Source organism: Zalophus californianus, chromosome 7, assembly GCF_009762305.2.
Source record: "Zalophus californianus isolate mZalCal1 chromosome 7, mZalCal1.pri.v2, whole genome shotgun sequence".
Classification (NCBI taxonomy): domain Eukaryota; kingdom Metazoa; phylum Chordata; class Mammalia; order Carnivora; family Otariidae; genus Zalophus; species Zalophus californianus.
In genome coordinates, this window is record NC_045601.1 from 30,829,370 (window position 1) to 30,901,458 (window position 72,089).

Genomic DNA, 72,089 nt, shown 5'->3' on the forward strand with positions numbered 1-72,089 from the left:
ATAATATCACCTCCTCATGAGAAGACTCAATCTAAAACATAGGTCCTTTCAAAAAGAAAAATGACTAGAGTAGATAAATATCTTTCAAATTCCACTCTGACTAGATTTTCTTGTTCAGTTATTACATGAGTTTTCTTTAGGAACATCTTTTCCGAAAGTGTCTTAAATATTAGCATAAGTATTATGAATATATTTAAACAGTCTTACCATTTCAGTATCTATACCAGATATTAGCATAACTCAATGAAAATTAGGCTAGATCAAAGACTAAAATTATAATTCACTTTAAACTTCAAACTTATTACATTTGGTAGAACAATTATAGTTCTCTAAATTCTCTTTTGACAATATCACAAGATGTATAAATATGTCTAACTATTTTTTATCCTACAGAATCCTTTAAAATAATATCTCATATCCATAAGTCAAATTTTAATATAATTATCCTATTATTATAATAATAAATCAAATAAAGAATACCTTTTATAACTATTCACTCAATTTTCATAAGGCACTGTGATTTTCCCATCTTCCTTTTATTAGAAAAAAGCATGAAAAGAACCATATTAATAAATTACATTATTTATACTGAATATTATCATTGGTTTGATAGCAAGCATTAGTGCACTGTGTTAATATTAGTATTATATTCCTGTTTTGCTTCAGTATGGAAGCAGGTAAATAACTCACTCAACACTTACTGAATATATACTATCTGCTAGGAATTATAGTCAGACTAGGAACATTTCAATTGCATCCTCACTTAAACATTTATTATACTTCCTATCCTTATGCTCATGAAAAGAGAATGAAAATAATCAGTCTAATAATGTAAGAAATAGATTATATAAAATCATATGCTAAAAAAGAGTGACACAATTTTTAATAATTTTTTGTACAAAATTAAAACTAAAATTTTCAAATTGTAACTTGATAAAATTCATTTTAAGACTACACATGTCTTTAATTATAATTCTATCTAATATTAAGTATTCTCTCCAATGTGTATATATACTTTGAAGATTCTCAAAAAATTCTATCTCAAGAATATAAGTTTAGTATGATATTTCACAATGCACAGCTCGGTAGGTCCCCTTTTCTTCACTGTAAATCAGGATTTTTAATGGTAATTTTAAATTAAGGGTCTTGCAAATATCATATCTTTCTCTCCTTCCCCAATGCGTTGTCCTTCAACATGTAGAGCTTCTAAACACCTTAAAAATGGGCTTTGTATTCTAAATTATTGTATAGTGAAGACCTAGAACTTCTTCAGGATAGTGTGTACTTAACATGTTTTTTGTTACATATTTAGAGTGGTTTTCTGCAATTTGGTTCAGTGTCATATTCTGATATATCCTAAGAAAACTTTCAACTTGCTCTATCTATACTTTAAAAACATGTTTTGATTAAATCACCTATGACAATGAATTAGTAAAAATGGCAATTAAATGAATATATAAGCATTTACTGAATGTGTACTATATTTATAGTACTATGCTTATGTCCTTTACGTCTGTTATTTCAAATCTACCACAATACTTCTAGGGAGGTATTGTGAACTCCACTGTAGAAAGACGAAAAAGCCAAAGTGAAGAAATATTATGTACTTTCCCAAGATCATAATGTTTATTCAAACATAAGTATATCTGACTACATATGCCACATTTTTTCTCCTATTATATATATGTAAATTAAGATTATATAAGTAGAAGTAAGTACAGTATATCATTCATTCAATTTCTGACTTCTTCCCATAGCAGAAAATCAGAACCGACTCATTCCCCCTCCTTTTTTTTTTTCTAGTAGTTTAAATTGACTCTTTGCAAAGTGGGAAAGGGAAACTTTATACAGTAAAAAATTGCATTTTATATAAATACCATTCTTATTTTAAGATGACCTATAGTGATCAATTGCACAACTAATACCCCCTAAAATGTCATTTTCCAGTAAAATAATAAATCTAGAAATGATCTTCTTTTAGTTCTTTGTTTCAGAAAGCAGTGGCAGGAAGAAATGGCCAAAAAACAAGTGCTTCCTGAGATTGAGCGCTCTTTCCTTTCAGGTTATTTCTCTTGCTGTTCTGCCTTTCATTTTTATTCTTTCCAAAATGTGCAATTTTGTAGCCAGACAGGGTATTGACAAGCCATTTTCACCACTGTCACTACAGACTTTCTGAATGTTCATTCCAGTCAGATTCTCTGGTCAAATTGCATCAATGACCTTCTCTTTCTTCTGAGAAAATATCAACAGGTGTAGCTGAAGTTTGACACTTCACGTTATCAATTTAGGGCAGAATGGAAAGATAGTGGTGTTTGGCCAAGATGACAGAATGGTGACAGAATGGCTCAACTTCAAGACTTTAGAAGGATCATTTTCCTAGAGATGTGAAAAACAAAACATTTTTCTCTCAGCTAATTCACCACAGCCACCATTATCTACTCAAACACTAAGTTAATTCTGTTCTCCTTACAGAAACAATAATTTCAGAAAGATTTTAAATATGGTTCTAATAACTCAAATTAAAACTAAATTGTAATCTTTCTCTAAACCGTTCCCCCATGTGCAAACCGGAAAACTAGCATCGTTGTTGACACCATGACATCCTCTTCTTCACCTCCACCCTCTATGTATTAATCAGCAAATCTTATGGATTTTCTCTCCAAAATGTAACAAATTCATGCAAATTTCTCCATTTCCCATTCAACCCTGGTCTAAAGCTCTCATTATTTCTTATCTGGATTACTTCCAGAACCTTCTGAAGTACTTACTTCCAGAACCTTCTGAGGTACTTATCTATATTTACTGTTATCTCATACTCTAATCACCATTGTTCTAAAAGTGATCTGTATAAAAGATAAGGTCATATGAACTTTTTCCTCACCAATGGTTTCCCGTAGCTCTAAATATTAATTCTCAATAGGGTCAGAAATTGTCCTTCATAGAATATTTGGAAATACAAAGAGAATTATTTTATTTCTAGCTCATGGTAAGTTGCATTTTCCCAAAATGACCATGGCACCCATCCCTCAGTCCATATATCTTCTTACAATGTGACTATGGCACTCATCCCATCAAGAGGTGGAATCTAGGTCCCCTCCCCTTGGACCTAAGTGGGCTTGTGCCTTATGTGACTTTAAAGGTTAGGTCATAAAGTAGATGCAGCATCTACGAGCTCTTTTGTAATGCTCTAGGACGCTAGCCACCACCACCATGAGGATGCACCAAGCAGTCACATAGAGAGGCCATTTGCATGTGGTCTGCCCAGAGTCCTGTTGAAGTCTTATCTTACAGCCAAATCCAGCCCTAGATGTGGTGTAAATGAACATTCAGATGATTCTAGTCCCAGTTACTGAGTCACTCTTAGCTCTCAAGTCTTTCTAATTAAGGTGAGACCTCAGATGTTGTGGTGCTGAGATACACTGTCACTGATTTGCTCTTTCTGAATTCTTAACACCCAGGATTTTTGAGTCTAATAAATGTTATTTTTATGCTACTAAACTTCGGGTTGTTTGTTATGCAGCACTAGTAAACTGGGGCACTGCTTGAAACATTTATATATTGAATTTGACATAATTTTATTATAAATTGCTTTGTTTTTATTTACTTTATTGATTTAAAAATATTATATATCTAGGTATCCATATTTGTCAGCATTCTCTAGAAAAACAGAAGAAATAAGATGTATATCTATATAAAATTTATATCTATATCTGCATCTGTATCTGTATAGGAATTGGCTCACATGATTATGAGGGCTAGCAAGTGTGATATCTGCAGGGCAGACCCAGGGAAGAATAGTTATTATAGTCTTGAGCTCAGAGACAGAAATCCTTCCTGTTCTGAAGACCTCACTCTTTTGGCTTACGGCTTTCAACTGATTGGAAAAGGCCCACCCACAGTATGGAGAGTGCTTTACTCAAAATCTACTTACTAAAATGTCATCACATCTAAAAAGGAATAAAGGCCCTGCAAGCTCGAGAGTATCAGGAGGATCTCATTTTTCTTTCTTTTTTTCAGTCTGGGATCTGCATCAAGGCCAGTCCAAGGTGTGGAACTCTACAATCTCAGTAGCAGACATGTGCATCCCCAACAGAAAATCTTTTTCTGGATAAAGGTATCTTTCAAAGAGTCCCTTGTTCTCATCCTAAAATTTACATGGAGAGGGGAAGGAACTAGAGGAGCCAAAATAATTTTGAAGAAAGAATTGAGAGAACTCAGAATTCCTGCTTTTAAAATTTACTGTTAAGCAACAGGAAACATGGCAGTATGGTATTTGTGAAAGGATAACCACATCACTCAGTGGAGCAGAATAAAAGAGTCCAGAAATAACCCACATAAATATTTTTACTGCATTTAAATTAAAAATAAATTATAAACCAAGAAGTTACAAATAGTTTTATAGCAGCACTTTTTTTATATGGTATAATCTGATATACTAAATGCTGATTCAGCCAAATATTGTGATACAGCTATATTGGAAGAATAAGAGGAAGGGCATGTCTATGTGGCTGGGTAAGCGTTAAATCCTGGCCATCTACTGTAGGTAGTCAGTAGATAATTCCCAATGTTAAAACATTAAGAATCATCATTTTAAAAACATGTTACTAAGAAATATGGTGATATACAACAGAAGAAATGGTTAAGAGTTGAAAGTCATTGTTTCTGTGCAGTGGGGTTCTGAGGTAGAGAGCCAGGCAAGAACTCTTATTTGATAACGTACTACATGGATAACTTAGGGCATAGTTATGTGTATTTGTTCTCTAACATATAATAGAAAATAAATGGGGTAAGTGGGATTTTAAAGGGTAGGAACCATTCTGGGTAAGGGAAAGAGTGAGAGAAAAGACTAGCTCTTTCAAACCAGGAGTTGTTTTTTTTTTTAGATTTTATTTATTTATTTGACATAGCAAGAGAGAGAGCACGAGCAGGGAGAGCAGCAAAGGGAGAAGCAGGCTCCCTGTTGAACAAGGAGCCCGATGCGGAACTTGATCCCAGGAAGCTGGGATCATGACCTGAGCCGAAGGCAGACACTTAACCAACTGAGCCACCCAGGCATCCCTCAAACCAGGAGTTCTTAACCTGGAGGTAATGGTGAGTCTTGTGGGTTCAGGGGACTATAAAAGAAATGAGTTGTCTAGAGCAAGGGAGTGTGTTCCAGAACAGTAGAACAAGGGGCACCTAGGTGGTTAAGTGTCTGCCTTCAGCTCAGGTCATGATCTTAGGGTCCTGGGATCAAGCCCTCCATGGTCATCCAGTTCCTTGCTCAGTGGGGAGTCTGCTTATCTCTCTCTCTATTCCTCTACCAAACCCCCCTGCTTATGCTCTCTCTCCCTTCTCTCAAATAAATAAATAAAATGTTAAAAAAAAAAACCAGTCAGACAAGGATGACTAGTGATTGGGTCAACCTTGAACGTCAGGCTGGGAGGCTTGGACTTACAAGTCTGGAGGTTTTGAGTCCAGATTAGAACTGACTCTACCCATGTGACCTGGGACAAATCACTTATCCTCCTGGACCTCAATTTCATCACTATAAAAATAAGGAAATTATCTTTAAGAGTTACTTCTGATGGTATGATAAAATTCAAGTTCCAGGATGATGTTTAGTCTTCGGCAGTGGGAAAGGGAGAGATACAAGCAGCCAGTCTAATTTGGAGGCATTAAAAGTATTTGTTTTAGAGCCCAGGAGAATACACTAGGTATTTTTTTTTTTTTGAAAGAAATGAAGATAGCAGTAGGGTATAAGACAAAGTTTGCAAACTCTTTGATCACAGAACTCCTTAAAAAATTTTTTTTTTAAATTGTTGAGGATCCCAAAGAGCTTTTGTTTATCTAGGTTATATCGATCAATATTTCTGTATTAGAATAAAGCATAAATGTACACAATCCTGCACAATTTTACATTCCATTTCAGAGGGCCCCTGGGCTCCCCTTGTGGCCCATTTATAGATTACAGTTTGAAAGCATCTAATACATTAAAGTTTGACGTTAGAGTAAATGTGTAAGGCAAATACAATTTTGCCAAATTATGGTTTTGGATTGGTTCTAGAAAATAAGGTACACAACTTTGGTTTCATGTTTCCAAGTAAAAAAATTCTTTGGTGTAAATCATGTTCATGGACTAGATGACCTTTAAGAATCCCTTCAAACCTAAGATTATATTATTCTATGAATCATTCTTATTGGCTAGTTAGACTGTTCTGATTTCATTGCTCTGTTGCACCACCCTTACTTCACAGGAATTACATCCAACTGGCCTCGTGTTTATTCCCCAGAAACTGTAGTCATAAATTTATCTTCCAGTTTCCTTTGCTTAATTTGGAAAATGTCTAGTGAATTAAAAAGTCTATTTCCAGGGAATAAAAAGCAATGGCAAATAGCCTATTTATTATACACATACATACTTTTAATGACAAGGAACAAGAGAGGAAGTGTTCTTTGGCTAAAACATTGCATTTTTACAATTCAGAATTTTTTTTAGCTAGTAAATTTCATCATTCTTTATTGCACCACTTTTCCGATAGAGGAAGATTTTCTTTAAGAAGATGAAGGAGAAGAAGAGGAAGAGGAAGAAAGAGGAGAGGGAGAGGGAGAAGAAGAAGAAGGAGAGGGAGAAGAAGAAGGAGAAGAAGAGGGAGAAGAAGAAGAAGAAGAAGAAGAAGAAGAAGAAGAAGAAGAAGAAGAAGAAGAAGAAGGAGGAGGAGGAGGAGGAGGAGGAGGAGGAGGAGGAGGAGGAGGAGGAGGAGGAGGAGATGAAGAAGAAGAAGAAGGAGATTATGACATCCAAGTGTACACGGTCTTCTCTTTTTGGGAATGGCTACCATGCCATAAATCAGCACATAAAGATATTTTCAGAAATGGCAAGGACAGATTGTGACCTTGAACATATCATGTATTTTCCAAGACTTTAGGAAAAATTCAGAGGCAGATAGTTCATCAAATGTCAGATTTGTGTTTATGTAACATGAAACAGCCAGGTGATCACTATGAAATGCAGTCCTAAATGTGGATTTCTTAAATATAGAAATGTTTTATATTAAAAAAGAAAAGGCTCAGACTTTATTTTATAATTTCAAGTTTTGTTGTAGAGACAGAACTCCAATCTCTGAAGAGGGTAAGAGGTAGAGTTTCTAGGTTTGCTGGAAAAAAATTGAATTTATATAAATAAATAACAATCATGATTCTTTCCCTAAATTCTCTTGGAGTGAAATTTGGTTTAGCCTCAAGCTTAAGTCAACTAACTGCCATGTCATTATCTCTCCCGTTTCCTTTCTTCCTTGTGCTCTTCCCTACCTACCTTGAAATTCTTGCCATGTGAAATTCTTGGTGAAATGCTTCTTTGTAACCTAGATTAGAATGCTGGCCCTCTCCTGTTAGTGCAGAATAGATCAGGACATGAGTGAGTTCACCTTGTTTCTGAGGTTAACACACATACTCTAAGGTTAGTAAGAAGAGACAGTGAAGTTTGTATCCTTGCCTTTCACTTTCCACACATACTCCATCCCCTTCTTGCAAAAAGCAAGCCTGAATGCTTTCAAGTTGTGGGATTAGGAGCATCCAGCACAGAGCTACCTTCAACACCTGAGCAGTGGGGATGCCCAAGATAGACATCACCTGCCCTACGTCTTTTCTGTCACTGGTGTAAGAATGAGGGAGCCCCAAAATTACAGTCTTTCTTCCACAAGGTAGGGAGCCCTGGGATGGTACATGAGAGTAGATATTTTCTCGCTGGTGGTGTCTCTGAAGGTTGTTGCCAGGCCCCAGTCCTAAGCAATGGTTGAACTGACAGATATGAATAAAGTACATCTAAAAAAACGGAGTCATGTACTCAAAAGGGCAAGCATGGTAGAGAGAAGCATCTTTCTCAGTCTGAATGGCATTAATTAGTCCATCCTCTCAAATTAGGGAAAATTCCTTCTCCCTCAAAAATCTGCAAAGTCAAATCTACCAAATGTGAAGAGAATGTGAATCAATGGGAGCTCATCGATTGCTAATAAAGTAGAACAATTATTTGGGAAAACAATCCGGCCTAACATGTGATGCGAAACAAGCAAACAATGAGCAAGTCCCTTCTAAGGCGATGTGTGGCAGGAGTGCTCCAGGAGCCACGGGCAAGAAAGTTCAGAGCACCATTCAGACTTCTAAAAGCTGGAAACAACAAAGTTCAGAGCAACTCCAATTCCGATTTCTAAAAGCCAGAAACAACCCAAATGTCAACAAGGAATACAAATAAATGCACTATGGGCTAGTATACAGCAAGAAAAGTCAATGATCTCTACTCCACGGAACAGCATGGATGACTTTAGAAACACATTGGTAAGTGGGGGGGAAAAAAGCAAGTTCCAGAAATCTGTAATAGTAGGGTATCATATCCATAAAACTCAGAGACTAAACACTATGTTGTTTAAGCGTACCAACATACATGATTGGTAGGATCATTTTTAAAAGCAAGGGAATAATAAACATAAAATTCTGGATACTGGGTAATTCAAAGTGGGGCTGGGAAGGCAGAGGTGTAAGACTAGAAGAGAGTAATCTCAACAGAGGCCAATTATTGGAACTGTCGCATTTCCTAGATTGCAGACACTATAAATTACAGAGATGAAGGAGAAAGGAAGAACTTAAGGACTATCCTCTTTCATTTATTTCTGTCCCTAACCAAGGAAAAATAAATAAATTGCTGAGAGGTCCAGAGAAAGTCCAGTTGTTGGACAAGCTGTAGTTGGGTCCCTCCTGGATCCTCTTTTCTGTCTCCAACACACAGGGAGCATCCAGGGCAAAGCTCACTATCAACTCCAAACATGAAACCTGCATCCAACAGCACATGGAAGGCCTTTTGGCTGCCAGAAGCTGCCCCCAGAGAATCCACTCATTCTGTGCGCTTGTCGACTGTGTCATAGCTCAGCTTGAGTCTCAACAAGATAAGCTCAACAAGGCAGAACATTTCCAGCTGTTGTGGTCAGACAGCAGCAGGTTCTTATCTGAGGACAGCAGGGCCATGTGGCACACCGCAGCCGGGGCAGTGTCAGGGGAAGCATGTGGTCTCTGTACACAGTAGCAAGGTCCAATAGACAGCAATTAGCACCAGGAGAATGAAGATGAACGGGACATATACATAACCTTCATAAAAATGTCACAGGGAAAAGACTCACAAACCATATGGATCCGTGCCGGGGCTCTCCCAAGGATGGCCTTTTATTATTACACTAGTCCAAGTGATGGCTTTTTAAAAGAGATGTCTGTTCACGGCTGTGCCTTTCTGGCCAGACCTACCAAGAGAAGTAAAGGAATAGGCTGCCCATGTGGGGTTGGTTGAAGGATGAAGAGCACTTCGGCTTTGACATTTTGTGGCTTTCTCAGCTCCGAGTTTTTGGCTAGGTTGTCTAATCTGCATATGTTGATAGCTAATGAAGTGGATCGCCTCACCTTGTAGTATTTTCTCTTTTACTTTTAGTGATGTTTTTCTGAAACTATGAGTATTTCAAACATATCCTCATCTATTTTCAAAAGCAGCAAGGCTAGGTGTTCTTCGTTCTTCATGAAGAAATAAGCTCTTGCTGCCTGATGGAAGTGGAAAAATCATTATTCAAAAGGACCTTGTCCCACTTACAAGATCACTGACTGAGATGGCTGCAGAATCAGTCCCATGAAACAGGCAGGCACTAAGGAAAAAGACTGAGCAGAAACCACAGCCAAAATCCAGCCACAGCTGATGGCCGTGAGGTCAGTGCTGACGCTCAGTGACCACAGGATCACAGGGTTCTGGAAACACTTTTTTTTTTAAGATCTATTTATTTATTTTAGAGAGAGAGAGAAAGTGTGAGTGAGCAGGAGGAAGGGCAGAGGGAGAGGGAGAGAGGGAATCCTTAAGCAGATTCCCCACTGAGTGCAGAGCCCGAAGATGCGAGGCTGAATCCCAGAACCCTGAGATCATGACCTGAGCTGAAACCAAGAGTCAACTGCTTACCTGAATGAGCCACCCAGGCGCCCCTGGATGTGCTGGTTTTACTGCTGCCTCCCTACATGCTCCTCCTAGGAAAGTGAGGGTGGGGTCACCACAGCCAGGATGAAAAATCATTTTGACTTTTCTTCTTTGAGATTTCAATTCCCGATTCAAAATCCAGAGGTCATTATTCAATTAAAATACACTGAGCACCTAAAATGTGCATGGCTCCGATCTAGGAGCTTAGGATACGTCACTGAAGGAACAAATAAATGCCTCCCTCCTCTTGGAATTTATATTCCAGTGGGGCTGGGGGCAAGTGGGGCACTCAGGAGACAGACCATAAACAGTTGGTAATAAGTTATATAAAGTGATGGTAGGTGATAAGTGCTTTAGGAAAAAAGAAAGCAGAGTAAGGGGGTAAGGAAGGTGGAGGTGTGGGCAGGTGTTGATTACAGGTGGAATTTTTAAATGGAGTGGCCTGGGAGTTCTCACGGAAAGAGTGACATTCCAGCAAAGATCGCAGGAACATAGGAACGGGAGATCTTGTGGCCACTGTGGAAAATACAATCTGGCACTTGGACCATGAATTTCAGAGCGCACGGGGAAATGGTTTGTGGGATCGGAGATGGTAGGAGAGGGCAGCAGTGTAGGAAGTGTGCTGAACCTTATGGGGAATAAAAGGAGATAAAAGGGTTAACTGGGAGCCAGGGCTTTTGTGGTGATTTATAAAACAGGAATAACAAGCTAAATGAGAGTATTTCCTGGATGAATTTAAGGCAGAGAATGTGCATTAGGGGATTGGGAAGGGGGTGTTACCTGCAGTTCGCTATTGATAAGGGTAAGGAAATCTGGGTTAGCTGGGTCTTAGTCTCAGGTCATAGGTCTTTTCTGACCCTTAAAAATGGAGGTAGAAGGGGTGGAGGGAGAAGTGGCCACAGACCCAGTGTATTTCCTGGAGGAGAGTGAGGCTTATATTAGTGTTTGGGTTCTGTCTTGAGACCTGCTACTGGAGTTGTTATGAATTGACTGTTTGCATACCCCTGATATTTACATGTTAAATATTAATGCCCAGTGTGATGGTAATTTGAAGGTGGTGCCTTTGGGAGGTGATTAAGCTATGAGGGTAGGGTCCTCATGAATGGGTTTAGTGCCATAATGAAAGAAGCCTGAGAGGGACAGCTGTCTATGAACCAGGGGACAAGCTCTCATCAGGCACTGAATCTGCCAGTACTCTGACCTTGGACTTTCAGCCTCCAGAACTAAGAAAAATAAATATTTGTGCTTTATAAGCCACCAGTTTACAAATAACAAAATACTGTTATAGTAGCCTGAATAGACTAAGAGAGGAATTGAGATTTTTGGAGCAGTAGTTACTGCCAGTGTGGGGGCCCTCTCTTGGCTCTTGATGATGGAGTAGAAAGTCTAGGTGATCTCTCTGGGGTCACCTGATTGCAGCTAGGGCGGGTGCCTAGCCCTATTCACAAAGGAGGCTCGTGAATAGAATATCTGACCCTCAGACATTACACAAGGATTCCAATGCTGGACCATCAAAAAAGAAGGAAGATATTCACATTTTTTACTCTTGCTTTTTAAAAAATGTAATGAAATTTTGATGTCCTTTAACATATAGACTCCCCTTCCACCACTTTCTTTTCTTTATAATTTCTTTGTTGAAAAGCCCAGGCCGTTTGCCCTGTAATTCCCACAGTCTGGAGTTTTCTGATTGCACCCTCTTGATGCTATTCAACATGTTCCTCCGTGCTCTGTACTTCCTGAAAATTGGCACCTGAATCCAGAGCTGTGATCTGACTTCACTTCATTCCCTTATGCAAGACTGCATGTGATGTTTTTCATTAGGAAGCACATGATGTCTGGTCATCTCTGTTTTGGGACATATTGGCTACGACTGACAGGCTAAATGACCTGGCTCAATTAATTTATTCAGGTCGAAAAATTATTTTTAAAATTCTACAAATTATTTTTTGTTTATTAGTTTTTAACTAATTTATTTTTTTAGCTAAACTTTAGTTTTTAGAATAGTTTTAGATTTACAAAAAAATGAGCAGTTAGTGCTTAGTGTAATACGTATGGTGCATTTGTTATAATTAAAGAATCAATATGGATACATTATTATTAGAGTCCATACTTTATTCAGATTTCCTGAGTTTGTACTTGATGTTCTTCACACCCCCTTGCCCCCTCCGCCAGGATCCCATCTAGGCTACTATAGTACCTTAACTCATCATAACTCCTTAGGCTCCTTTTGGCAATGACAATTTCTTACTTTCCTTGTTTTTAATGATCTTGACAGTTTTAAAGAGCACTGGTCAGGTATTTTGTAGAGTGTCCAACTATTGGGATTGCTCTAACATATTTCTTTTTTTGTAAACATTTTGAAAATTTAAATTCAACTAATTTACATATAATTATGTTCTGTGATTCATCAGTCTTATATTATACCAAGTGCTCATTATATCACATGCCCTCCTTAATTGTCCATTACTCAGTTACCCCATCCCTCCACTCTCCTCCCCTCCTGCAACCCTCAGTTTGTTTCCTGGTTTCATCTTGTTTTATTTTTTCTCTCTTTCCCTATGGTCCTCTGTTTTGTTTCTTAAATTCCACATATCAGTGAGATCATATGATAATTATCTTTCTCTGATTGACTTATTTCTTATGATTAAGCCAGGGTTATAGGTTTGGGAGAGGGGATCACTTTTCCCCTCCACATGCCAGAGTGTGGAAGGGGTCTTTCTCATATCTTCACCAGGAGAACATAACAGGGTTTCTGGTGGTAAGACCCATGAAAGTGTAGAGACCCCAGTATTGTGGCCCTGGGAGTTTCTACCTTTTGAGCTAGTCCAAATTCAGCTGCCAGTAACCTGTCAAAATTACCACGTAAGTGTTCCCCACTAGTTTGTAGCTGTAGCAGATCCACCATTCAGTAAGCAGAACTTGGCTATGACAATGTGAATTCGTCTCCAGATTTCCTGTGACCTCATTTCTCTCTCATGCATCAAAAAAAAAAAAAAAAAAAAAAAGTAATCGGTTTTCAGTTTCTTCATCTTTTTTCTCGTAAAAAACAAGAGTGATGATTTCCAAGCTCTTTATACATCGGGGATGAAATGAGAAGGCTTGGGTAATTCTTATTTATCAGTTTTTGCCTTTTAAGGAGATACTTTCCCTCACCTACTATTTGATTATCATATAGTAGTATAGTTCATGCAAAGGGAAGGTAAGTACTTTATTCTTTCTCTCTATTTACTTTTACTAAAGTTGATGAATTGGTTACCTATTTCTCTCTGAAAGTGACCAGTTAGTTCGTTTATATCTACAAACTCATGGACTAAAACACAGTTGATAGATTTCAATCCATTGCAATTATTATCCTTATTGAAGCTCAAGTTGTTCCATTTTTGGACAATAAGCTCCTCTTCAAGTTAGCTCCTCAGTCCTTTTGACATGGCCCTGGTGTTTCCTAGCTATTAGTTATTATAGGATGGTTCTGTGTCATCTTGAACATATTCTGCCCTAGACCTGAATCAGCCATGGGTTCTCCCAATGGGAAATGGTATTTAAATATCATAGTCTGAGCACTAGAGATTTTTATTTCTACTGTGTTAATCAGGGCTTCTTAAGAGTTGTCAGTGTATAAGGCTACACACACACACACACATACACACACACATGCATACAAATAGGATAAGTCATAAATTCATACTGTTATTTCCAATTAAAACTCAGTATTGCAAGGATTGTATTTAGCCCTTTAATAATACATGTGTATCTCCTTTCTTTTCATACCAAACATCCTAGTGCTTAAGCTTCCTTCAAATATCAAGGTTATAGGAAAACAGTTTTAACATAAAAATCTAGGAGATTCTGGATTCATTGGCTCTTTCAGAGGAATTTAGTATAGTGGTGACTGGGGAAATTTAGGCAAAATGATTGAGGGTGAGTATTTTAAAGTATATTAACGTATAGCTAAGACTGAAACAAAGGCAAAAATGACAGTGCGAGACTAAGGATATTGTGATATGAATAGATGACTCACAAGAAAGATACAAGAATAACTCTCAAACATATTTTAAAATGTTCTGCCTCACTCACAGAGAAGTGGAAATTGAAGCAACACTAAGATACCATTTGTCATCTATCAGACTGACAAAAATAAAAACATGAAGACACATTCTATTGGTGAGTCTATGCAGAAGCTGGCACTCTCACACGTTGCTGGTGGGAATGCAAAATATACAACCCTTTTACAAGGAAATCTGGCCACCCCTGACAAAATTATACATGTACCTACCTTTTGACCCAGCTGTCATACCTCTAAAAGTAGGCAATTACCTATACCTATGTTGTTCATTGCAGCATTGTTTGCACCTGCAACATACTGGAAACAAACTAAATGCCTACACTTAGGGAGTGGTTGAATAAATGATAAGCCTAAAAAATGAAGTACTATGAGAAAAGGGAGGAATGAGAGCAGGTTAGCAGGGTGAAAGGGAGCAACACTTCTCCAAGTACACCTTTCTGCATCTTTGCCTCTTAGAAACATAGTAACAGTTTTTATAGGTGCCCCACCCCCCAATAAATAATTTAAAGCAATCGGGATGTGGAGAGATTCAAAATGGAATACAAACACTAACAGACCAACCTAACTGTATTACAAATGATTAACATAATCACACCACAGGAGATGGAGAAGAAAAGAATATAGCTAGCTAACTTTGGATAACAGTATTTTGACTAGCTACTATAAAGCTAAAGATGAAAATAACTGTACAAAAACACTGTGCTTTAGATAGTACACTTGTTTCTCACAGAGGTTTAGGTTAGCAACTTTATAACTATTTTATATATAGACTGTGAAGGAATAAATATGTGAATGTATTGAAACCAGATAATGAGAGTCAGGATTCTCACTATGGGAGAAATAAGCTAAAAAATAAGGCGAAGGGGAAATCTGGAATGAAACTTCAGGTTTTGGGTTGGAATCAGAGGTACTCATGAATTTGGGGCTTTTAACATACACACAGATAGATAAATATAGAACTAAATATAGATGTGTGTTCAAGAATGGGTCAGTGCACACACATATATTTCCCAGGAGCAATGATATCTTAGTAGAACAAGCACATCTTATACCCAGTTATTGTCTTCTAAACACCATTCTCCAAAAAAAAAAAATGACCCAAGTGGCTGATTCCAGGAGTGGGACAGCAAAAATACAAGATAAACCTGGTGCTAAAAAATAGGGATATACTCAAAAAGGATGGGGACATGTCAAAGGGCACAGGAAGGAGTTTCCCATGGCCAAAGGGAAACAATTTGAGCAACAAATACATGATTGTATTGACTATAGTCTAAAGACTAAAATATTCACGAGAACATGCAGAAATAAACAATTGAATAAGCAAATAGATTGAGGAAAAGTGACCTATCCACCTTACATTATAAAATCTATTTAAATACAGAAGGAAAGAGGGAAATACAAACTCACCATTTGGCAATCACTGCAGTAATAATTGTTGCATGCAAGATGCACTGATGGATCACTGGGAAGTTTGAGGAGAAACAGGATATTTACGTAGGTTCAGAGTATCTCTCCCAAAATATTTATCAGTTAAAAAGGGGAAAATAGTAACTACAGTGGAGAATCTCAGCAGATGCCACTTAACCAAATGTTTAAGCTTAACATTGCCAGTAGTAGGACATACTGACAACGTGTACCCCATTGGTAAGATGCATTGAGGACAAAACATTATTTCTGTAGTATTCTAGCCCAAAGCTGTATAACTTCAATGTAATTACTAGAAAACGTTGGAGGGGGAGACGAACCATGAGAGACTATGAACTCTGAGAAACAAACTGAAGGTTTTAGAGGGGAAGGGTTGGGGGAATAGGTTAGCTTGGTGATGGGTGTTAAAGAGAGCACATTCTGCATGGAGCACTGGGTGTTATACACAAACAATGAATCATGGAACACTACATCAAAAACTATGATGTAATGTATGGTGATTAACAAAGCATTATAAAAATAAATAAATAAATAAATAAATAAATAAATAAATAAATAAATAAACTGAAAAAAAATAAAGAGGGCACGTATTGAATGGAGCACTGGGTGTTACATGCAAACAATGAATCATGGAACACTACATCCAAAACTAATGATGTAATGTATGGTGATTAACATAGCAATAAAAAATTAAAAAAAAAGATACAGTAGTAAGAAATAAACACAGGGGTAGAGGTAAAACTTTAGATTTAACAGAACTTAAGAGACATATTGACCATTTGCCATGTATGAACCTTAGTTGGATTCTGACTTGAACAAATAAATTTTGTTTTAAAACTGAAAAAAAAGAAAAAACTAATGATGTAATGTATGGTGATATAACATAATAAAATAAAATTAAAATAAAAAAGTGAATCCTCAAAAAAAGAAAACATTGGGCAAGCCAAACAAGAGATATTCTTCAAAATAACCGACCAGTATTCATCAAAATTGTCAAGGTCATGAAAGAAAAGGAAAAATATATGTGGAACTTCCACAGATTGGAGATTAAGGACACACAATTACTAAATACGATGTGGTATCCAGAATGAGATCTTGAAACAAACAAACAAAATGGCATTAGAAAAAAAAACTGATGAAATTAGAATAAGGTTTGTAGTTTGGTTAGTAGTGTTGTACCAACATTAATTTCCTGGCATTGATAATTATATTTTGGTTATGTGAGCTATTAACATAAGAAGTTGTACATGAATTATCTGTACAATTTGTTCAATTTTTCTCTAAGTCTCAAGTTGTTTCCAAATAAAAATTTGGATAAAAGAAGAAAATACATAATGAAAAGGCATGCCACAGTGTAATGGAAAATAATTGCAACACATGTGAAGATCAAATCTTGTATCCAGAGTAAACCACAAATCAATTAGAAAAAGACAGACAACCCAATGGAAAAGTAGGCAAGAGACCCGCAGATACTTTACAAAAGAGGATGCCAAAAATTCCAACGAATTTGCTCAGCTTCATGAATCATCAAAGCAATATAAATTAATATCACAATGGACAAAATATTAGTTCACCAGAATGGCTAATATTAAAAAGATAACAAAGTCAAGTATTTGTTAAGATGCAGAGTAACTGAGACTCTCATGTACTGGTAGGCAGAATACAAATAGGTACAATCATTTAAAAAATATTTGGCATTATCTGCTAGAGTTTAACATATATGTAAATTTTGATCTAGCAATTCCACTTCTAGATATGTATACATTAGAAATTAGACCATGTAGGGCGCCTGGGTGGCTCAGTTGGTTAAGCAACTGCCTTCGGCTCAGGTCATGATCCTGGAGTCCCAGGATCGAGTCCCGCATTGGGCTCCCTGCTCAGCAGGGAGTCTGCTTCTCCCTCTGAGCCTCCCCCCTCTCATGCTCTCTCTCTCTCTCTCTCTCATTCTCTCTCTCAAACAAATAAATAAAATCTTTAAAAAAAAAAAGAAATTAGACCATGTGTTCACCAAAAGAAATGCCATAGCCAAAAACTAGGATTTATTCAAATGTTTATCAATAGTAGAATGGATAAAATATGGTAATCATACAATGGGTTATTATACAGCCATGAAAATTAATGATACACAGAATAACCTGAATGAAACTTACAAGCATAAAATTGAACAGAGAAGGCCAGACCCACAAAGAAAAGTATCTTATGGGAGTGGCTAGGTGGCTCAGATGGTTAAGCATCTGCCTTTGGCTCAGGTCATGATCCCAGGGTCCTGGGATCAAGCCCTGAGTTGGGCTTCCAGCTCAGCAGGGAGTCTGCTTCTCCCTCTCCCTCTGCCTTTCTGCCCTATTCATGTTCTCTCTCTCTGTCTCAAATGAATAAATTTTAAAAAATCGTTAAAAAAAGTATACTATGATGTCATTCACATGGAAGTCAAAAGCAGGCAAAACTAACCTATGATTCTAAAATTCACAATAGTGATTATGTTTGGAGAGGAGAATGGGAGTAGTAATTGGAATGTGTAAGTTGGGGATTTGGGGGATTTGGTAACATTCTGTTTCTTGATTATATCATCAAGCTGTACTCTCAGTATTTTTGCACTTTGATGTATGTATGGTGGACATCAATAAAAACATTTTTTAAACCTTTGATAGAAAAGATTGTTAGTGCACCCCTGGGTGGCTCAGTTGGCTGGGTGTCTGTCTTTGGCTCAGGTCATGATCCCAGGGTCCTGGGATCAAGTTCTGCCTCAGGCTCCCTGCTCAGCGGGGAGACTGCTTCTCCCTCTGCTCCTACCCTTGCTCATGCTTGTTTCTCTTTCTCTCTCAAAAACAGATAAAATCTTAGAAAAAGAAAAGATTGTTAGCTATTCAGGAATAGATATAAAGTTATATGTAGATATCCTTTGTCCCTTTCTGTGTGGGATGAGATTATACGTATTCTTTCCAGTATCTACCCACTTCTTTCTCTGATTTCTTATTTAAAAGAAATGCCGTCACTCTTTTTATTTCCTTTCTTTTGATTATTTTTTTTCTGTATACCCCCAATTGATACGAATGTAGAGCATAAAGTGTCATCCTTGGTTTCTCTCCAAAATACTCACAGTGTAGGTCACAGTTTTTACTTATGATTTGGGTCAAATGGGGCAAAGTAAGAAGCTCATGCACAGGATCAAATGGTTTAAATAGCGGGCGCCTGGGTGGCTCAGTCGGTTAAGCGACTGCCTTTGGCTCTGGTCGTGATCCTGGAGTCCCGGGATCGAGTCCCGCATCGGGCTCCCCGCTCGGCGGGGAGTCTGCTTCTCCCTCTGACCCTCCTCCCTCTCGTGCTCTCTGTCTCTCATTCTCTCTCTCGCAAATAAATAAAATCTTAAAAAAATTGAACAAAATGGTTTAAATATAAAGTTCTTAACTTAAAAGTCTTTCTTGTTATCCTTATCCTCTCGCCCAACACAATCTCCTGCTGAAAAAGATGTCACTGTTTATCTCCTCTTTTTGGATTCCCAAACTCCCTCATGTTTCTCCTCTTCACCAATCTCGTGGTTTTTCTTTTCCTCCCTAGCTAACTTGTTGAAATCTCTCATATGCTTTTTTTTTTAAAAAAACACTTTATCTCTGCTTTTGTTTCACGAGCTTTTGGAGATGTGTCTTGAAAGAAGTTGCTGTGGCCGATGTCAAAGAGGTTACTGCCTCTGTTCTCCTCTAGGATTTTGATGGATTCCTGTCTCACATTGAGGTCTTTTTTTTTTAATTTTATTATGTTATGTTAATCACCATACATTACATCATTAGTTTTTGATGTGGTGATCCACGATTCATTGTTTGTGTATAACACCCAGTGTTCCATTCAATACGTGCCCTCTTAATACCCATCACCAGGCTAACCCATCCCCCCACCCCCCTCCCCTCTAGAACCCTCAGTTTGTTTCTCAGAGTCCATGGTCTCTCATGGTTCGTCGTCTCTCCCTCCGATTCCCCCCTTCATTTTTCCCTTTCTTCTCCTGATGTCCTCCATGCTGTTCCTTATGTTCCACAAATAAGTGAAACCATATGACAATTGACTTTGCTTGACTTGTTTCACTTAGTATCACCTCCTCCAGTCTCATCCATGTTGATGCGAAAGTTGGGTATTCATCCTCTTTTGGGACTTCATCAAGATAAAAAGCTTCTGCACAGCAAAGAAAACAGTCAACAAAACAAAGAGGCAACCCACAGAATGGGAGAAGATATTTGCAAATGACCCTAGAGACAAAACACTGATTTCCAAGATCTATAAAGAACTTCTCAAACTCAACACCCAAAAAACAAATAATCAAGTCAAAAAATGGGCAGAAGACATGAACAGACTCTTCTCTGAAGAAGACATACAAATGGCTAGCAGACACACGAAAAAATGTTCATCATCATTAGCCATCAGGGAAATTCAAATCAAAACCACATTGAGATATCACCTTACACCAGTTAGAATGGCAAAAATGGACAGGGCAAGAAACAACAAATGTTGGAGAGGGTGTGGAGAAAGGGGAACCCTCTTACACTGTTGGTGGGAATGCAAGGTGGTACAGCCACTTTGGAAAACAGTGTGGCGGTTCCTCAAAAAGTTAAAAATAGATCTATCCTATGACACAGCAATTGCACTCCTGGGTATTTACCCCAAAGACACAGATGTAGTGAAAAGAGGGACCACATGCGCCCCAATGTTCATAGCAGCAATGTCCACAATAGCCAAACTGTGGGAAGAACAAAGATGCCCTTCAACAGACGAATGGATAAAGATGGGGTCCATATATATGATGGAATATGACTCAGTCATCAGAAAGGATGAATACCCAACTTTTGCATCAACACGGATGGAACTCGAGGAGATGATGCTAAGTGAAATAAGTCAAGCAGAGAAAGTCAATTATCATATGGTTTCACTTATTTGTGGAACATAAGGAACAGCATGGAAGACATCAGGAGAAGGACGGGAAAAATGGGGGGGGGAATCGGAAGTAGAGACGAACCATGACAGACTATGGACTCTGAGAAACAAACTGAGGGTTTTAGAGGGGAGGGGGATGGTGGGATGGGTTAGCCCATTGATAGGTATTAAGGGTGTTAAGAGTATTGTACGGTGACTAACATAACATAATAAAATAAAATTAAAAAAAATAAAAAAATACTTTGTCTCATACATAGGTTGTACTGGCCATACTCTGAAAGCTAATTTTCCATATCAAAGATGTCTCATTCATTAATTAAAACCAAACAGTCCTCCCTACTAAGATAAGTGTTTTCTGCTCGCTAGGTAGAGCTCTGCAGCTGTCCTTAAACTGACAGTCTCTCCACTCTCCTTGAGCCCTACACTGTGTTTATTCACAGTTGTTCTTCTTGGTGCATAGCCCACATTCGTACTTTATCTTTTTAAAATTGAGTTGTAATTGGCATGTAACATTATATTAGTTTCAGATGCATAACATAATGATTGGATATATGCATTTATTGTAAAACGATCACCACAATAAGCCTAGTTAACATCCATTAGTACATATAGTTTTTTTCTTGTGGTGAGAATTTTTAAGATGCACTTTCTTAGCAACTTTCAAATATACAACCCAGTATTATTAACTATAGTCACCAACCTGTACATTACTGCTCCAGGACTTATTTATTTTATATATAACATTTTCTTTATCCATTCACCCACCAATAGACACTTAAGTTGTTTCCATGTCTTATCTATTGTAAATAATGTTGCAGTGAACATGGGAGTACGGGTATCTTTTCAAGACAGTGATGTTCTTTTCTTTAGATAAATAACTAGAAGTGGAATTGTTGGATCATAGAGTAGTTTATTTTTATTTTATTTATTTTGTTTTTTATTTTTTTAAAGATTTTATTTATTTATTTCACAGAGAGATAGAGAGACAGCACAAGTAGGCAGAGTGGCAGGCAGAGAGAGAAGGAGAAGCAAGCTCTCCGCTGAGCAGGGAGCCAGACATGGGGCTCGATCCCAGGACCCCAGGATCATGACCTGAGCCGAAGGCAGTCGCTTAGCCGACTGAGCCACCCAGGTGCCTCTAGTAGTTTATTTTTAATTATATGAGGAACTCCACACTGTTTTGATAGTGGCTACACCAATTTACATTGCCCTCAAAAGTGCACAAGGGATCTCTTTTTTCTACATCTTTGCCAAAATGTATTATTTCTTGTCTTTTTATAATCGACATTCCAATAAGTATGAGGTGATATCTCCCTGTGGTTTTGATTTGCGTTTCTCTGATGATTACTGATGTTGAGCACCTTTTCATGTACCTGTTGGCCATCTGTATGTCTTCTTCGGAAAAATGTCTATTGAGGTCCTCTGTCCACTTTTTAACCAAATAGCTTTTTTTTTTTTTGCTAATGAGTTGTATTAATTCTTTATTGGATTCTTCTTTGGATTCTTTATTGGATTAATTCTTTATTGGATTCTCTCCAAATTCTTTATTTGGATATTAACCCATTATCAAATATGTGATTTGCAACTACTTTCTACCATTCAGTAGCTTGTCTTTTCATTTTATTTTTTCCTTTGCTATGCAGAAGCTTTTTAGTTTGCCATAGTCCCATTTTTATTTTTGCTTTTGTTTATTTTGCTTTTGATGTCAAATCTAAAAAAATCTGAAACACTAAGACCGATGTCAAGGTTTTCTTCTAGGAGTTGTATGGTTCTAGGGTCTTACATTCAAGTCTTTAATCTATTTTGAGTTGATTTTCATATATGGTATAAGGTAGCAGTCCCATTTTATTCATTTGCAAGTGATTATCCAGTTTTCATAACACTATTTGTTAAAAAGACTGTCCTTTCCTCATTGTATGTTCCTGACTTCTCGTTTATAAATTAATTGACTATATTACTTTATCTTCTAATTCAAGAATAAAGACAGCATTGGGCCATGTAGCAGCTCAAAATAACAGGGTTGGTTTACTGTTCTTCTGTGTCCCTCTGAGGAATAATTTGTTTCTAGAAGACCTTATCACCTTCTTACAATTTATTGCCAAACCAATATCTTCATGCACATTCATTTGTCTTTTATTTTGCTACACAACCATTACATTTGTAGTTGTCTGATGGATATTATTATGTGGAAGTCTGATTATTACAATAATTTTATTATGTATGAAACCCAATTAATATTTTCTGCCTACTCATGATATTGGTTTACAATATTGATTATGTCATGCTAATTGTAAAGGATGAACAGGTACTGTGGCAAGGACACTGAATGTTTGATAAGAGTGATGAATGGCAGAGCAAAGGAAATAAATTTCTAAAAATTTTAGAAGCTTATCATATTGATGAAGATATTATGGTTCAATTGTCTGGGGCATACTGGAACAACCCTTCTGAGGCAAAAGAAAAGTTGCTATTTATTGCAGCCCTTCTCACTAAAAAAATCAGCTCAATGTTTTGTGAACCTCTGAAGTTTGAGGCAGTATATACAGCACTTGGGAATTATGCTCTGAATCATGTGTTAGGTGGCTCAAAGGGCTACCAGTTTTGAGTGATAGACAGACTAAAGAAGAATTATGCACCAGATTCAGACTCAGTGAGAACTGCCTGAAACTTGGACCATTAATCTCAACATGAGAGTGCTAGAGGTTTCCATGGTGGGTAAGTATACAGGATAGAATGTCTACTAAGCTCTACCAAAAGAATCACAGTTCAGAGCCCCAGAATTCTAGAGCAAGGTCATTCTTGCTTTAACAGAGAACTAACTCCTTGCTGTTCAAAAATGGTTTCTGGTGTGCTCTTGTATTCCTATAGATACTGAGTGTCTGACCTTGGGACTCCAGTGACTATTATCCAGAGAAGAGCTGGTTGAAACTCTGGATGTGGCACACAATCCCTTGAGAAACCACAGTTTTCTGGTGACGGTTCCATTACATCAGACCCCTTCAACCCTGTAGGGGGCAGTGATGCATACTGACCAGAATTGACATCTACAGTGGATATGGATTTGCCTTACTTATCCGCAGTGTCTTTGTCAGCACAAGCATCTGAGGAATAATGAAATGCCAATCCATTATTATAGCATGCCCTACAACAGTGACTCAGATCAAAGTCTCATGCTATGACAAAAGACATGTGGCTCCAAACTACAAATTTTATTGATCAGAAACAGCTGAGCTAAAGCACCAGTAAGATAAGTTGTCACAACCTAGGATGTGGTATGTTTGCTTATCCATTTGGTGCTGAGTCATTAGAATAACTGGGTCAACGATATTTCATGCTGAGTCATTAGAATAACTGATATTTGGTGCTGAGTCAGTAGAATAACTGGGTCAAGGAAACAAAGATCTGAAGTACCATAGGATCCTCTCACCATCACAGTGACCCTCTTTTAAAATTTGTATTTCCCATTCCTGATCTGTCAGATCAAAAGTCCCAGTTTCCAGGACGGGAACACTTTTACTAGAGAACACAGTAAAAATTCCTCTGAATTTACAGCTCCAACTACAACCTGGTCACTTTGGGTTCCTCAATGTCAACAAAAAAGGGGTAACGTAAAGGAACTGACTCTCCTTTCCTTGAAGATCTAGGATTGCTGCCACATCATGGGAACAGAGAGGCTCTGTTTAGACCATAAGGCAGTTCTAGCTCTCTGTTTGATTCTGTGCTCAATGATAATGGTGAATGCAGGGAGAAGTAATGATTGCAGCTTTAAAAAGGAAAGGCATTAAGAGCTCAGACTCTCTGGAGAAGAAAGTCTAGGTCACACTAGACAAGCAACCTAGGCAGGCTGAGGCATAGGCAAAGAGTAGAAAATTCTAGACTTTTTAGTAGAGGAGTTAGGTGGTAAATACCAGTTTCAGACTCAGGACAATGAGGGAATGTAGCTTACTGCACTGAGCGTTTGTTTTGAGTTGTTACAGATATTGCAACTGGTCATGACCTATAAAGGAACTTGGGGCTGAATTTGACTTAATGGGATCAATGAATGGAGGACACAAGACCAAAAGGCACAGAAGGTAAACTATATCAGACACTTCTTGTGTACCACTTCATATCCTCTGAAGATTTCCACTAGCTTTGCTCAGATGCTTTTTGACAATACTTCATTCAGAATTGTGCCACATAGACCTCACTTCATACCCCAGAATATCTCTCATGCTGAAACGTAGGATGCTTGCTTGCATGAACACCCTTGGCCTTCATGAATGCACAAACCAGGACTGCAGGGAAGTTAGTGTCTCTGGGACCATCTTTGACTAATAGGGGAAATGGAGCCAATTAATCAATACTTCTCTCTTTTTGTCCTGCGGTTGGACAATCTTAGACATATTCCATGAGGCTCCTGAGAAGTTCCTTGCATGATGGAGTACCAGCCCTCATCATGAAGGCCAATTTAGCATGCACCCTTAGATTAGCTTTCCCTTCCTCCTTCTTTTACTCCTCATGTCCTTCCTTTATCCCTGAGGTCAGTTCCCAAATAAACTATCTTCATGCAACGCTTTGTCTTAGAGGCTCTTTTTTGAGAAAACTAGATTAAAGTAGATTAGAGAAGAGATTAGAGCTGGGGAAGAAAATGGATCAAAACTTTATTTCCCTTATTCTGAAGGGATTGTAAGAAAGAAATTTCATAGGCTTTGCTATCATGTACTTCTTATGTGAACCCCTAGATATGAAGCTAGAGAAGTTTAGCCATCTGAAGAAGATGAGGCTACTATTATCCTCCAGTTTACTAAGAATAGAGTGAGGTTTCAGTGGCCTGTATCCATTCAGTCCACCCCTCAGAGAATCCTCAAGAAACCGTATATATAGCCAAATTAAATTCTATGCTCACCTTATCGACATTATAAAACAGTTTCTCCTGTATTTGACAAGCATAGTATCAATAAATCAATTTTACTGTTTTAACATTAAAACCTTGTCTTTTTTTTGTTGTTGTTGGGTCTGAAAGTGATAGCAATTCATTTGTAAGGAGTCTGAACCAAGAATGCCCTCTTATAAAAGTCCTCAGTTTGTTTTTCCTCCATAGAACAATATCCATATAAACTGCAGAGAATCCATTGTTAAAACATGGAAACTGTCTTTGATGATTTTAACTATACTATGTAATAAAGTAATTTTGATTCAAATGCAAGAGAAAACTCTATACCCTTATTTTATTTCTGTCTTATTAAAGAAGGGTCTAAGTATTAACTTAGGAAATTATCAACTTTAAATGATGAAGGAGATGATTATTTGGGTACCAATAATTCATAAATCTATCTTGAATATGTCAGCATTTGATAAGAAAAGAATAATGAAGCTCATAATAATTCTGCTTTGCTGTTACCAAAAATTGTTTTCAACTAGAGCAGTGTGTCTGGGTTTAACTTAAATCAGTCTAAAAGAGAGAAAGAGCGCTACAAATAATTAGAAAATGCAATTGAAAAATCTTGACTCTAATCTCTCTACACCACATCTAGGCCTGCCTTTCAAAACTATAAAGGTGCCTCTCTGGTTCACTTTCCTTTTCCCATGGTCAATCTAGAAAAGATGTGAAGACCCAAGCGAAACCTTAGCTTTACTTTATGAACTCAATGCCAAGAAATGACAATTCAACCTATCCCATGGGGTGCCTGGGTGGCTCAGTCATTAAGCGTCTGCCTTCAGCTCAGGTCATGATCCCAGGGTCCTGGGATGGAGCCCCGTGTCGGGTTCCCTGCTCAGCGGGAAGCCTCCTTCACCCTCTCCCACTCCCCCTGCTGGTATTCTCTCTCTCTCGCTGTCTCTTTCTCTGTCAAAGAAATAAACAAAATCTTTAAAAAAAAAAATTCAACCTAGCCTAATGTGATGAGGTTATTTTTTTTTCAGTCATAAAAATGTGAATCACATTTTCTACCTGAAGATGCAACTGATAATTGATCATGGTAGATCAATTAGAATTAGTCCATAACATTTTTAGATGAAAGAGGAAGAAGTTTTGAAAGTATAGGAGGATAAGAAACATGTAAAATTACATATGATTGTTGCAAAAATTAAATGTGAATTATGAATCCTACATTAACTGAGTAAGTAACCACACATAAGACAACTACATTGTCTAGATGAAAATCAAGGTGACTATTTTTGTATCAGTTCTGTATGTGAAAGGCAGTCCAAAAGACATGTTATCCTTGGAGCACAGAGTTTACAGAGAATAGGAAGAGTAATTTATATTAAAACTACCCCAAAAAATCTACACCATATGGTCATTGCACTTAAAAAGATCGTTTTAGACACCATTAATAACTTTTTAAAACATACAAAAAACACAAACATTAAAATAATGACATCTAAAACTAGATATTTATTAATATTTTGCCATATTTGATATATCTGTATCATTTCCGTGCATATATTGTACTTTTACTACCTATGTATTTACTCACAAACAATACATATTATTCTTTGTTTTTAAAATGTTACACAAATGACATCATGTATTTATTCTTTCTGCAGTGCTTTTTCAGCATTATGTTCTTAAGATTTTTCCATTTTGAAATCTAATTTTAATGGCTGTGAGGTTTCTACTGACTGTTTGTTTAGCTTAGTTTGTTTGGTTTTTGTTTTAACAACCAGTGCTGCAATAAACCTCCCAGGACATGTTTCTTTATGCATGTGTGCTAGAATAGCTGGTTATAGATTATATATTTTTAATCTTATTAGGTGTAGAGAGGCAGTACATCATACAGTAGGTATGTTGTTTGTGTGAGCTCAGGTCTTGACTCTGTCATTTACTCTGTGTGTAACTTTACCTCTTTGACTCTGTCTTCTAATCTCTAAAACAATGATAGTAGTAGTAATTGCCTATGGCAGACTGCCTGTTGTTCTCCAATATCCTTTCTCCCTCTGTCCATCCAAGAGTTTCAGGTGCATTCATGACCATCCAGATACAGATTACATTTCTCAACATCCTCCCAGCGGGATGTGGCCATGTGGCTACATTATGGTTAATGGGATATGAGTGGAAGTGATAGACAGCCCTGTGTATGTTTGTCCACCTTTTGCCCCTTCCTGCTCTCTAGGTGAGAGACAGAGCAGCCTATTCCTAGAGACAGAATCTCCATTTCGAACCTGGTGGAGTTGCCTTGTTAGCCATCTACTGCTGGACTGTTATAAGGAAAATAAATAGATTCCTTTCTTATTTAACTATTGGATTTTTACTAGTCTCTTTTTTTAGAGAAGCTCTGTTCACACCCTAAGAAAATACAAGTTGTAACATTGTCATATTAAATGACAACTCTTGGAACTGTGCTTAATAAGTATCAATTATTTTTTATCATTACAACAATTGAGAAATTGCTTTCTAAGGTGGTTCACTAATTTATAAACTTCCCCGCAATGCCCAAATCTTCACACTTCATTGCAGTTTTTATATTTTGGTCATCATATAGGTGTAAATTTATTTTTATTAATTTACATTTTAATAAGCTTTTTAAAAATGAATAACAACAAACATTTAGAAAAGTGTACAAATCATCTATATATAGCTTAATGAGTATTTACTAAGTGATAATATTTACAAAGTGATAATGCTAAATCAGAACACCAGAGCTCCTCATGCCTCTTCCTAGTCATTATTACCACCATTCTCCCTAACGGTAAGCATTGTATTGAATCTTAACCATATATATGGTTATGGGCTGAATTGAAGTCCCAACCCACAGTACCTGAGAATATGACTGTTTTTGGATATGGAGTCTTTAAAGATGTAATTAAGTTAAAGGGAGGTCATATGGGTGGGCCCTAATTCAACATAAGTGGTATTCTTATAAGAGGAGATTAGAATACAGACATGTACAGAGGGAAGACCACGTGAAGACACAGACCATCTATAAGCCAAGAAGAGAAGCCTCAGGAGGAACTAATCCTGCTGACACCTTGGTCTTAAGACTCTTAGCCTCCAGAACTGAGAAAATAGCTATCCATTGTTTAAGCCACCCAGTGTATGGTACTTTGTTACGGCAGCCCTAAAAAATGATAAGTTTTACCTAGAATGATTAGAATTAAAATCAATATCAGATTCAGAATCTTCTGTGTTAGACATTCACTCAACATTAGGTTTTGAGATTTACTGTATTGTTGAACTTGGTGGTAGTTGGCCAATCTTGTTGCTCTACAACATTCCATTATGTGTACATATGACAATTTATTTATCCATGTAACGTGGATAAACATTTGAGTCATTTCCAGTATTTGGCTCTGAAGATTCCTGTATATCTTTTGGTGAACATATATTTTCATTTCTTTTGGGTATTGACCTAGGAATGGAATTGCTGCATCATGGTATACACATATGTTCCATTATAGGAGATTCAGCCAAAAACTTTTCTAAAGTAGTCATACCAACCTACACTTACAACAGCAGTACAGTTCAGTTGCTCCACATTTTTTTCAGCAAGAGATATTTTCTGTATTTTTCATTTTGGCCATTTGGATGTGTAATAATGGAATTTCAAAGTGATTTTTGAAGATCTTTTATTTATTTGAGAGAGAGAGAGAAAGAGAGAGAGAGTGCACCAGCAGCGGAGGGGCAGACAGAGTCCCACCTGCATGTGGGTCCCCTGGCAGAGCTCCATCCCAAGTCCCTGAGAGAACGACCTGAGCCGAAATCAAGAATTCGACGATCAACCGACTGAGCCACCCAGGTGCCCCTCAAAGTGATTTCAGTTTGTATTCTCCTAATTACTAATAAGATTGAACACTTGCTTTATGAACTAGCATATGGCCATTTTTCACAAATGTTTCAAGTATACTTGAAAAGAATGTGTATTCTATTACAGTTTGTGTATTTCAAGTATATCTAAAAAATATGTGTATTCTATTACAGTTTGTGAGGTGTTGTATATTATTTTGATTCAGCCAAACTGGTTATGTTGCTGAAATCTTTCATATTCCTATGAATTTTCATAATAAAATTTCCCAATGATTCTGGATCTGTTCATTTCTTCTTAAGATTCTGTCATTTATTGGTTCATAGATTTAGGGACTTTATAAGTTGTTAATATGCCTAGGAGATTAGAACTTTCACTAGTAAAAATATTCCTCCTTAACTCTAATAGTGATTTTTGCAGTAAAGTCTACTTTTTTCTTTTTCTTTTTTTAAATTTTTATTGTTATGTTAATCACCATACATTACATCAATAGTTTTTGATGTAGTGTTCCATGATTCATTGTTTGTGCATAACACGCATTGATCCACGCAGAATGTGCCCTCTTTGATATCCATCACCAGGCTAACCCATCCCCCCACCCCCCTCCCCGCTAGAACCCTCAGTTTGTTTTTCAGAGTCCATCGTCTCTCATGGTTTGTCTCCCCCTCCGATTTACTCCCCTTCATTCTTCCCCTCCTGCTAAATTCTCCTTCTTTTTTTTTCTTAACATATATTGCATTGTTTCAGAAGTACAGATCTGTGATTCAACAGTCTTGCACAATTCACAGCGCTCACCATAGCACATACCCTCCCCAATGTCTATCACCCAGCCACCCCATCCCTCCCACCCCCCACCACTCCAGCAACACTCAGTTTGTTTCCTGAGATTAAGAATTCCTCATATCAGTGAGCTCATATGATACATATCTTTCTCTGATTCTCTTATTTCACTCAGCATAACACCCTCCAGTTCCATCCACGTCATTGCAAATGGCAAGATCTCATTCCTTTTGATGGCTGCATAATATTCCATTGTGTATATATACCACATCTTCTTTATTCATTCATCTGTCGAATGGACATCTTGGCTCTTTCCACAGTTTGGCTATTGTGGACATTGCTGCTATAAACATTGGGGTACACGTACCCCTTCGGGTCCCTACATTTGTATCTTTGGGGTAAATACCCAGTAGTGCAATTGCTGGATCCTATGGTAGCTCTATTTTCAACTTTTTGAGGAACCTCCATACTGTTTTCGAGAGTGGTTGCACCAGCTTGCATTCCCACCAACAGTGTAGGAGGGTTCCCCTTTCTCCACATCCCCGTCGACATCTGTTGTTTCCTGACTTGTTAATTTTAGCCATTCTGACTGGCGTGAGGTGGTATCTCACTGAGGTTTTGATTTGGATTTCCCTGATGCTGAGCGATGCTGAGCACTCTTTCATGTGTCTGTTGACCATTTGGATGTCTTCTTTGGAAAAATGTCTGTTCATGTCTTCTGCCCATTTCTTGATTGGATTATTTGTTCTTTGGGTGTTGAGTTTGATAAGTTCTGTATAGATTTTGGATACTAGCCCTTATCTGATATGTCATTTGCAAATATTTTCTCCCATTCTGTCAGTTGTCTTTTGGTTTTGTGGACTGTCTTTTTGCTCTGCAAAAGCTTTTTATCTTGATGAAATCCCAATAGTTCATTTTTGCCCTTGTTTCCCTTGCCTTTGGCGATGTTTCTACGAAGAAGTTGCTGCGGCTGAGGTTGAAGAGGTTGCTACCTGTGTTCTCCTTTAGGATTTTGATGGACTCCTGTCTCACGTTTAGGTCTTTCAACCATTTGGAGTCTATTTTTGTGTGTGGTGTAAGGAAATGGTCCAGTTTCATTCTTCTGCATGTGGCTGTCCAATTTTCCCAACACCATTTGTTGAAGAGACTGTCTTTTTTCCATTGGACATTCTTTCCTGCTTTGTCAAAGATTAGTTGACCATAGAGTTGAGGGTCCATTTCTGGGCTCTCTATTGTGTTCCATTGATCTATGTGTCTGTTTTTGTACCAGTACCATACTGTCTTGATGATGATAGCTTTGTAATAGAGCTGGAAGTCCGGAATTGTGATGCCGCCAGCTTTGCTTTTCTTTTTCAACATTCCTCTGGCTATTCGGGGTCTTTTCTGGTTCCATACAAATTTTAGGATTATTTGTTCCATTTCTTTGAAAAAAGTGGATGGTATTTTGATGGGGATTGCATTGAATGTGTAGATTGCTCTAGGTAGCATTGACATCTTCACAATGTTTGTTCTTACAATCCATGAGCATGGAACGTTTTTCCATTTCTTTGTGTCTTCTTCAATTTCTTTCATGAGTATTTTATAGTTTTCTGAGTACAGATCCTTTGCCTCTTTGGTTAGATTTATTCCTAGGTATCTTATGGTTTTGGGTGCAATTATAAATGGGATCGACTCCTTGATTTGTCTCTCTTCTGTCTTGTTGGTGTATAGGAATGCCACTGATTTCTGTGCATTGATTTTTCTATCCTGCTACTTTACTGAATTCCTCTTTGAGTTCTAGCAGTTTTGGGGTGGAGTCTTTTGGGTTTTCCACATACAGTATCATATCATCTGCAAAGAGTGAGAGTTTGACTTCCTCTTTGCTGATTTGGATGCCTTTGATTTCTTTTTGTTGTCTGATTGCTGTGGCTACGACTTCTAATACTATGTTGAATAGTAGTGGTGATAGTGGACATCCCTGCCGCGTTCCTGACCTTAGGGGAAAAGCTCTCAGCTTTTCCTCATTTAGAATGATATTCGCTGTAGGTTTTTCATAGATGGCTTTTATGATATTGAAGTATGTACCCTCTATCCCTATACTCTGAAGAGTTTTGATCAAGAAAGGATGCTGTACTTTGTCAAATGCTTTTTCTGTATCTATTGAGAGGATCGTTTGATTCTTGTTCTTTCTTTTGTTAATGTATTGTATCACGTTGATTGATTTGTGGTTGTTGAATCAACCTTGCAGCCCAGGGATAAATCCCACTTGGTCATGGTGAATAATCCTTTCAATGTACTGTTGGATCCTATTGCCTAGTATTTTGGTGAGAATTTTTGCATCCATGTTCATCAAGGATATTGGTCTGTAATTCTCCTTTTTGATGGGGTCTTTGGTTTTGGGATCAAGGTAATGGTGGCCTCATAAAATGAGTTTGGAAGTTTTCCTTCCATTTCTATTTTTTGGAACAGTTTCAGGAGAATAGGTATTAATTCTTCTTGAAATGTTTGGTAGAATTCCCCTGGGAAGCCATCTGGCCCTGGACTTTTGTTTCTTGGGAGATTTTTGATGACTGCTTCAATTTCCTTAGTGGTTATAGGTCTGTTCAAGTTTTCTATTTCTTCCTGGTTCAATTTTGGTAGTTAAAACATCTCTAGGAATGCACCCATTTCTTCCAGGTTATCTAATTGGCTGGCATAGAGTTGCTCATAATATGTTCTTATAATTGTTTGTATTTCTTTGGTGTTGGTTGTGATCTCTCCTCTTTCATTCATGATTTTGTTGATGTGGGTCTTTTCTCTTTTCTTTTTGATAATTCTGGCCAGGGGTTTATCAATCTTGTTAATTCTTCCAAAGAACCAGCTCCTAGTTTCGTTGATCTGTTCTACTGTTCTTTTGGTTTCTATTTCATTGATTTCTGCTCTGATCTTTATTATTTCTCTTCTCCTGCTGGGTTTAGGCTTTAGTTGCTGTTTATTCTCTAGCTCCTTTAGATGTAGGGTTAGGTTGTGTATTTGAGACCTTTCTTGTTTCTTGAGAAAGGCTTGTATTGCTATATACTTTCCTCTTAGGATTGCCTTTGCTGTATCCCAAAGATTTTGAACAGTTGTGTTTTCATTTTCATTCATTTCCATGAATTTTTTAAATTCTTCTTTAATTTCCTGATTGACCCATTCATTCTTTAGTAGGATGCTCTTTAGCCTCCATGTATTTGAGTTCTTTCTGACTTTCCTCTTGTGATTGAGTTCAGTTTCAAAGCACTGTGGTCTGAAAATACGCAGGGAATGATCCCAATCTTTTGGTACCGGTTAAGACCTGATTTGTGACCTAGGATATGATCAGTTCTGGAGAATGTTTCATGGGCACTAGAGAAGAATGTGTATTTCATTCCTTTGGGACGGAATGTTCTGAATATGTCTGTGAAGTCCATTTGGTCCAGTGTGTCATTTAAAGTCTTTATTTCCTTGTTGATCTTTTGCTTAGATGATCTGTCCATTTCAGTCAGGGGGGTGTTAAAGTCCCCTAGTATTATTGTATTGTTGTCAATGTGTTTCTTTGTTTTTGTTATTAATTGCCTTATATAATTGGCTGCTCCCATGTTAGGGGCATAGATATCTACATTTGTTAGATCTTCTTGTTGGATAGACCCTTTACGTAGGATATAGTGTCCTTCTTCATCTCTTATTACAGTCTTTGTTTTAAAATCTAATTTGTCTGATATAAGGATTGCCACCCCAGCTTTCTTTTGGTGTCCATTAGCATGGTAAATGGTTTTCCACCCCCTCACTTTCAATCTGGGGGTGTCTTTGGGTCTAAAATGAGTCTCTTGCAGATAGCTTATTGATGGGTCTTGTTTTTTAATCCAATCTGATAGCCTGTGTCTTTTGATTGGGGCATTTAGCCCATTTACATTCAGGGTAACTATTGAAAGATATGAATTTAGTGCCATTGTATTGCCTGTAAGGTGACTGTGACTGTATATTGTCTGTGTTCCTTTCTGATCTATGCTGCTTTTAGGCTCTCTCTTTGCTTAGAGGACCCCTTTCAATATTTCTTGGAGGGCTGGTTTTGTGTTTGCAAATTCCTTTAGTTTTTGTTTGTCCTGGAGGGTTTTAATCTCTCCTTCTATTTTCAATGACAGCCTAGCTGGATATAGTATTCTTGGCTGCATATTTTTCTCGTTTAGTGCTCTGAAGATATCATGCCAGTCCTTTCTGGCCTGCCAGGTCTCTGTGGATAGGTCTGTTGCCAATCTAATGTTTCTACCATTATAGGTTACATATCTCTTCTCCCGAGCTGCTTTCAGGATTTTCTCTTTGTCTCTGAGACTTGTAAGTTTTAGTATTATTTGTCGGGGTGTTGACCTATTTTTATTGATTTTGAGAGGGGTTCTCTGTGCTTCCTGTATTTTGATGCCTGTTTCCTTCCCCACATTAGGGAAGTTCTCTGCTATTATTTGCTCCAATATACCTTCTTCCCCTCACTCTCTTTCTTCTTCTTCTGAGATCCCAATTATTCTAATGTTGTTTCATCTTATCATATCGCTTATCTCTCGAATTCTGCCCTCATGATCCTGTAGTTGTTTATCTCTTTTTCTCAGCCTCTTTATTTTCCATCATTTGGTCTTCTATATTGCTGATTCTCTCTTCTGCCTCATTTATCCTAGCAGTTAGTGCCCCCATTTTTGATTGCACCTCATTAATAGCCTTTTTGATTTCGACTTGGTTAGATTTGAGTTCTTTTATTTCTCCAGAAAGGGTTTCTCTAATAACTTCCACGCTTTTTTCAAGCCCAGCTAGTATCTTTGAAGTCATGATTCTGAACTCTAGGTCCGACATCCTACTAATGTCCGTATTGAGTAGGTCCCTGGCAGACGGTCCTACCTCTTGTTCTTTTTGCTGAGGTGATTTTTTTCATCTTGTCATTTTGTCCAGAGGAGAATAGATGAATGAGAGAACAAAATGCTAACAGGTTGACAACGTCCCCAGGCGTATTTTGGTCTGTTAGAAGAAAGTGCCTCCTAAAATTTTAAAGGAAGAAAGACTTATATATGTACAAAATAAGGGTTGATACAATGAAGGGATGGAAGATGACTGTAAAGATGAAAATTATAAAAGATTTTATAAAAGGAATTGATAAGATAAGAAGTTGTTTGAAAAAAGAAAGAGGAAGATTTAAAAAAAAAAGAAGAAAAAAGTAAAGAAAAAAATGGGAGAGAATGTGGTCAGGCAGGAGACTAGAACAAAGCCATACACTAGTGATTTAGGGTATCTTTTGATCTGTTAGAAGAAACTGTATCTCAAAATTTTAAAGAGAGAACAACTTATATATATATGCCAAAAATAAGGGTAACTACTATGAAGGGATAAAATATGAATCTAAAAATGAAAAATAAAAAATGTTTTTTTTTAAAAAGGGATTGATAAGATGTTGGTTGAAAAAGGGAAAAAGAAAAATTAAAAAAAAACAGTTAAAAAATTAACTTTGAAAAACTAATGAATCATGGTAAAAAAAGCCATGAATTCTATGTGCAGTATTCCCCTAGCGCTGGAGTTCTGCCGTTCTCATTGATCAGTAAACTTGGTCTTGGCTTGCTGGCTGTTCGTGCTGGTCTTCTGGGGGAGGGGCCTGTTGCCATGGTTCCCAAATGTCTTTGCCGGAGGCGGAATTGCCCCGCCCTTGTAGGTACGGGCTAAGCAATCTGCTTGCGTTTGCTCTCGGGAGCTTTTCTTTCCTGCAAGCTCTCGGTACAGCTTTGGAGGACCAGGGTGAAAATGGCGACTTCCCACTCTCTGCCCGGAGAAGCTGAGAACTCGGGGCCTTGCTCCTCAGTGCGCCCCCAGAGAAAAGCAGTCACTCCCGTCTCCCTGGTCTCCGGCTGCACTCCGTGCTCACCTGGCCTGTGACTGAGAGTTTCTATCTCTGGCACCCAACCCCGTGTGGAGTCTCCAAACCCAGCAGATCCCTGCGGTGCGCTCCTGCGCCGCTCCTCCCGGGGGAGGAAGGGGAGTCTCCCCGGATCTGCCGCTTGTTGGGTCCCTGCTGGAGGAGCAGTGGCCCGACTGTCACTGATCACAGTTTATGGCAACCCCGAGCTGAGAGCCCGCGCCTCGTGTCCGTCTCCGCAGCCGGCTTCCCCGCTCTAATACCTGGGAGCTCTGCTGCACTCAGGCACCCTCGGTCTTTCTGTGACCCCGAGGGTCCTGAGACCACACTGTCCCGCGAGGGTTCCACCCCCCGCTTAGCCACTGGAGCGACGTCCCTCAGCGGAGCCGACTTCTAAAAGTTCCGATTTTGTGCTCCGCGGCTCTAGCACTTGCCAGAAGCGGCCGACGGAGGCCCCCTCCCCCGCTGTCTATCCTCCCGAATATCGCCTCGGATTCACTTCTCCGCATGTCCTACCTTCCAGAAAGTGGTCGCTCTTCTGTTCAGAGAGTTGTTGCTATTCTTCTCTTCGATCTTCTACTGAGTTCATAGGTGTTCAGAATGGTTTGATCCCTATTCAGCTGAATTCCTGAGACCAGACGAAATCCAGGTCTCCTACCCCTCCGCCATCTTGCTCCGCCCCCCCCCCGAGGTTGCCCAGGGTCTACTTTTTTTCTAATATTAATATAGTTACATCAACTTTCTTTTGGTTAATATTTGCACATATGTCTTTCCTATTCTTTTCTAAAATTTACTTTCAATAGTTCTACAACCATGTATTAAAGATGCACCTTTTGTATATTATAAATGGCTGACTTTAAAAAAAATTCAGTTTGACAAACTTTATCTTAATCATGGTATTCAGACTGTTTTAAATGTAATTGAATAGCTGATATATTTGGGTTTAAATCTATTATCTTACTATTTGTTTTCTATTTGTTCTTCTTTTGCCCTTTCTTGTCTTTTCAGATTTTAGATTAATCAAGTTTTTTTTATTATTCTATACTTAACCTTCTATTACTTTATGATTCATTATTTTACTATTCTTTTACTGGTTATCCTAAATATTAAAACATGAATCGTGATTTGTTACATTTTGATATGAACTATTACTTTTACTACTTCCCAACAATACTATACTCCTTTCTTACTTATTGTTATTTTGTATTCTACTTCAAATATTTTAACATTTTATTTTTTTAAGATTTATTTATTTATTTGAGAGAGAGGGCGCAAGCATGAGTGGGGGGAGGGGCAGAGGGAGAGGAAGAGAATCCTTAAGCAGACTCTTCACTGAGCATGGAGCCTGACATGGGGCTCGATCCCAGGACCCAGAGATCATGACCTGATCCAAAATCAAGAGTCAGACTCCCAACCGAGTCACACAGGTCCCCCAACTTTTTCAAGTATTTTAAACCACACAACATATTAGGCAATTTATTAGGCATTCATTCAGGTGTATTTATATATTTATCTTTTTCTGTATTCTTTATTTCTTTCTGAATTTCTATGCAGGGTAACTTTTTTTTTCTGCCTAAAGAACTTAATAATTTTTTAAATAGTGGATCTGCGGGTGACCAACTCTATTTTTATATATCTGAAAATGTTTATTTTATGTTAAATTTTGATGGATACTGTTGCTGTGTGTAAAATTCTAGACTGTTTTTTCTTTCAGAATGTAAAAAAAATGCCATGCCATTTTCTTCTGGTTCCTAATGTTTGTGTTGAGGGGTTAGCTGTTACTCTTTACCTTGTTTTTTGAAGGTAACATATTTTCTTTCTGGATACATTTGCTATTTTCTTTGTATCTGTATCTCTGAATCTTTGTTGTGTCCGTAGTTTTATTGTGATATATATCTTTTTCGCCTTTCTTTGTATTTATCTCTCTAACTCTTTTGTGGTTCATAAAGCTTTTTGAGTCTGTGGTTTGATATTTTCTATAAATTTATGAAAATTCATAGTCATATTTCTTCAAATATTGTTTCTGTCCCATTTTATCTCTTTTCTCCTCTTACATATATTACAATTATTACACATATTCATCTCCTTTATACATGCTAGACATTTTCATCATGTCCAATATACTTCTTACAATACATTCTGTACTCTCCTTTTTTTTCTTCCTGTACTTCATTCAAGCTCTTTCCTATCAACCTATCTTCCAGTTCACTGATTCTCTGTTTAGTAGTGTCCAATATTCTGCTAAATCAATTCATTGAGCTTTTAATTTTGGTTATCACATGTTTTTTTTAATTCTTTTCTATGTATTCTAATTCTCTGCTGAAAGTCTCTGTCTTGTCATGTATTTTTCTGGAACATATTAATCACAACTGTTTTAAAAATCTGCTTTTGAGAGCTCTAATACTTGAATTTTCTATTGATCTGTTTCTATTTTCCCACTTTTTTTTTCTCTTTGTTTTAAATAATTTGATTCTGTTTCTGGTATAACCGGTCATTTTCACTAGATGTCAGACACTGTATATGAAAGGTTTAAAGATAATTTGAGGCTCATGATAATGTTAATTTCCTTCAAAAAGGACTAACTTTTGCTCTAATAGACAGAAATTAGAATAGATGTAGGTCATCTTAACTTATCTTTGGTTGAACTAATCCAGATGTTTTTCAGTAATAATGATAAGTAGTTTATTTGCAACTTCCTTAGTCTAAAGGTATAGTCTTTTTTGGGGTCTCAACTGAATACCCAGGGTATTTTACCAGGATCTTCTATGATGAGGTCTTTTTGTCTCTCCAGCCATTGCGATTGTTGAAAAATTTGAAAAGTTTCTTAATCTTATAGTTACCAGTTTTTGTTTGGCTTTTACCCTCTTGGTTGAAAATAGCAAATTGGCAAATATTTTACAAGGCAGGCAACAGTGAATATTGAACTTACCTCTTCGTTCTTCCTTTTACTTTGGAATTGGCTCCTCAAGTCCTAACTGTTTTGATTACTCTTTGAAGTCTTAAAACAGATTTTTAAATTTTACCAGATTTGTTTTGTTTCGTGTTAAAAGATTTAGTCTCATGCAAAGTTAGTCAGCTATAGCCAAAAGCACACACCCTCTGATTCTCAGTTTAATTTGCATGTCCATTTATTGTAGTGAAGTTGAGAATACTTTTATATATTTACTGATGATTTTGTCTTCTTCTCTGCAAATCCTTTGCCCACTTTTTATTGGGTTGTCTTTTGGTTTATAATGCATGAAGAATTCCAGATACTATTTTGGGGAAAGGAGACTTTAATATGTCTGCAAATATCTTCCTTTAGTCTGTGACTTGTCTTAATTTTTTTATATTATCTTTTGTCACACAGAAATTTTAAATTTTAATAGACAAATTTCAAACTTTTTTCCTTTATAATTTGTGTGTTTTATGTCTGGTTTAAGAAATTCTTCTGTTTCGGGGTGCCTGGGTGGCTCAGTCGTTAAGTGTCTGCCTTCCGCTCAGGTCATGATCCCAGAGTCCTGGGATCGAGCCCTGCATTGGGTTCCCTGCTCCGCAGGAAGCCTGCTTCTCCCTCTCCCACTCCCCCCGCTTGTGTTCCCTCTCTCGCTGTGTCTCTCTCTGTCAAATAAATAAATAAAATCTTTAAAAAAAAAAAAGAAAGTCTTCTGTTTCCTGATGTCATAAAGATATTTTCCTAGATTTTCTCCCAAAAGTTTTACAGTTTTAATTTTCATTTTGAGGTCTTTAATTTACTTTTCCTGGGTTTTATTGTGTAGGGATAGCCAAATGTTTTAGCACCATGTATCAAAATGCCAAACATCTCCCAACTGTTTGGTAATGACATTGTTAATGTTTTCTTTTTAAAATTAATTTTAGTATTTTTCTGTTAATATTATTAATAACTTTTTCATGTTCACATTATATTTTAAGGACTGTGATCACATCTTACTGTTCTTCAACTCTATCAAACTCCTTAATGTTCATAAAAATTAAGTTCAAGAAAATATTTTTAATAGGTATATTAACCTAGATTGATTGATGCTATATATTGACAAACAACATAGCACTTTCTACCTGTCACAAAATTCACACTCATGATTTCTATCAGGTCTAGCAAAAATTTTGAACATGTGCAACAAAATATTCACTTCTTGTTACTCTAAAATGAAGCTCTACAAAACAATATTATTAGTACTAGCTAAGATTTATTGATTACTTATTATGTGCTTGGGAATGTTCTAGGAACTTTGTATGTGTTAACTCATTTATAAAAAAGCTGTAAGTCAGGTTATTACTAATACAACATTTTCATATGAGAACTTCACATTGAAGTTTTACTTATAAAGATAGGCAATGCAGAACCACTTTATTTAAATCCACCTTAATTTATAAAATAAATGAAGTATTGCTGCAATATAACTTTCAGGTGAACATTGAATTATAAATGTATTTGTAAATAAAATTATAATTTTTTGTGATGTATGTCCACATTTATATTTCAATTTATGAATGCTATTATCATAATCATCAATAACAATTAATTGGAAGCTAACCAGGTTCATGGTATTGTAAAGGTGTTAAAATTAACTATAATTTGCTTGAATCTATGGAAAGCATTTGGTATGTCGGACTTTCACTAGTGTTTCCTTGATAATGATTGCATTTCAAGGAATAATGCACTTTACATGCTTCTCTGGTGGTTAAAAACACATTTCGCATAAATGGAGTAAAGGGCATTTAATGAACTGAGCTCTATGCATGTGAAAGCCAACAGCAATATTAGAAATGGTGTTTATTTTATGGCCCAGAAACTGCATTTTAAATGCTAGTATATGTTTATATGACAGTTCTATTAAATATAAAAGAGTCCCATTACAAGGGAAGTCCTTTACACAGGCCTTTTATATAGTCTAAATAGCATACCCAGCCCTGCAACTCCTCATTTGAGACATTTTTAGAACCTTATTTATGTTAAAGCCATAACAAACTAGCAACTAGAAAACTATAATGGGCACAGACGGCTAATAAAAATGAGATTGTTGAAAATACTTCTTAATAGCAACTAAGGAAGAATCTTGATAAAACAAAATCAAGGCTTGGTGTATCTGGAAGCCTGCCACCCCAGTAATCACAGACCACAGGTACTCCCCCTTTTCCATCTTTGTTGCTTTATTGGCTGAAAGCTGAACAGCCAGTGCACTTTAAGATTGGTATTTGCCCTATTTTTCATTCTAGTGCCTACTAAACCAGATGTGCTCTGGAAAAAATCCTAGGATTGTTCCTTCTTTCTGTACTGATGATTTACTGAGTGAATCCCCTGGAGAATTAGGGCAAATGCTCTGAAACTGGTCAAAGGGGGGAAGAATGTCAGCATGGGTACATACACGAGTCTCCATATGTATGTAAATGTGTGCATGTGTGTTATATATGTAAGGCCCAGACACTTGAAATCTGGATCACTTCTCAGCCGAACTGCTATGTTTAGACAAGCTAGCTAAAATGAACAGGTCAAATCCTTTATTTATAGAGTAAAAACTATTTGATCTGGGGTTGATATCAGCTCTACAGTCAAACATGTGAGCCAAAGTCATTTTTATTGCTACATCTTGCAGAATTTTGAAATGGTTCATGTGGCCATCCATGTGAGCAGAGGAAAAATTCCCACAGAAGAGTAAGCCATTCAAGTATGAAATGTTGCTTGAATCACCAAAAAAACCAAAAACCAAAAACCAAAAAACAAAACCAGTATGTGTTTATATAAGCGAGAGTGTAAAGCGATGGAGAAAGGAATGACTTTAAGTTCTGAACTAGAAGGAATTTCCTAATGAATTTTGCTCACCCAGGTCCTGGTAGCACATTGCTAGGCAGCAGTTGAGGTAGACACCAAAATAATCTCTTTCTATACTTGTGGATACTAGAACCCTGTGGAATATAGTTTGAAAATGATTCACTTAATGTAGTTATTTATGCTGTGAAAGGTGGTTCAAAAACCATGAATTTTTGGAGTTGAATGCCACCTTTGAAATCAGTGACATTTGCCTCTCACCTCATGTGGAGATTTGCTCCCCAACATCCATGATGAAAGTCCTCCAGTCTGCTTGTGAACTCAATGTTGGGAAGCTCATGACCTTAAAATTGTCCATATTTACTTGCAAGAAAATTCTTTACAAGACTGTTCCCAACCCATGGATGCTTAATTTATATAAGATTGTCATCTAAATAAAAATGGCCACCCAAAAACAGTTGGCTCATCTTATAAGCTTCCTACTGCCATTTTTGGAATTTCCCTTTATGACAGAGAAAAAAATATATATATGATGTATATATAATATATTTTCAGCCTGTGTCATCCTGCTGAGGTCCTGAGCCTATTGAGCTGAGTGAAAGAGAGAACTGGGAGGAGCCAGGTCTCCCAGGAGGCTATGTATTTGTTTACATTGGAAAGGCAAGAAACCTTTGGTGGTGAACTGGAAAAGATCTAGAAACCAGGATACAGTGGCAAGAATGAGCTATCACAAGCAGAAATTTAGGGAAGAGTTTTGTAAGAAATTTCCAGCACATAACTCTGTTTTTACACAAATATGTATATATATATAAACAATTTTTAACTGATAACATATTTACTCATTAATCTATAATTTGTCTTTTCTCATTTTACATAATATGGACAGCTCTCCAGGTTTTCCTTTGAAGTCATTTTTTAATAATGCAAATATTCTATTTTATTGATTTTCTATAATTTAATTAGCAATTGAGGAACATTCAGATTATTATCAATATTTTTCCCCTAAAAACAATGTTTCCACACTCTTGTACAATAATCTTTTTTCTCTTATAGGAAAAATCCCAAATGTGGGGTTATTGGGTCAAAGGTTATATACAGTTTGTATTTTAATGACATTGGCCAAAATACTTCCTAAACCAATGCACAAAGGTACTAACTTCCTATCATTGCAATCTCACTGGATATTATCCATCATTTTTTAAAAAATATTTATTTATTTATTTTAGAGCGAGAAAGAGAGTGAGCATGGGGAGTGGTGTGTGGGAGGGGCAAAGTGAGAGGGAGAGAGAGTCCGAAGCAGACTCTGAACTGAGTGCAGAGCCTGAGGCTGGTCTCCATCCCATGACCCCATGATCACGATGCCGAGATCACAACCCTAGCTGAAACCAAGAGTGGGATGCTCAACTGATTGCACCACCCAGGCACTCCATAGTATCATCTTTTAAACTTTCTTTATTATGACACCTTAAGTTACATTTCCCTCAACTGTAGTAAATCCTTTGCCTATTTTTCTGTTGGATAATTTTATTTATTTTATTCATTTGTAGATTTTTAAAAATATTTTTCATATTTGTTGTAGTTTCCTTCTCCCTTTCCTTCCTCCCTCCTTCCTTCCTGTCACTCTTTCTTTTTTTTTCTTTTCTCTTCTTTTTACCCCCAGGTTATTTTTTTCATCTAATCTTGTTCATGGTGTCTTTTATCATATCTCAAAGTTTTATGTGGCAAAACAAATACACCTGTCTATTCTTACATGTCTTCTGAGTCTCCATCTTGTTTAATAAAGTCTTTACTTTATCACAATTATGGGAATTCGTTAGTCCAATGTTCAGAATTACAGTCTTCTACTATACTCTACTGTGATTTGGCCACACAGGGAGATATAGCAGAAGGCTTGCTTGGTCCCCTTTGGCTTATTACTACTCCAACACAGCATACGGAGAAAGTTCTTTCTAAAAAAATATACAAAATATAAAAAATATTTTTAAAATATAAAGAATTATTTAATGTTACAGCCTGGAGTATTTATAGCAATTGACTAATTGCTTTTTTAGATTTTAATTCCAGTATAGTTAACATATAGTGTTATATTTGTTTTAGGTGTATAATATAGTGATTCAATAATTCTATACACTATTCAGTGCTCATGGTGATAAGTGTACTCTTAATCCCCATCACCTATTTCACCCATTCCCCCACCACTTGCCCTCTGGTAACCATAGGTTTGTTCTCTATAGTTAAGAGTCTGTTCTTTTAGTTCATCTCTTTTTTTCTTGTTCTTTTGCTTTGTTTCTTTTTTTTTTAAAGATTTTATTTGTTTATTTGAGACAGAGAGAATGAGAGAGAGAGAGAGAGAGCGAGCACATGAGAGGGGGGAGGGTCAGAGGGAGAAGCAGACTCCCTGCCGAGCAGGGAGCCTGATGCGGGACTCGATCCAGGGACTCCAGGATCATGACCTGAGCCGAAGGCAGTTGCTTAACCAACTGGGCCACCCAGGCGCCCTTTTGCTTTGTTTCTTAAATTCCACATTTGAGTGAATTCATATGGTAATTGTCTCTCTGACTGACTCATTTCATAGCATTATTCTCTCTAGATCTATCCATGTTGTTGCAAATGGCAAGATTTCATTCCTTTTTATGGCTGAGTAATATCCCATTGTATATATATACACTACATATTTATCCATTCATCAATCTATGGGCACTTGGGTTGCTTCCATAACTTGGCTATTGTAAATAATGATGCTATAAACATCAGGGTGCATGCATTCCTTTGAATTAGTGTTTTTACATTCTTTGGGTAAATACTCAGTAATGCAGTTGCTGGATGATAGGGTAGATCTATTTTTCACTTTTTCAGGAAACTCTGTACTGTCTTCCACAGTGGCTGCACCAGTTTTCATTCCCACCAACAGTGCATGAAAGTTCCTTTTTTTCCACATCCTTGCCAACACCTGTTGTTTCTTGTGTTGTTTTAGCTATTCTGACAGATGTGGGGTGATATCTCTTTGTAGTTTTGATTTGCATTTCCCTGATGTTTAGTAATTTTAATCATTTTTTCATGTGAATTGATTGATTGTTTTAACCTATGGTATCTTTTTCTATTTGCACAGGAATAGTTTGGGCTAAGCTCTGATATTTTGTTTTCTTTCAAAACTTTCATGACTTTTAAAATTGTGCTACCTGTGCCTTAAAGATAACATCTCCAACTTATTCTAGGGCCCTGAATATAATATTTTTGGACTTGGAATATGAATAAAAAAATTAAAGTGTTCTCTATTTTCTTATTCTTCATCTTAAGCTTTCATTCCCTCCTAGCCAAGCTGGTTCTTCCTGTGTAGAGCTTTTTCTCCTCAGTTCTTACAACAATATAGTTTCTAATTATGGGAGAGAAAGACACTGATATATGGATAACATCAATTTGTATTCTTCTAGTTCCTTTTAAATCTGATTTCAGATTAAAGGTGCTAGCATCATGATTTGGGGAAGAAATGTTAGTTTTTGACTTTTGTAGGTTTTAAGATCCCTGAGTTTACTAGAAGAGTTGAAACAACTTTGAAAACAAAAGGTAAATTTAGAGGACTAACATTATATGATTTTAAGACATATGATAAGCTACAGAAATCAAGACAGTGTGATACTGGTGCTAAGACAAAGAAATGGAACATCGTAATAAAATAATTTAGAAAATGATTTACATGTAATAAACAACTGATTTTCAACAAATGTGTGAAGGTAATTCAAATGGTAAAAGGATCATCTTGTCAACAAAAGGTGCTGGGACAACTGAACATCCATTTGCAAGAAAATAAAAAGAATAAACAAAACTTTGACCCATACTTCACACTATATGCAAAAATTAACTCAAAATAGGTTATAAACTTAAATGCAAGACTAAAAACTACACAATGTCTAGAAGTAAACATAGGAGAAGACCTTTATGACCTTGGGTTAGGCAAAGATTTCTTAGATACAATACTGAGAACACAATCCATAAAAGAAAAAAATTAATCAATTTGGACCTTATTAAAAATAAAAATTGTTCCTCTTTGAAAACCACTGTTAAAGAAAGAAAAGACAAACCAAAACTGAGAGAAAATATTTGCCAAGTATACATTTGATAAAAAACTAGTTTTTTATCTAATGTATACTTGGCAAATATTTTTTGATATTTGAACATCTAAAAAACTCTCCTAACTCAATAATATGAAAACAAAGAACGCACTTTTTAAAAATGAACAAAAGTTTTGAACACACACTTCACCTAAGAAGATAAAGGAATGACAAATAAGCACCAGAATAGATGTTCAATACTATTAGGGAAATGCAAATTAAAACTACAATGCTAGGGCAGAGATTCACTGTGGCTTCTTATTTCAACAATTCTTTCACAGAACCCAGCTCTCCCCGCATTCCAAACTCCACCCCAGCTAACCAACCACTCAGAGCCAGCACTCCAACACTTCTTCACAAATCCTTTGGACAGTCTCCAAGCCCCCGCTGCCTGCTGTGATGACCAGCCCCCTAGCAGGTGCACCTGAACTACCACCAGGACTCAGAGGTCACCATCAATCACCAAAGTGACCCAGAGCTCTACATCTCCTACAGCTACCTGTCCATGTTTTACTACTTTGCATGTGATAATGTGATTTTGAAGAACCAAATGTTTTCTTCACTGATTTCATGAGAAGAGAGAACATGTTGAAAATTGATGAAGCTGTAGAACCAAGAAATTGACTACATCTTCCAGCAAGAAACCAGGCTGTGCTCACTGGGGAGTGAGGTGAATGCAATGGAGTGTATGTCATACTTTAAAAATAAAAATAAAAGTGTGAGTTGGTCCCTGCTGGAACTGCACAAAAGGGCCACTGGAAAAAAATGGACCCCTATTTGTGTGATTTCACTGGGACTTATTACCTAAACGAGCAGGTAAAATTCATTGAAGAATTGGATGACCACTGCAACCAACTTGTGTAAGATGGCGGCCCTGGATCCTGGCATTGCAGAGCCTGTCTTTGACAAGCACACCCTGGGAGACAGTGACACTGATAGCTAAGCCTTGGATTGCCTTCCCCATAGCCATGGGAGTGACTTCTTCTGTTACCAAGGCTGTGCATGCATTTGGGTTTATCTTTACCTTCTCAGTAAGTTGTACTGAAACATCAACTTAAGTTCTTTCATTTGTACCATTCTTTCAAATAAAGCAATACTGTTATGCTCCTCCTCCAAAACAAACAAGCAAAAAACAAAAACAACCTACCGTGAAGTAACACTTCACTGCACACCTATTAGAATAGCTAAAAATTTAGAAAGCTGACCATACCAAGTGTTAGCAAGGAAGTAGAGCTCTACACATTACTGGTGGGGATGTAAAATGGTGCAACCACTTTGGAAAAAAGTTGGTTTCTTAAAAAGTTAAACATATACATATCATATGACCTAGCACTTCCAGTAGATACTTTCCTTTTATTTATTTATTTTATTTTATTATGTTATGTTAGTCACCATAGTAGATACTTTCCTAAGAGAAATGAAAGCATATGTCCATATGAAGACCTGTACACAAATGCTCAGGGGAGTTTTATTTATAATAGCTTAAAAGTGGAAAGAATTTCAAATTTCCATCAAAAATTAAGTGTGGCACATCCATCCAACGGAATACTACGCAGTAATAAAAATGGATGAAATATTTGTAAATGGCACAAAATGAATGAATCTCAGAATAATTATACTGAGTGAAAGAAGAAAAAAAATACATTTTATATGATTCCATTCTTATGAAGTTTTAAAAATGCTAGCTAATGTATTCTGACAGAAAGCAGATCAGAAGTTGCTTGGAGAAAGAGGGTGAGGAGGTATTATAGGTAGGGATTATGAAGTGGTGCAAAAAAACTGTTGACGGTGATGAATATATTCATTATCTTGCAGGGGTGGCTCAAATTCTACAACCTAAATATGTGCAGTTTATATATGTTAACTGTGCCTCAATAAAGCTGTTCAAAAAAAGATCTCTGTGTGGCATAAGCTTACCATAGGTGTATCTTTAAATACATCTTTTAAGTGATGCTTTGAAGTGTTGGATCTAGCACAGGGGTGAGAGCACGGGGAGCAGCAGTGATCGCTCCCCTCGTTTGCTTGGGTACTAGCCATCATCCCGTTGGGCATCTTGCCACTCTCTCTGGCTTTCAGGTCCAAGTTCATGCAGGGTCGCTGCTGTTATTGGCTTGCTCTTTCACTGCTTATCTTTTTATCCCTGACATATTTTTCTCAGGGCTTAGATTCTCAATGAGGTCTTTTTTAAAAAAAGATAATGTGTAAAACTGGTAAACACCCCTCTTCCATTTCTTCCTGAAATAAACCATACCGGTTCTTAATGTAAATGACACTGTTTTTTGGCTTTTGTTTTGGATTTATTTTTTGGTCAATTAGAAGTATTAACTTTAGCCTTCTATTTGACATTTTAAAGTGAGAGAATTAGAATAAATTACCATTCTTTCTTTTTCTTTTTTCCCTTTGTATTTAATCAATCAATTAATTAATTATCTTATGGAAGTATAGTTGGTGTACAATGTTATACTAGTTTCAGGTACACAACATAGTGATTCAACAATTCTAAACCTTATGCATTGCTCTCTACAGGAAGTGTAGTATAACTGACTATATTCCCTATGCTGTACTCTTCATCTCTGTGACTTACTTTATAACTAAAATTTTGTACCTCTTAATCTCCATCACCCATTTCATCCATCCCCCCACCCACCTCCCCTCTGGCAACCACCAGTTTGTTCTCTGTATTTGAGTCTGTTCCTCTCTTTTTTGTTTTCTTTTTATATACCTCATATAAGTGAAATCATATGGTATTTGTCTTTCTCTGTAGACTTATTTCACTTAACATAATACCCTCTAGATCCATCCATGTTGTCACAAAGGGCAAGACTTCATTCCTTTTTATGGCTGAGTAATATTCCATTGTATGTGTACACCACATCTTTTTTATCCATTCACCTATCAATGGACACTCTGGTTGCTACCATAGCTTGGCTATTGTACATAATGCTACAATAAACATAAGGTGGCATATATCTTTCAAATTAATGTCTTTGGGTTTTTTTGGGGGGTAAATACCAGCAGTGTAAATTACTGGATTGTATGGTATTTCTATTTTTAATTTTTGAGGAACCTCCATTGGTTGGCATACTTTCTAGTAAAAATTGGTATAAGTAGATAGACTTTATTAATTTGGCCAAGAAAATTAAAAAGTATGAGGGCTGGCTCAAGGATCCCATCTGGTTCTTGACTTAATTTCAGCCTACAGTCAAGCCCCTCTAGTGACAAGCGGTTTTCTCCTTCTGTGGAAACCATGTACTAGAGTCATGGGTTTCAAGGAACAAAAACTCAAAGACCACAGGATGAAGGTACTTGTCTGTGAAAATCTGTCCTGCTTGTTTCTGTGTTAAAGGCTGTGTCTCTCCCTTCCTAGGGCCCCTTTCTTTATCTCTTTCTGTGTGACTGTGTGTGGTCTCCTTGCCTGTCTATTTCTCCTCCCTCTTCTAAAGCTCTCAACTATATCTTAAAGTTAAAATAGTTTTCATTGTTTTATTTATTGAATGGGATGTTTGATTTGCCTTCCTTAAAAGTAGATGGGCGGTATATTTTATTCCTTTCAAAAAACCACTCCAATTAGAATGAAACAAATAAAATCTAGTTGCTATATGCTTTTTATATATATGGCCTTCAATTTGCTTTTCTCTGGGCTAATGACGCCTCTCTCCCCGCCAGCTCTAATTAACATGTAACAATGTAGTAAATTATTATAGTTCACAGACATTTATAGGTGGTGTCAGAAAGTAGGTTACCATGGAGTTGACAGTGTATATATTTGTTATTTTCTTCCTCAAGAGTTTTATTTTACCTATTTTAATCGCTAACAAAAATATGATGATTAAAATAAAACTAGCTAGGTATATGTATTTTTAAAAAACTCACTTACTTTACAAAATTATAATCTTCCAAAAAAGGACTTGGTAAGTTCATTTTGATTATGAAATCAGTAGTGGTCAGTGAGAAATGTCAGTTGTCTTATACTGGAGTTGGCTACTTTTCATATCTTTGTATGAGAGGGCAGTTTTGACCATACCATTTACACTGACAGTATATCAAAGACACTGGTTTTAGATATTCAGTTTCCCACAGTATAAGACCCTTGAACTTCTCAGGAAATTTATTTCATAAACTATTGCTAATCATCTGTGAGTCTGGTGTTCTACCAAATAAAACATAAAGCCATGATAATGGACCTTATCAGCAATTAAAGTGCAATATGAAATAATATTAGAGCAAGGCAAATGAGAGAGATTATAAAAGAGTTTTGGAAATTTTAAGCAAAAATTATTGTAAATTGATTTAGTCAATTCTGCAAGGAGCTTAGAAAAAAAACTTAAAATCCTGTGCCTTTGATTCTATATTACATTTTATTATTTTAATCACAGAGAATAAACAGCACAAGACAGGCGAAGCTTTTATTTTTATTTTTTTAAATACAAGCTGGAGAGAACCTTCTTTTGCAGCTTCTTGATTGTATCATCATCTCTTCCCAACTCTGCTCTTACTCTGTGACTTCCTGATAAAGAACAGTTATAAAATTTCCAGAATTACACCCCCCTGCAGCAGCAAGATTTAAAGATGGGAGTATTTCCAGAAGGAGAGTTCAGCCACATTCCCACTGACCTCTGGGGATATAAAGCAGCCTTGGAGTGAAAAGGAGCAGCAAGGCTCTTTAACAATTAACATCTATTTAGAAGGAGCTCTCACCTGTGTCCCCTCCCCAGCCCATGGACTTTTCTGTCCCTTCGAGGAAACAATGATATGTGAGCAACTGATACTCCTTTATGGACAGACCCAGAGGCTGATACAATGCTACATCGAATCTGGAATAAGAAGCGACCACCAACGAGACGAGGAGAAATCACAAGAGCCGCTCAAATTAGAACAGATGTCCGCCTTGGATGTTTCCATACTGCAAAGAACACATACTCTTCTTGGAAAGGAACAGGCAGCAAACATGGCATGCTTTACCTGTAGGACCGCGGGTCTCAGGGTGAGACTAATTCCTCATGCCTGCCTGTGAAGGGGACCTGGAGGCTGCAGCCTTCCCTGGGTTTCTTAAAAGACAGCTAACTTCTGGCAGCAGGGCCTGATGTTCATCTCCTCTTTTGCTGCCTAAAGTCAGCAGTAGGCTGAGGAGACCGGGGTAGAGGCATCTCGGGTTGAGATCAGTCTCAGAATTCCTTACTGTGTAGTCTCATTTGCCTTTGTAAAGTCAAGGGAGCAGCCCCCACCACGCTACTGCCATCTGTGCTACCCTAAATCTCAATAGGAGCTCTGACCACTGCAAGCAGGGAATATTCTTGCCAAGCCCATGCCCTTGGAATGGTGTGAGCTCAAAGACATTTGCCTTGTCAAATGGGTATCAATCTAGGAAGAGGCAGAGTTCAGATTCCCTGGGAGGAAGAGTTGGTATTAGGAGTAAGTATTGACTTATATCAGGTGGATCAAGCTGAGGATAAAGATGACTAAGTTCAAGGCAATTGTGACATCACTGGATGATTAAGAATTCGTCAGTGTCTGCTCAGGCTTAAAGGATCATCCAAGACAAAAGGAACGAGGACTCAAGGCTAGGGGCGTCTAATATTATATGAATAATAGTTATCAGTTGAAGTCTTTCTACGCTCCATACTAGCTAAATAGTTGCTGCATATGTGTTCATCCTCAATAAATATTGAGAACCATATTAGGTGGACAACAACAAAGGTTTATAGAGAACCTATTTTGTACTGGATTAAATGCTTAATTATGGAGATATAGCTGAGAGCAAATCAGAAATAACCCTTGCCCTCTTGGAACCTACATTCCATCTAAACATTCTCTTCATGTTATAGGTGGTGAAACCAGGGCTCAGAAATTTAACTTAGCCAAGGACACATAGCTTGTAAATAGCAGAACGGGGAGATTCAAACTCAAATCTTCTGGCTCAAATATCTTTCTGCTAAGCTCTAGACTAGCAATTTTAAATGGTTTTCCTATGATACACATCATATTTGATATCTGCTATATAATATGCTCTCAAAGGCTGGGCTGTATTATTGATAAAACGGAATTTAGGGAGATGAACCATGAGAGACTATGGACTCTGAGAAACAAACTGAGGGTTCTAGAGTGGAGGGGGGGTGGGGGGATCGGTTAGCCTGGTGACGGGTATTAAAGAGGGCACGCTCTGCATGGAGCACTGGGTGTTATACGCAAACAATGAATCATGGAACACTACATCAAAAACTAATGATGTAGTGTAGGGTGATTAACATAACATAATAAAATAAAATAAAATAAATTTATAAATTAAACAAAAAACAGAATTTAGTTTTTCTTTCTCATTAATGTTAGGAAAGTGCATCTAGAAGAAAGTTAGTGTTATGGGAATACTCAAGAATCTGCTCTAATTTATTTTATTTTAAACAAATATTTAAAAAAACTTCATTGATTTAATGATCACGAGTACGAGTCCTACATTCAAGTGTTAGACACCAGTAGTTCTTCATACGATGAGCTGTTTGCTGAGCCAATGTGTGCTAGACTATCCTCTGCTCCTCCTAGCGGGTCAGGCATGGGACGTGGAGAAGGAGTGACTGTTGTCCCAGACGAGGGCTCTTCATCTCAAAATTACAGAGCTACTTGGCAGTCTGGCAATCTCCTTTCCTTTACCTCTGGAGGATTAAAGGGCCAGGTTTTCTAGAACCCATTTGGCTTGTTTCTCATTGTAGAGCCCTGGAGAACTTACATTTTCTGACTGAGGAGGACTGAACAGTGTGGAAAGTTCAGTTGTGGCCCTTCAGATGGAAACGGTGTCAGTTTCCATCTGAGTCATAAAAGCCTCTTCCACTGGACATAGCAGTCTTGAGGACAGAGTAACAGGGATATGATCACAGGATTCTTACTTCAGATGATAAAACTGGATATTTCGGGTGTGGTTACAATTGCTTAGAAAGACACTTATAAGCTAATCTTTATTATAGAGCCATAGTTCTCCCTCACCTAAGCAGAACCTGAAAAATGCATATATTGAAATCTTTCCCCAAAAGTGATTTGGTATAGAGAAAGTCCCTTCTTACATAACAAAGAAGGGGAGGAAACTGTTACATATGCACTTATTCTTTCATATTCTAACAGAATAGTCACAGTGTAAACAAAACCAGGTTGAAGTGTTTTTAGGTAGGCACGCGTCGAATCAGTCAGGTTTTGGTAAAGGATTGAGAGACCAATGTAGGCAGTTCAAGTGCATGGTGTTTGATACAGGGAATTAGATGTTTATAAAATCAATGGAAAAGCTAGAGGAGTAGAAGCGGAGGCTGCAGACTACATTGACATTCAAGGTCACGCCACGGCAACTGGGATTGACAGACCAGGAGACCACAGCCGCCCCACCTACCCCACACCCAGAATCTGGAGACAGACAGTGGAACACAGAGTCTGGCTCCAGTACACCCACAGTTATCCAGCATGACCACAGAAAGATGGTCTGTCCCACCCTCCCGCCTTCTAAATCTCCTGGGAGTGTTTCTCACTGGTGGAAACTAAATCCTGTCCAAGATGCAAAATCAGTCCCTGGTTGCAAGAAAGTTTCAGAAATGTGGTGTTTGCCTTTCTACATCTGAGGGAGGTAGAGAAGATTGTAGAGGGCAGAAACTATCTAGTGCACATCTGTTTTTATGTTATACTAAAAACACAGGAAACATTACTCTTATCTTCCATGAGCATAGGATCTCTGGCAAAGTTAATGTGTTACCAATAGATTGGAGACTTCAACGGCCCAAAACTACAGGCAATACTTACCAAGATAATTGTGTTATATAAAAATAATTTTTTCTGGTAAAGTCAAGTATGCACTTCATAAGAAGTGATATGATGACATCATTTTAAATTCTCACCCCTATGATGCTTACGGATTAAGTATTTTTGACATCTTTGGATATAAATAGCTTGAAAGTTTTGAGTGAAATGATCCACTAATTGAACAAAATAATTTAGATTTTCATTAACAAAAAAATCTTATACTTAGTGTTATAACCAATCTAATAAATATCACATTGATTAATTATGTTTGTGTTGATTGATTATTACTTTTTTATGACTAAAATGAACAATGCCAACAAAGCTGATTTTAGTGTATTAGGATCTACATATTTCAGAATGCTATTTTCTGGTATGAAACACACAAAAAAAGACTAAAGTGTTGAATAATATTAACTGAATAATGTTGAGGAAATTTTTCTGGTCTTCAGCTGGCCCAGGAAATAGACTGTGTGGCAGGAATTTGCCTGCAGGTGGTTAATTGGTGAGTGTTCTTGAGAGAAACACCCATGAGTGCTGAGGAACACAAGATTGGACAGAGGGAGTAGCTGAACTATGATTCAGCTATACCAGAGGCCTCAGAGGATCCTTTGGAGTTGAGATGACCCTTTAGAGTTGTCCTAAGTCATGGCAAGGAGACTGACTCTTTGTATACCTGTCTTGACCATCCTGCATGTGGGCAGTGTCCAGGGAATTGGTGTCACCTTGGGTGAGACAGCATCCTTCTACAAAAGGAAATGTGCAGAGAGGAACTCATCTATTAGTAGTCAATACCCTGGTATCTGGAAGTGGCTTAGCTCTTAAGGAGAATCTGGCTGGCAAACCACAACATTGACCACACCCTTGATAGACACCACATTAAAGACACCCTAAGAGACACTTAGTTTTCAATGCTGTCTTATTTAAGGAAAGCATTTTTTGGACACATTGATGCATTCTATATCAAAAATACAGTATATGTCTTAAGTTTTAAATTCTGGAAACCATTCTGCTTAGCTTGTACCTATATGCATGGTACATATTATTTTTCTATATCAGAAGATAGTTTTAGTTTATTTTATAACTACTTTGAGAAATTCAACTTTGATTTTGTGTTGTATGAATTACAACTACTGTGAATGTTCTCTTATTAATATAACATAATGGATATGGGTATATGGATAGCCTATTTTCCACACAACTTTAGATATCTTGCATGAGAAAAGATTTTGTTTTTAATCTGATGTGTCATGTTATAAAAAAAAATAAGTCTTGAATCTTTAAGAAGCAGCCCAGTTTTATTTGCATTATTAAACTAACACTTCAGATCCTTCAATGAACAAGTTTCGATTTTATGAATTGTAGAGTACAATACTGTCTGGCTAGTTAAAATTAAAGGAGAGGATACATAATTTCTAGTTAAATTTGTTTTACGATATCTTGTATTAAAAGTCAAGTAATCTATAAATCAGTGCAAACAAGAAGGTACGTAACAGAGACATAAAGTTGATTTTGTGGAACATCCAACAGAGATCATGAAGTACAGTCATTAAAGGAAGTTACCTCAGAACAATAATATATGTGGGGTGCCTGGGTGGCTCAGTTGGTTGAGCAACTGACTTGATTTTGGCTCAGGTCATGATCTCAGGGTTGTGGGATGGAGCCCAACATCAGGCTCCAGGCTCAGCATGGAGTCTGCTTGGGATTCTCTCTCTCCCTCTCCCTCTGCCCCTTCCCCATGCTTGTGCTCACTCTAAATAAATAAATAAATAAATAAATAAATAAATAAATAAAATCTTTTAAAAATGATAATATATGTGACATATGCAATTATAGAAACATACGCATGCAAAAGTTACTGCATTTGGCACAGAAGCCAGGTGATTAATACAAATCAATTTGTGTTACAGAAAAGAAAAATTTTACTATTAATCAGCAGCAATCAGCAAAGAAATAAAATCAGAGGGAGTTTTAAATAGATAGAGACAAGTAAGGAGAAACTTTCAAGTGAAGAAATTAGAAGCAGACCTTGGGAAATACAATTGATATAAAAAATCAGTCATCATTGAAGATAAATCATATTATGATTGCTATATTAATGACCATAGGAATGGCAACTATTTTTCTAGAGAATATTAATATACTAGTATTTTCTGGTGTTCACTAGACCTTGCTTCTTTTGCCAACTTTATTTTCTTAAAATATATCTTTTCTTCAGAGAGATTGCTATTACTGATCTTTCAAAAGCTCATGGGAGTGGTTTTCTCCTTTCTTCATGTTGCGTTTAAATCATCCTGAGACTTTTCTAATCAGACACACATTTGGCTGCTGAACAAAGAACAGGCTCACCAGTCACATAATTACCTGAGGTTGTAACAATGATTCATTTACACTAAGATGATTAAGGAATGCTTATGTTCTAGGTGAAAGCCAAGAATCCAATGGTGAACATCAATGATTTTTTATGAATCTGGAAGATATTTTACCCCAAATTTCTCCTATCAGCAAGTAAAAAACAAACAAAACAAAAAAAAAACAAAAAACAAAGAACACTGCAATTGCCTTGCAAAATTAGCTTTGGGAGTTGGAATATCCATTATATAGATCAAATTAAAACAGTATTATGGGCTGTTTATTGGCCGTCAGTTGTCTTCCAGTGACCCAGTGAGACTCACCACATAAAATCAAGGTATCATAACAAGAGACATTTTCATTAAAGACAGCATTTTCACTAAAGACACCTACCTTCTGAAACTCCATGATTTCTCCAGGCTGAACGTTGAGTCCATTTGAACTGATATGCTCAGTGTTTCTCAGCATACCATGGACCTCTGGTTTCCCACATCAGCATCCCCATGGTCAACCTGATTTTAGACACACTGCACAGTTCCAGGCAACCTTGGGCTTACCTCAGCTGACAGTGTCCTACCTCCAGGCCCATGTTCTTTGCGATGGCCTCCCTACACTTAAGAGTAGCCCACACGTGTGAGGGAGTTTCAATGTCCTGATGCAATTCTTACTGAGGAGGGATAGAAACTGGTAGGTGAATACCCCATCTTCTTCCCATCCTTCAGAGGACAGTTCTAGGAGGCATTCTGCACATTTCCCAGGAAGTCCCAGAGGAACTGAGCCCACTGTGCAAAAGCAGCAACCTCAATGATGCACTTAGAGGCTGGATTTTCCTCCCTTCCTGCCTCACTTCCCTCCTCATCACTTCTCTCAGGACCACCTCTCAAATAAGAAGCTTAATCTGAAACCAAGTTCTTGTTTTAGTTTGCCTTTTGGGGGAACCCTGATCAGCACACTTCTGATTATTGTTATCATCATCATCATTAATAATTATCTCAACTCAAAAATGAACCATCTCAAAATCCTCCCTGATTAAATTTGGCAAATGTTAAGTTTATATATGTACATGGGTCTCTATTCTTGGACTGTTTTGTCCCATTGATAAATTTATACATTGCTTGGAATTGTGTTTACATTATAATACCTTGCATATGTTAACTTATGCTTGTCTTTAATTTTTTCTCCTTTTCAAGGTATTTGTAGCTTTTCTCAGTGATTTATTTTCATAAGAATTTTAAATTAGTTTTATCCATTTCTAAGATTAATCATATGCATAATTACAGTAAATGATTTCTGAAATTGCATCAAACTTATATGTGAATATGGAAAAATTACATTTTACATATTATGTTGTTTCACTCAGAGATAAGATATATTTTCCCAAGCATCTTAGTCATTTTGAGCTGCTTATTAAAAAAATACCATAGAATGGCGTGTCTTATAAACAACAGAAATTTATTCTTCACAGTTCTGGGGGCTGGGAAGTCCAAGATCAAGGAGGCAGCAGGTTCTATGTCTGGTGAGGGCCCACTTCATTCAGAGGTGGTCATCTTCCACCTGTAACCTTACCTGTACCTGGTGGAAGGGGCAAGGGGGCTCTCTAGGGCCTCTTTCATAAAGACACTAATCCCCTTCATGAAGGCTCCATCCTCATGACCTAATCACCTCTCAAAGTCCCCACTTCCAAACACCATCACATTAGGGGGTAGGTTTCAATACATGAATTTTGGAGAAACACAAACGTTCAATCTATAGCACTGAGTGTTCAGATATTACCATTATATGATTTTAAGTCTTGTGCCTCTCTTACAAAAATATCCCTAAGTATTTTGTTTGGTTTGCTATTATTGACTGATATTTGTTTTTCAGCTTGGATCTTTAACTGGTGGCTAATATAAAGTCTGTTTTTGTTATTTTTTTCTTTTATCTGGCTACTTCACTAAATATCTTAATAGTCTGTTATGTATTCTGAGCATCTAATCATTTCATAAATATGTATAAGTGACTTTGCCTCCTCTTCTTTAATATTGACTAATTGAATTTCTTTTCTTTTTTTTAATTTAAATTCAATTTGCCGAGGTATAGTACATCATTGGTTTTTGATATAATGTTTAATGATTCATCAGTTCAGTATAACACCCAGTGCTCATCACATGGATGGGACTGGAGGGTATTATGCTAAGTGAAATAAGTCAATCAGAGAAACAATTACCATATGGTTTCACTCATTTTTAGAACATAAGAAATTGTATTTATTTTCTCATTGCATTTGTTAAAGCCTACCAAGTGATGCTGAATTATAGTAGTGTTAGCAGGTATCTTCCACATCGTTCTGATTTTTAGTGGGAATTATCTCAGTATTTAACTATTTCATACACTAGAATTTTGGTAACTCATGTTTATCATACTTAAGTAGTTTTCTTCTATTTCCATTTTATGTAGAGATTTTATTATGAGGTTTAACACAATTCCAGGAATTGAGGGAGTGGAATGGATTGAGGGGAGAATGTCTCATGATTATATGCAGAAGGAAGGAAAGAGTAAGTACAAGAGTTTGATGAAAATAAAAGAGAAATTATTTAGCAAGGTTGTGTTTGGGGAGATTTACACATGAAGTTGATAGATGGAGAGAGACGGCCTTGAGGAAGAGGTAGCACCCCTTCTCTGGCAAAGCAGGAGAGAGGGAAGTCAAGGTCCTTGAAGCCCCAGAGAAACTCTGACTTGAAGAAGGGGGATGTTTCTTTCTTTGTGAATGACCTCATCTCCTTTCATGAAAGAAACTGGTTGTAAAATGGACAGAAAAGAGGGCTTATCTGAGGTTTGAGATTGACAGGTGTGAATGATAGGTTGTGTCACAAGGCTGTAGGACTCAGAATGGTGAACATGGACTGGGACACAGGGAAGCTTAAGGAACTTTAAAAAGTTCAAATTAATGATAGTGAGTTCAAGGAGGCTGATGGATGTAAAGAGGCTACGGTCAGAGGGGGTTATGTCCAGATTCCACATGAAACAGAGTGTCCCATGTGCTGAAGGTGGATGTAATGGTTTAATAGAGTAATCATGAGTGTAGTTAAAATCAGAGAACTCCAAAGCAAACATTTTGAAAGTGCTATCAGCATGGAGGCTGAAGGAAATCTAAATTGATGGTAGAGATTTTTGGAAAGAATGAACAAAAATAAACCAGGGCTAAGCCACTAAAAAAGCTGAGATCCGAAGATGTCAGTGATAAGCATGAACAGGGGAGTAGGCCTGTATGATGAGCTTAGGGGAATGCCACTGGTGGCCTTAGTAGAAGCAGTGGGGAGGAAGGAATACTTTGGTGATTCTGGGGGCGTTAGAACAAGAATCCAATGAGCTGATGGATGCACAGCTAGGTGGTAAGGTATCGCTGGGCAAGAGAGGGACATGTGTTCAGGAGTCTGCATATAGGCAAGTCAAGTGAGCATAAGAAGAAACAGGAAGCAGGAAATCACAAGTTAGTTTGTAATCAATGTGTTATTTGCATCTGAGTTTGGTGATTATGCTGTATCTTATCAATGAGGGATGTGTAGAACATCCAGACCCAAAGATTCAGTTAGAACTTTGTGGTGGGTGGCTTTTCAAAACCTTGTTTTACAGGAGCTCAGAAAAGTTAAGAGATGTGTTCAAGAACATGTAGCTAATGAGTGGTGGAAGAAGAATCCAAATGAGACCTCAGCTCCAAAGCCCATGTTGCCCCATTTGACAATGGTTCTGTCTGGAGGTTGGTTAGCTTTACAAGTTTACCCAGCTAGGGAAAGAGAGATGGAGGATTCAAACTTAGGTAGATCTGACTCCAAAGTCCATGAAAATTAACATTTAATGGGACTAATTAGACCATTTAAAAAACTTTGATGTCTATAGCAGGTCCAAAAAAGCACCACAGCTCTTTCATTCGTAAATTTCAATAATTCATTTGTACGTGTGTGTGATTTGGGGAATGCATGTAGCAAGATGCCTTAAGAAAGATGTTAGGAAGTCTTGAAGTGTGGCCTACCACTAGCTTGCTCCCTTCCCCAAGCCTTAGTGCTTAAAGTTAATTGGGTAAACCTGGATGTTTGATTATAACTACTTTATTCACACAGCAATGGGGATTATGCTGATGTCATCCCTCCAACGACAGACATCATGCAACTAGAGCTCAGACAGAATTCTGATGCATTTCTTAAGCAACAGAAAGCATCAGAGTTCAGATATAGAGGGAGAGTATTGGATACTTTCCTTAGAAGATGGACCATAGGGTAGATGGGAGTCTTTTACATGTGTGAAAGATTAGAAGAGACTTAACTCCTAGTTTTAGCTTGGGGACTAACACCCTGTGGGACTTTGGGCAGACTGCTTAACCTCTCTGAGTCCTCAGTTTCTCTGTCTAGATGGGGGTGGGGCGAGCCAAGAAATCTTTGTGTTTATTTACCTCTTGCATTTTGTAATATTGTGACTTAGTTTTCTGCATTTTGTTTTCATCTGTTAAAAAACAAAGTCCCATGTAATGGACCTCCAGCTATGATAGGATTCCTCTAGAAAGCAGAGTCAGAGTAGCCATGGAAAAATGGTATAGCAGGTAAGACTTTTTCTTTTTTTAAATTTAATTAACTTATAGTGTATTATTAGTTTCAGAGGTAGAGTTTAGTGATTCACCAGTTGCATATAAGACCCAGTGCTCTTTACATCACGTGCCCTCCTTAATGCCCATCACACAGTTACCCCACCCCGCCCACCCACCTCCCCTCCAGCAGCTCTCAGTTTGTTCCTCATGGTTGAGTCTTTTGGGGTACCTGGGTGACTCAGTCAATTAAGCATCTGCCTTCGGCTCAGGTCATGATCCCAGTTTCCTGGGATTGAGCCCCACCTCATGCTCCCTGCTCAGTGTGGAGTTTGCTTCTCCCTCTCCCTCTGCCACTCCCCCTGCTTCTGCTCTCTCTTTCAAATAAATAAAAAAAATCTTAAAAAAATAAGAATTAAAAAAAGAGTCTTTTATAGTTTGTTTCCCTCTCTGATTTCATCTTATTCCATTTTTCCCTCCCTTCCCCTATGATTCTCTGTTTTGTTTCTTAAATTCCACATACCACACCCCAATGTTTATAGCAGCAATGTCCACAATAGCCAAAATATGGAACGAGCCCAGATGTCCATGGAAAGATGAATGATAAAGAAGATGTGGTATATATATAATGGAATATTACTCAACCATCAAAAAATGAAACCTTACCATTTGCAATGATGTGGATGGAACTAGAGGGTATTATGTTAAGTGAAATAAGTCAATCAGAGAAAGACAATTATCATATGATTTCACTCATGTATGGAATTTAAGACTGACTTTTAAGGGTCTCCCTTCCCCCATCTATTTCCTGTTGACGTCAGGCTCCCAATTACAAACAGCATTGTGTCCTGCCTGCTTTTAGCATTTTCCTTAGATCTGCTCCTTTGCAAGCAGCTTTCCATCCACAGACTTTTCTAATGGGCTCTTCCTTGCTTCTTATATGCCTTCCAAACCTGTCTTTTCTAGGCCTCATCCTGGGTCTCACACAGAGGTAGTGCACACTGTGGTTCTAGACCCGGGGTAAGACCATCTGGGTTTTAATCTTGGTTTCTTCATCTCTCAGCTGTGTGACACAGGGAAAATTACTTCACAGTTCTGTGCTCCAGTTTTCTCATCTGTGAAATTGGGGAGATGACTGTCCTCCCCTCATTAGCACATTGTGTGCATTAAGGAATTAATTAAGAATTAATTAAGAATTAATAAAGAATTAAGAAAACTTTAGCACAGTGCATGACATAGAGTAAATAAGCAATATATATTATATAAAAAATAGGATTAGATGTTTCTGGCTGACTAATGTAACCAATTAATTAGTACTTATGTACTCATGGATGGCTATGACTATACATTTTTTTCTATCCCTGAACACGAATGTGCATTTTCCCATCTTTTTATATATTAATGAAATGAATAGAATTCCCAGCAATGGCTTATTATGGAGGCAGCCATTTGGGGTAAGATTCCTTCCAGCAGTCCTCAGATCACACCACATAAGCTCCTTTTGAATCATGGAGCTGGCTCTGTGAATGCGTAGTTGACAGCATTGGGCAGAAGGCTGCCCACACTTGCCAACACCCCTGACAAGAGTAAGCAAAACTTTTTTTTAAAGATTTTATTTATTTATTTATTCATTTGAGAGATCGAGAATGAGAGAGAGAGAGCACATGAGAGGGGGGAGGGTCAGAGGGAGAAGCAGACTCCCTGCTGAGCAGGGAGCCCGATGTGGGACTCGATCCCAGGACTCCAGGATCATGACCTGAGCCAAAGGCAGCCGCTTAACCAACTGAGCCACCCAGGTGCCCCAAAAGTGAGCAAAACTTACTACAAGAATAACCAAAGCTGTGTTTCTTATTGCTCCCTTCAAATGGTGGTGGTGTGGCAACTAGATGTGTTTACAGTCCCCACTAGACTCCTGTCTAAAAGAATTATGAAAGCATCATAGGGCATCTATAAATGCAATTATTTTCCTCTATATCAATCTTCAATATTTCTCTATCAGTGGGATCCTACACTGAACTTCATGCTTCTATTGACTTCAAATGGGAGAGAAAAGACTATGGATTGGTATAATTTCTTTTTTAAAAAAGATTTTATTTATTTATTTGTCAGAAAGAGAGAGAGCGCACAAGCAGGGGGAGCGGCAGACAGAAGGAGAAGCAGGCTCTCCGCTGAGCAAGGAGCCGGATGCAGGACTTGGTCCCGTTGGGATCATGACCTGAGCTGAAGGCAGCCGCCTTAACCAGCTGAGCCACCCAGGCATCCCTGGATAGATATAATTTCTTGTTTTGAAATAATATTCTATATTTTAGAAGTTGGTAACTATTCAATGGAATTGCTATCCATGTGTGAGCCTGAATTTCTTTTTCAACTGTTACGCATTTCCTTTTTAATGAAATTTTAGGACAAGTTTTTTTTTTTTTCTGGTTAGGATCAGAAAAGCATAGAAAATGTAAATAAACTAAACAGAAAAACAAATCAAAAGGAATCAGTCTTTTATCAATGTCATGCTTTGCTCCATTAATTGAGTTTGACATTTGGAAATTTATGAAAGGTTTGCCATTATGTGTCTGAGGATTTTCCCACATGGCATAGGCATTTTCTACAGAGTCCATTTGACAGTTTTAAGTGTCACTATCCAATGAGTGTCAAGTGCCAGTGTGATTAAACTCAGGCATCTAAATGGTTTGGTTGAATAACCAATGGGGCTCTTTATGGTAAAACCCAACCTGGTCAGGGATTGGTTTTAAAAGAAACTGTGTACTTTGTTAATTAGGATTTTCTTTTTAATAAAAAAAGATGCAGTAAATGTTTTGAAAAGCAAAATATGAAAAGGACATATGAAACATTTCTGTCTAAACCAGAATAAGATTCAGAATCTAGAGCAGAGCTTCAAAAGCCAAATATCCTACTGAAATTACCAAGAACAGCTGCAATGTGTAGTGGCTTGGGGATAATGATGGGAGCTATCTGGGATTGCTTTTTTTATAAGCTTGGTATTTTTGTCTTCGATTCTTTACCATAGTCAAAGTGTCCTGGCTAATAAAGATTACTCTGTGAATGAAATGAATGACTAGAATAACCTCTATAAACCTCCAGTGGGCTACTAACCATGTCCATGGCCATATCTCTTCTACGAGAGGAAAAATCTTCTCACATTACTTAGACATATTCATGAAGTATTCCTCCATTTTTAAACATATTTTGTTTTGCACACTTGACTTACAATAACTATCTCTTTCATTGAAGGAACATTTAAACAACTTCAGGGGGAAAAAGCACAAGGTAAGATATCTATGTTTGGAAAGAGACAATAAAATATCAGCTTCAAAAAGCATGGGGGAGAAAACAATCATGTTTCCCATTTCTTTTCCAAAACAAAGGAAGTAAGAAATTCTTTCATGGTTTTTATTTGTTTTTCAAATCACATTGTCCTCAACTTTTAAAATAATAATCTTCCTTGACAGTCATTTAATAATTGTGAGTGATCTATGACTTTATTATAAAGTATTCATCTAATGATCTATTTCCTTTACCCCAGGGGCCAAGTACAAAGCTAGGGAATTATCTTGGTGATACTTTTAATAACTTCCTGTGGGATTGCGAACCTCAACCGAAGCTGACTCTGCAAAGGAGTTAATCATGTAATTTCACAGATTAGACACCACAGGGTTACTAATGAGAAACTTCAGCTTAGTGATAAACTTTTTTTTTTCCAGGAATATTTTGAGAGGCCTGTAACCTTTGGCTGACACCCAGCAAGGCTATTAGTTTAACCATGGGATGCACTACCAAATGCATAAGAGTCAGCAGAACTTCTTTTCTGGAAAGTTGATTGTAAGAATAATTTGGTTAAAGAGACCTCAGAAACAGATGGAATGGGTGAAAGGGGAAAAAAGACAAGCATAAAGAAACTTAACTTCCGTTGGTTGGCATAACTGCAGCTTCTAGTGTCTTTTCAACCATATGTTCAAGATGGAAACTGCAGTTCACATTTAAATGTCATGCTGCCCTCGGTTCCATAAACATGTATCATCCATCACTAAATATTTAGATCTGAATTGTTGGAGCTGAGTTCTGTGCCAGGGTAGGGGGATTAATTCCTCTCAAGGTCCTCACATGATGGATTTTCCACTGAAGTAAACATCCGAGAAGAGCTCACACTAAAGCCATAAAATATATAAATAAAGTTTAAAGTTTAATTAAGTCAACATTATTTAAAGTGGTTGTCATATTTTATGGTGAACTTTCCATGTTTATTTTGTATGACTCCTAATAAACAGCCCCTCCTGATCAGACGAAAAGCACAGCTAGGTTAAAGGCAAGGGCTCCAAACTTAGGGCCGGAAGAAGAATATTCCTGAGTTGGGGAAAAGGCAACTTTTTTTTTCCATTCTGTTTTTGTTGCAGAAAGTAGTCTGTTAGTCAGACACTGAGTCAATATGTTGTACAGACAGAATGTTTGAAAATCCTTTAAGGCTTTATCAGTTGGACTATGGGGAGATATATACCCACACAGATCGGAACACAGAAAAGCATATAAAGGAGAATAATCCAAGTGATAGAACAACTTTCATTTTATTTTTTCATTTCTAATAAAAATAGAGAGCATAAGAAAAAAAATAACTGGTTCAAGTTAATTCATACCGGCTTATTACTTTTTCTTAAAAGCTGGATCTTTTTAAGGTACATAACCCTCTCCCCTCCCAAAATAAATTGGTAATCTAGGGCACTTGATTTTCTCCCTTCATCAATAATCACATACTTTTTCTTGTTTGATGGATATAGTATTGAAGGAGAGAGAAAACAAAGGACACAGATCAGCTAAAATGAATTGTCTTACCGCACAGTGTTGAGCATGACTGCCACCCAGTATGGACTTTGTCTCTTCCAAAGCAAAAACTCCCTTAATATGTTAGTGAGAGCCCTAGTTCTTCCTACAGAAGGAATTTCTGTCCAGAGAAGTATTTAAGCCTGTAAGGAAACTTTTGGAGTTGGAATAACCCTCTAGCTGTCTTGACCAACCCTCATGTTTTGTGAGAAAACCAAAGCTGGGAGAAGTTAATTGTCGCAGTTCACATAGCTAACTGGTGGCAAAGGCTTCTAAAGCCCATCTTACTGCTTTCCTATCCAGAGCACTGATACCACAATGTGGATATCTGCTGAGGAAATGCATGGTAGGGATAACTGATGGTCTTGGAGAAGATGAAGAGTATAATAATACCTTCGAAGATTCTTAGGTTACTAAGTTGGGGCTTACATTTAATTTTGACAAGCTCCGATCATTTATATATAGAAAAAAAGAATCTAGATGGATTTGTTTTCTGGAGTAAAAATATGTGTCAAATGAAAAGATACATGCTATCAAAATGGTTTAATATCACTTGGACTAGAGTTTGAGGTCTTAATGAGCTGAAAAAAAATTTAAAACATGACGGAAATTTGACAAGGAAAACACAAAATTCATTTCATTCTTTTCTGCTGAGAAAATGTCTCTTTATATCGTCACACTTAGCATTTTAAAATGTGACAGTTAATCATACAGCAAACGATTAGGAAATAAGCAACATTCAGTTATATGTGTATATTTTAGTCCAACCCTCAAAGAAGACTACAGGGAAAAAACCCTACCAATAACAGTATAAAACCTATGACCATTTTAAGGACTTATATCACTACCTACAAACTATCTTCTTTTGATTTTATTAGTTTTTCTCAACTCTTTACATCATTCTTATGTGAATTTTTGTTTCCAGATCATTTCCTCTCCTGACTTCTACATAGTTTTGTTTGTCACAGTGAAACAATTATATTTTCTATATGAATATATCAGTCTGCTAAATCGCTCTGTATTCATATAAATTATAGATTGATGATTTATATGCATCTTCTAAAATGTGGACATGAAACCAATGGTAACTGATGCCACTGATGTGGTGTTTACTGAGTGTATGCAGGATGCACCTGAAAAATAGTAATCCTCTGCAGATTTCATGTTTCATGAAATAAATATTTGATTAAAGGGAAAAGAAAGGGAAATGAAATTATACTTTTACACTAAAAAAGAACTGATTAAGATTGTTATTACAGAACACAAAAACATTATGCCAAATGCAGTCAATTTTGCGAAAACTTGCAAGGAAGTAATATCTCTAATTAAATAGCTCATGGTTTCAATATCTAACAGATCTATTAAAAGATCTATTTAAAGTTTACTAAAGCAAAAACAAGGAAGCATAACCTCTACTTGCCTGGTGAATGATATGATGTTTATCTCATATAAAATTATATCACTGGATAATTCTAATGGTTAAAAGTTCTTTATTAATTTGCACATTCCAAAACCATGTTTTAATTTTTCTATAATCTGCATATCCAAACTTATACCTACATATATCTACGTTGAGGAAACTTTTTTATTGTTTATTTCTTATAGGTGTGTTAAAGAAATCCACTCAGATAAGAGAAATTTGCATTTATTTATTATTTTCTGCACATGGATGACCAAACTGATAGGTCTTTTAATGAATGTTTGTAAAATGCCATCCACAAAATTCTGCTTTGTTTTCTAGTATATTGCTTGCTGAGAAAACCTTTTCTCTTGATTCACACCTAACCTCATCCAACTAGCCTTTCGAGGGTACAGTTTCTGATGCTCACAAATCAGCGACCAGGAAGGCTCACGGGAGTGCAAGTTAATTTCATTAATGCACTCTCAGGGTAAACACATGGGCAGCTAGTATTTCCAAATCATTTATTTTGTCTAAAAATTTTCCCTCCCTGAGTTATTTATATATTATGTAGTAGAAGTGGAGTGGGTGCTAAAGGTGGGCCAGATGAGAATCTTTCTAGATTTAGCTCACTGGTAGTTAATCTTGGGCTTTTTTCAAGGGAACTTTGGCAAATAGAAATCCATGAAGAGAAGCAAAGGTTTTCAGACAGAACAAGTTAGGTAATGAAGACATACACTCTTTTTTTTATATTTTATTTATTTATTTTTATTATGTTCAGTTAGCCAACATATAGTACATCATTAGTTTTTGGTGTAGTGTTCAAGGATTCATTAGTTGTGTATAACACTCTCAAGCTTTAGCTATTTATTTTCCCAAACATTTATTATGAATACATCAGTTTGTTCCACCAATATTTGCTGAGTGCCTTTTCTACATTGTTGACTACCTCTTGCATGGTTAATGAGATTTAGTAAAAAGTAAGCTTTCTCCACCGTCACCTTGGTATGAAAAATTCCTTTAGGATTCTGCACACACACACACACACACACACACACACACTCGAAAACATGTGCGTGTGTAAGTATATATATACATATTTGGTCTTAATATAACATTTATGTTAATTATGTATTTATAAATTACATATATATTTGCAATCTGTGTAAACACATATCATTCCATGCTCTTTGGCATTATTGTATCTGGTGACCAAAAAAAGGGGGGAATGAAATTAAATTCATTAAACCTAATCGGTCTAGAAATGTCATTGACTTTCCAAGTTTAAAAATTCTAAGTAAATACAGCGTTTTCATTTTAAATGGGGCTGAATGTGCAAGGGTACTAAGAGACTACCTTTCTTTATTCAACTGGAAATTCTCACAAAGAAAGTCTAAGGAAGATTCTGAAAATTAATATACATAAGGATGCCATTTGATCTACATCACAAAGCTAGTGGTTGCATAGCCTACTCACAAGTAATATAGACAGTATTCATTCCATATATGTTCTTTCCAAATGACAAACCATGAAATTTCATCTCATTAAAATGTAAATATCGGGGGTACCTGGGTGGTGCCTTCGGTTAAGCAGTTAAGTGTTCCAACTCTTGGTTTCGGCTCAGGTCGTGATCTCAGAGTCCTGAGATCAAGCCCCACATTGGTCTCAGCGTTCCTTGAAATTCTCTCTCCCTCTCCTTCTGCCCTTCCTGCTCATACTCTCTCTCTCAAATAAATAAATAAATCTTTTAAAAAATATAAGTATCAGTAGAAAACCACCATACTTTCCTGATAAAATGCTTTTTAGCTTAGTTGTGTTTTGACATTATTTTCATATTTATTATATAACCTCTATTTACTTTACTATAAGTAAACTCATACCCCAGGTAATAACAAAGTCCAAGGCCTTTATCTATGTGGCATCTTGAAAGCATAGTGATATCCTAAGATTACATATTGTTTAAGTATAAAACAAGCAAGTGTGTTTTGACAAGATATAAAGTACTGATATGAAGGTGGAAATTGAGTCTTTTAAGAATCTTGAGACAGGAAGGCTTTTATTTAAAATATGAAACCATAAGATGAAAACTTGAGAAAATAACTGGGGGTAATAAGTCATTAATATTATGAAAGTGGAAAAGATTAAATAAAAAATAAGAAAAACAAACTGAGGGTTCTAGAGGGGAAGGGGTGGGGGGATGGGCTAGCCTGGTGATGGGTATTAAAGAGGGCACGTACTGCATGGAGCACTGGGTGTTATATGCAAACAATGAATCATGGAGCACTACATCAAAAACTAGTGATGTAATGTACAGTGATTAACATAACATAATAAAAAAATCTAAAAAAAACAAGAAAAAATTTTTAATTTTTTATTTAAATTCTTGTTAGTTAACATAGAGTGTAATATCAGTTTCAGGTGTACAATATAGCAATTCAACACTTCGATACAACATCCAGTGCTCATCACAAGTGCGCTGCTTAATCCCCATCACCTATTTCACCCATCCCCCACCCACCTCTCCTCTGGTAACCTTCAGTTAAAAACAGGAATTTAATTGACAAAAGTACATGCATTCAACTTGAAAGAGACAGGTGTGATCAGTTTATACTTGAATCACTAACTTCAAAAATGAAAGAAAAAAATAGACTGTGGTCAGACATACGAATGGGAGAAATAAAATTTTAAATTATAATAGCATGGCATTACAGTGTGATTGGTTAGATTTGATTATAAAACTTCCCAATAAAGCTATATTTGTTCTTGGAAGATATCCCCATCCCACTTCAGAGCTGGCTGCACATTAACAGTGGAAGTAACATAACCAGGACATACAATTATTACATACATAAAATTCAAGAATGCACATGAAAAACAGAGATAGTTAAACAGTGGAAAGTTTATTTGTGCACAGAACTTACTGCACGCTTATTTGTTGAATTGATTTTATTTCAATTAGCAATTTGCCAGACATAACCAATGCTATCCCAACAGTAAGAACTATTAGTTACCTACTCATGCTTGGTAGACTCTGCACTTCTCGCTCATTCTCCAACAGCCATGTGTGGGAGGCTCATTATTTCTCTTTTGAAGAGGAGGAAAGCAATGCTCAGAATGAATAACTTCCGCATGGTCACACAGGAAGTGACAAAGCTGTGATATCAACTCAGACTGGTCTGATATATAATCAGTCTTGTTCATCACACTATGCTGTAAACATTAAAAATATAATAGAAAATGTGATTTTAAAGGAAATACTGGGCTTTTTTCAAATGTCTCTTCATCCCTTCTCCTCTCCTGAAACCAAACTAAACTTTAGCTTAAACTGTAAAAGCAATCATGTGAACACAAAAAATTCAAGGAGGAGGTGACTTGGCAGAAGGATTGATATGAGGATTTTGAAGGAAGAGGGGTGGGAGATTGCAAAAGATGACCATAGATTATTCGATCCCCGTATGCATACCGGTTGCAAAGTGACCTTGCAGCTATTCCCATCAAAAGGTAAAGTCTGTTTCTCTATCTCTTGAAGCTGGTCTTGAACACATGACTTGCTTTGGCCAATGGACTTGTAAGTATGACAGAAGCAGAGTTTGCTTCCATCAGGACACGAGGAAGTCCAGTCTAGCCAGCAGGAGAGGCCACATCGGGGAGGACCCAGGTGCTCTGACCAGCAGCCTGCCAACTGCCAGCCTGTGAGTGAAGCCTCCTGTCCCAGCCAAGGTGCCAACCGACTGCAAGGAACCCAGATGAGAACTGCCCAGCCGTGGGCCAAATTCCTGACCCACAGAATTATGAGCTAGTCAGTGTTGGTTTTTTCAAACCACAGAGTTTCATGGTGGTTTTTTAACATTGTAAATGCTGCAATAAGTTAATTTTTTAAAGTACATGGGGGCGCCTGGGTGGCTCAGTCAGTTGAGTGTCTGCCTTCAGCTCAGGTCATGATACCAGGACCCTGGGATCAAGTCCTGCACTGGGCTCCCTGCTCAGCCGGGAGACTGCTTCTCCCTCTGCCTGCCCCTCCCCCTGCTTGTGCTCTCTCTCTCTCTCTCTGTCAAATAAATAAATAAAATTTAAAAAAAAATAATAAAGTATTTGGAATTCCTAGTCATTCTCCCCAGTAGTGACAGAGTTTGCATTGAGCCATGTACTTTTTGTTATATCCAATCTCACTTTGTGATCAAGTAATGCATTTGGTAGATGGTTTGTTTGCTATGGAATATTTTTTCTCTGAAGCAAGTGAATTCTTTAGGAATTCTCTGAAGTAACTGAATTCTTTAGGAATGAAACCCAAGATCTTGGCTTCATTAGCATCCTGCTTCTGGAACTGAGAGGTTTGGCTCAGTTACTGTCCTCAAATGGGTCTCTACAGTCAACTGAATGGAGCACAGACATGCTGGCTGCCATATGACTTTTAGGAGCCCTCACCCCTTTGCCTTTGTGGGCTGCTTCCCTCATAAAAAATTAATGACTCTAATTTGTAACTGCATGGATATAAAAGTGAATATATTAATATTACATATTAAAATATTTCCTACAATTCAAAGGTTCATATTTTTTCTTCTAATTTTAAAAGAAACTAAAACACTTTTGTGGGTTCCTAAAAGTATTGTAACCCTGGGCCCTGTCTCTATCATGTCTAATGAATAAGTCAGCCTAGCCAGCCATTATAAAGAATAAACTTACTTGCTTTCTTCTTCCTTCTGGTTCTTCAGAACTGCTTTTATTTTTTTTAAAGATTTTATTTATTTATTCTGAGAGCATGAGCGAGGGAGAGGGGCAAAGGGAGAGGAAGAAGGAGACTCCCCGCTGAGCAGGGAGCCCAATGGGGGTCTTGACGCCAGTACCCCAGGATCATGACCCGAGCTGAAGGCAGATGCTCAAAGGACTGAGCCACCCAGGCGCCCCTAGAACTGCTTCTATAACCAGGATTAAGAAGTGTGTGTGTGTGTGTGTGTGTGCATGCGCACGTGCACGTGCATGCACATGTATGTGTGAACACTTAACCTTTTATAACTAATGTAGGAATCTACGTCTCTACCGTCTCCCATGTCCCAAGCCAGGAGCAGTCTGCAAAGAGGCAACTACATAGGGATTACAGAGGATATAACCATTCATATCCTACAAGAACCAAAAAAAAAAAAAAAAAAAGGAAGAAAGAAAGAACACCAACACTAGGGAATCTTCAATATAAACATTAATAGTTTCCCACATCTTTGTTTAGAGAATAGCCTGAGGATTTCTAAACTTTTAGATCTTATTCATTCCAGAAGAACTGTTTCACTTATGGCCACATAAATCTTGGTCCTTCAGAAAGTTCCAAGATTAAGACTTTGGAAACTAGAGTCCTAGAGAACTCACAGGTGACCCATGTAGAGCATATCTGATTTGGGCCAGTCAGGAGACATAACATTTGCTGAGATCATTTGAGTCTGCCTCTGACATCAGTTATAGAGACTAGAGACTAGGTAAGGGAACGCGAACAGGAAAGTGTGGTTGCAATTACAGTGTTCTTTTTTAAACAGGTTGTACCGTTTTTTTCTGAGTACAAAAGACA